This window comes from Cornus florida, unplaced genomic scaffold (assembly GCF_030987335.1).
Source record: "Cornus florida cultivar Cherokee Brave unplaced genomic scaffold, ASM3098733v1 CherokeeBrave_3.0.0_Hap2_Chr02, whole genome shotgun sequence".
NCBI lineage: Eukaryota > Viridiplantae > Streptophyta > Magnoliopsida > Cornales > Cornaceae > Cornus > Cornus florida.
In genome coordinates, this window is record NW_026775572.1 from 29,727,582 (window position 1) to 29,799,670 (window position 72,089).

The window sequence follows — 72,089 nt, forward strand, 5'->3', positions numbered from 1 at the left end:
CATTTCGCAAGTTGCCCCATCTGGGCACAAAGAGTCGGTCATCTGTGGTGAGAAGTAAGTCATCCTTTAGCCAAAAACGCCGAGTCTTTCCTTCTTTAGCCAACTAAATGAGGCTTTTGGCTAGAGGGTCATGCTGTAACCCCTCCTTGATCGGCTCCACAAGAGGGTGATAGGGCCGACTAATAGCAATGAGCTCGGCCTTGTGACTAAGTGCATCCGCCATAACATTGGCCTTACCCGGCTTGTATTCAAAATGATAGGTGAACTACGCTAAAAAGTCCTGCCATTGAGCTTACTTAGGGCAAAACTTCTTCTGTGTCTAGAAATAGCTAGTTGCAACATTATTCATTTTAATCACAAATTGTGTCCCGAGCAAGTAGTGCCTCCAAGTACGTAGGCAATGGATGATCGCCATCATTTCTTTCTTTTGCACTGTATAGCGCCGTTCAGTGTCATTAAACTTACGGCTCTCATAAGCTATAGGGTGTTCTTACTGTATCAACACGCCCTAAATAACAAAGTCTGATGCATCCGTGTGCACCTCATATGGCTTGGAGTGGTCGGGCAAACTAAGTACCGGCTCCTCCGTGACTACCCTCTTCAAGTCATCAAATGCCCCCTGGCATGACTCTGTCCAACTCTAAGCGCACACCTTCTTAAGACGGTCTGTCAATGAAGCTGCTCTCACCGAGTAACCCTTAATAAAACGGCGGTAGTAGTTGACAAGCCCAAGGAATGAGCGTAGTTCTGTCACCTTAGTGGGCGATTCCCACTCTTGAATAGCCTTCACATTTGTCTCATCCATCATCAACTTGCCATCCTGTATCTTATGCCCTATGAACAACACCTCCTCTTGGGCAAAAAAACATTTCTCTATCTTCACATATAGGTTGTTCTCCCATAAGACTTGGAAGACCGCCCTCAAGTGCTGCACGTGCTCTTTTAGAGTGGTGCTATATACAACAATGTCATCTAAGTACACCACCACAAAGCGATCCAAGTAGGGATAGAAGAGTTTGTTCATCAAAGTACAGAAAGTAGCAGGTGCATTGGTTAGACCAAATGGCATAACAAGAAACTCATAAGAGCTATACCTCATCACACATGTAGTCTTAGGCTCATCCCCGTCCACTATCCGCACCTAGTAGTACCCCGAGCGCAAGTCTAGCTTAGTGAAGTAGCGTGCTCCACCAAGCTGATAAAAAAGATCGGCAATGAGAGGGATGGCATACTTGTTCTTGATTAGCGCCCAGTAGTCGATGCACATGCTCAAGGACCTGTCCTTCTTCCTCTGGAACAGCACCAGTACACCATATGGGGCCTTCGAGGGTCGAATATAGCGCGCATCCAATAGCTCATTGAGTTACCTTCGCAACTCCTCCAACTTTGGGGGTGCTATCCGGTAAGGCACCAAAGCAGGGGGTTTAAAACCTGGTTCTAGCTCAATCTTATGATCCACCTCCCTCCTAGATGGAAGCTTCTTGGGCAGCTCCTTAGACATCATGTCAGTGTACTAGTCTAGTACGGCTCGTATCTCCTTAGACACCTCTTCTTGTAGGGAAGGGACTAGCTCATCATCAAGCGTCTCCATCAGCGTAGCAAGATAGCTAGTCTCTCCTTTCTTGAAGCCCTTCTTGAACTGCATAGCTGACAAGGCTTGGGCTTCCAACTTGGCGCCTCGCTCCACCGGCACCATGCATGTTGTGTTGCCTTCCATAATACACATAATGTTAGCAAAAGGAATGGGGAAAACTCTCACCTTATCTAAGAATTCCAACCCAAAGACTAGCTTAAAGTCGTCTATGGGTACCACTGATAGGTCCACGTGGCCACCCCACTTACTAATGCATGCCTTGACGCCGTGTGCCATGTCATGTATAGCCTTTGCCGCTGAGTTAACTGCCTTCATAGAGCCTCCTTCTTTGCTATACTTGAGTCCCAACCTCTTAGCCTCGTCAATGCTCATAAAGTTGTGGGATGCACCTGTGTCCACAAAAACACGTGTGGGCATCCCGTTGATGCTCACTTCCACGAATATTAACCCCTTAACTGTCGCCTTAAGGACTTCCATCTTAGCCTTGATGGAATTAAAGATTTGCAGTGAACCCATCTATGCCTCCTGTTATTGTTGTTGTTATTCCTCATAGTGGCTTGTCATGGCATTGAATGTCTTCCTCTTTAGGCAATCTCTCACCCAATGTGGCCAGTCACATATGAAGCATGAGCCCTTGGGCATGGGTGCTCCCTCCTTATTCTCCCTTCCTTCTTTGCCACCATAGCCACCACCTGGCTTATGGGACCAATCCTTGTGTGGTGCAACGCCCTTGTCTCTACCACCTTTATCGGCATACCACCCCTTGTCCTTGTCTTTATCCTTTGGTTTGGACGAGGGTTCCTTCTTGGACCTGAAATCAATAAAGGACTCCGCCTCTGTAACAACCGTGGTAAGGTCTTGCACGTTGTGCCACCTCAACTCCGTCTTGGCCCACAACTGCAAGCCGTCCATGAAAAAGAAAAGAGAGTCCTTGTCGGATAAATCCGGGATCTCAAGAGTTAAGTTAGTGAATTCCTTCACATAGTCCCGGATCAACCCAACCTATTTTAGCCATCGGAATCTGCCCCTGGTTTCATCCTCGTCATTCTCAGGATAAAAATGCTTCTTATTATGAAATCAGCCCAAGTATCAATTGAGACCGTACCTTTGCCCATGTTACCATACTTTTTCCTCCACCATAGTATGGCATGGTCGGTGAGGTACACGGTCGCCGTGCATATCTTGATGGTCTCATCTATTATGCCCGTAGCCTTGAAGTACTGCTCCATGCTGAAAAGGAAGTTCTCCAACTCCCTCGTTACTTGGTTCCCACCATATATAGCACTTAGGCTTGGGAATATCAACCCGGGGTGCTACTACCCCCGTAGTAACTGTGCCGGACGCCACCGCCCGCTTGCACAATGTCAAATCCGCTTGCATTTCCTCCATTTGCTCGCGGAAGGTGCCAAGCTCTCAATCAACATAGCCACGTAGGGTGGCAAACTCGCCTAACATAAGTTCCCGAAGTGCTTGGAGCTCCTGCCGAAAGTCACCACTTAAGGCATTGAGTGACCCTTTGACAGCATTTTGGACCTCAGCATCCTTCAGCTCCAGCTCGTCCATGCGCTGGTGAGCATCCTCAAGCCGCCCCATCACGTTGGCCATAGACTCCTCCACGTTTGCCAAGTGTGTCTCAAAGCCTGCAACGATGTCCTTCGACTTAGTCCTTGTCCTCGGTCTAACTAGAAGGTGATTTTCCTCCCTTCCACGCTGCTCCTCCTCCTGGACGTTAGTCATGTCTAAGTGCTTCACCATAGCTTCCTCCACACAAGGTGTGACGCCTCACGACCTTAGCTCTGATACCAACTGTCATGGGGTTGGACCTTTCCAAGCTCGCATGCTGCCTTAGACACTTTCAAGCCCTCTTGAAGCGCTAAGTTAGCCTACCCGAGTATGCTAGCTTAGTGAAAACTAAGGCTAAACAAGTGTTTTGCTTACTTAAGTGTGTAGGAAGAGATGTAGGCAAGTGAACTAGAGAGTTTGGGAATGTATAAACACTTGTATTACTTGAGAGGAGATTGCAACTTAGGTTGTTTGGTGATGAGCAAATGAATTCCCACCTCCTGTTTATAGGCCTTTGGCCCTTACAAAAATATTCTAGATGTATACAAATGTGTGGCCTAGAATAAATGTCTAGAATCCTCCAAGGAACTATCTACACAATTCTAGAATATACAATATACAAGACAAGTCTAGAAAATTCTATACAACTCTAGAAAAGTCTAGAAAAGGTTAAATAACTCCACACTAATTTAGAAAATTCCAGAAAGTTTCATACTTGTGTACGGAAGTGTAGAAAGCTCTAGGTCCATGTAAGCTATCATGTCATCGTCTGCAGGAAGTCTGCGTAGCGCCTACGTGGCATAACCTCTTAGTTGTAGGGAGTGACAATATGCTTGGTGATGCACTAAATCCTCATTGTCCACGGTCACACATGCATATAACTAAACCATATCAAGCAAAAAATTACCTAAATTCAAAATTCAAACTTTAGAGAGATCAAAAATATAATTGTAGTATTAGATGTATATGTAAAAATAAAAATAAAAATAAAAATAAAAATAAAATAAAAAAGAGGTCATCTCACGTCAAGCAGTGTGGGCATAATAAATAAAGTACTCCAACTTACACCTATATTTTGTCTCTGTCTATATAATTTAAGATTGCCATAAATAACTTTCCAAAAAAAAAGATTGCCATAAATAAATTCCTGTCCATCAATTATGCAAGACTGCCATAAATAAAGAAACTTGCACTTATATCTCTCCATCTTTTATATGTGGAAAAGGACACTTTTACCCACATGGTTAAACGTTGTTTTCTCTTCTTGGACAAAAATAAATAAATAAATAAATAAAAATTAAGAGTGATAATTTGTATTGAAATCGACTTAAGAGTACTTTAATAAACAAGTCAACCCGAATACAATCTATCTGTTTAATAATTGTGTTAGGCACCCTTAATATTAATCCGACCTATTTATTAAATATGTTTAGCGTATTTTAATGATTAATTTGTCAAAATCAGATAAATAAAAAAAAATTCAGTCTCAATCTAATCAAATTACTAAATAGTCTCTAATTTAGAAAATAGTAAATTAAAAAACACAAACTTAAATAGTTATTACAAAACTCAATTAATAATGATGTATATTTTTGTGAGTGTTTATGCTGAAATGACCTAAATTTTCATAGTTAAATGGGTAAAAACACTAAGGATGTTGTTGAATACATGCGCCAAATCTTAAGAGAGGTCAAAGTAATAAACGCTAAATGATCTATAAATATATAATTTGTTCAAACTTCATAAAAGGTTGGTATAATTTATCTTAAATAATAATATAACAATGTTATATATAGTATTTTTTTTTGGGTTGGGGGAGGGGATGTCATTTGTTATGCATAGCATTTCATGTCAGCATAAAAAAAAACTATTTTTTTTTTAATTATTATTATTGCATCTTATTTGTATCATTCTTGTCATGATCTCAACCAAACGGAGTTCATATGAATTTCTCCCCTTTTCTTTTAAATCTTCTTCTTCTCATATCATGGCAAATTATTTGTCTGTCTTCGAGGTCATAGAAAATTTCAGAACCAATTATATGATGACTTTAGTGTACGTATTTATCATTTATTTATGTCAATTTAGTTTTCATCCTTCAAAGTAAAAGAGCAATAGCCAAACCAATTTCTTGTTCTATCAAGATAAGAAAGTGGCATTGCTTCTTTATTTTTATTTAGTAGTCTTTTTCTTATATAAACTGTTTTCTTCTTCTTTTGACATAAAAAGAAAAAGAATAGAAGTTAAAAAGAGGTTATTATTAAATCTTGTCACATATTTTATATGGAAATTGGAGGAGGTCAGGGGCTAATCCCTTGACTCGTATTGATGAGAAATTGACTCTAATAGTTCGAGTCTGGGTCGTGTCTCAGTCCCAATGTGACTGATCATCTTCTCGACGAACTACTCATCATTGTCTTGATAATTATTGCCTCAACAACTAGCTAATCAAATCCTAAATGATGGTGTCAATATAGTTAGTCATAGAACCCAAATACTGGATCTAATCCTTCAAGAAAAGTAATTAAATCATATGTACCAGTCATTTTAATCTCACAAATACTCCATTTTCACAGATTTTTTTTATTGGCAAAGACGATAATGACCTAACATATATATCATCCCTTCATTATAGTTTTACTCCTTCAGTTAAATGTTAAGGTCCTAAAAAATTGTAAAATAGATTATATAAATGACCGAGAATGCCCAGAATCAAGAACCATCATCATATTATATGACAACTTATTTATATTCTTAACCACCGGCCACTAGTTTAATGGTATAATATCTCTCCTAGGGTGGGCTAATTTTATCTTTGAATGAAATTATTATTTTTCTACTTTTTATTGATCATGATGTGTCATGATAAGATTATGTCACATATGTGGTGTAAATGATCCAAGTGTTGTCCTTTACCATCCCTACTACAAACATGTTTATATTCGTTGGCATGTCTCTCACCTCAATGAGACTGGAATTCTCTATATTTTGTGTACAATCATTTAAGTATATTACTTTATAAATCTATTCCAGAGCAAACATCCCCATCTTTAAAGAGGATGAGAGAGGGATTCGAGTATGACTTGAGCAAAATGTGTGTATTCATCACGTGTGTTTCTTGTCAAGCTAAAAAATTAAAAATAATTAAAAATAAAACCAAGTCCATCCCATGATGGCTAATGATAGATTATTTCATATCAAACTTTTCTCCGGAAATTATTTCTTAACTAAATAATTCGTAGGCAAATACTTCATTTTCCTCTCCACAGGGTTTCTGTTAAACCCTAACATCTCAAAATCAAAATTCTCATTGGCAGATTTGAATTCTTGTAAGTTATGGACACGTCCAAAAAGTGTCTCCTTGTATCCCTAGTGTATCCAATTTGTTTTTAAAAAAAGGAAATTTAAAATTCGGTTACTTCTTGGTCGTATCTTTGTCAAACATGTGTTAAATATGGGGGGAAGAATTTGTGTTTTCTAAGTGCAGAGACATGTTCATTTGAGGACTGAGATTCATCATTCATGTGCAGATAGAATAATAAGCAGTTGCAAGAAAACACAAAATTTTGATGTGTTTGAAACTTCATACTGCATTGGGTTTGCATATCACAGAAGGAGAATGACACACGGTCTCTTCTCTTCTAGTCTTTCCATATGTCCATACTTAATTGTCTATCTCAATAAATGTCACATGCATACAACCTTAGAAGAGAAGGAATGATAATTTGATATATATTTTGTAGAGCATTTGCAATGTAAAGAATTCTCAGCACCTAAAATCATACACTACGACCTGAATTTATGCTCAATATATCCATCAACCAACACTGATTAGTTGTACATGGTATACTTGTACTCATGCCTTGCTCCTTCGCTTTCTCTAGTGTCTGATCCTCTCGGGTGTCCTATTCATTCATTCCATGTTCTCATGATTGTGTACTATGAAGGTGGTGAAACCCTCACATACAATCTCTTAAATACCATGTTAGTGGGAGTAATAGGAATTAAGCCTAAAGGTTATGTTAGTGTGAGTAATTGAGCACTTAAATGTAATTGTTACACCTATGTTCATGTGGCCTATATATTCATGTACTCTAGTTAAATAATAGTAGAAGTGGAATAAAATAATTTTTCAAGTATTCCACCATATCATTCACTTCCAAAATATTATTGAGTGTTGTGTGTATCTAGGTCACTATTTCCAACAAAGTAGTATCAAAGTAAAACTAAAAAGTGGTATTATAGCAAAAGCCAACAAAGTGGTATCAGAGCCAAATTTCATGTTCAGAGTCTAGACGATCCTGAAGGCCTGACGAAATTGATCCTAAAAGATTCAACATTTTGAGAAAAACATGTGTTCTCCTTGATGATGATGAAGATGGGAAAATTTATTTTCTTAGTGAGAAGATGATGTTATCTAATTACAAGAGAATGAGAATCATCATGACTTTATACCTCAAAGCATGTGATTTATGGGATGTTGTTGGAGAAGAGCCAAAGAATGGCATGTCCAACAAGTTTCGTGAAAATAATAATAATAATAAAAGAAGGCATTTGTGGTATTGCAAAAGGCAATACATCAAGAAATTTGGGAGTATTTTGGAGAGTCCAAAACTTCAAGTTGTGTTTGGAAGATGCTCGAGACCATCGTTTCCAATCATAGAGGTGAATCACTACCCATGGAGTATTGGGTACAATACTTTGAGGATGATGAGTTTACGAAAACTGATTATAAAAGTTTAGAAGACAAATTTGTGGAGAAGGAAGAGGCTTATAACACAAATGAAGTTGAAGAAATTGAAAATTCAAAAGTTGAAGGCCAAGTGAAATGGTGAATAAGGAAGAGATAAAGAAAGGTGTTGAAGAAGGGATTGAAAAAGTGAAAGAGATTGAAGTGGAAAGAGAAATTAAAGAAGAAGAAAGTGCTAAAGAAGAGGCAAAAGTTGATGAAATTGGTGAGTTAATAATTTCAGGTATGGTTCCAAATTCCAATTTCAAAGAAGTTAGATATAACTTATTTGATCAAATTTTGATTTCTTCATATTCATCTCAATTGGAAAACGAAATCAAATATTATGATAATTATGTTCATGTTGTGGAGAATGACAAACTTCTCTTAAAGAAAGTTGTTCCAAAGAAGTATGAAATTGAAGCTCAAGATGATAAAAAAATTCTCAAATTATTTTTTAAAAAATAGTTTGGAGAATTTTGTAATTGACACAGGTTGGGTGAATATGGAGTCATTTTTTTACTCTAAAGAAGCAGCACGTGTGAAGTGGAAGAGTCATAAAAAATTCAAGAAGAAAAAATATAGATGGTGCTTTTGTATAAAGAGGATCAGATATGATTGTGTGAAGACATCAAACAAGCATTTGAAGATTTTTCACAAGTCATATACATCAATGGAAATGGCCAAGAAGATTGTTGTAGTTGAAGGAAGTGGAACTCAAGACAAAGTAACAAACTTTTGATCAAGCCCTCAAGATCAATAAGAAGCTTACTTTCAAGTTACAAAATCAAATTTAAAGGGGGGAGTTGAAAATAAACTTGATTTTAGAATTTTAGTATTAATTAATATTTTAAAGTATTTGGTATACATGATGCATGCATGTATTCATTTCATGTTAGTAGGGTAGTAAATAGTCTTGATGGTGAAGGTTATGCAAAATGAAGAGATGTGAGAATTAAACCTCCTACATACCATGTTAGTGGGAGTTATTAAGCACTTAAATGTAATTGTTACATCTATGTCACGTGGTCTATATATATTCATGTGTTTTAGTTAAGTAATAATAAAGTGGAATAAAATAACTGTTACACCATGTCGCCAATATATTCTTAATTGAGTACCAGAGCCTGAGAAATGACGATGATACAGACTTTTTGAGAGAAGAGGCTGATACTCTGCACATCAGGCCCTACCAACCTGATGCTTCAGCGGTTGACCATTTCAATCTGCTTGACGAAGTTGATGCTCAGTACAATGATGGATGGTGGGTAGGTGTGATTTCCAAAGTTCTTAATGGCCCAAGGTACGTGGTTTACTTCGGGGAATCTAACGAGGAAATGGAGTACGAGGAAATGGAGTTCAAAGACGCTGATTTAAGGCTACATCAGGACTGGATTGATGGCAAATGGATCGTGGCTTCCAAGGCATGCATGCTACATGCTTTTAACAGACAGACTTGAATTTGATTGTGTGATGCAGGAAAAAAGGTTTTGGAATCTACATTTTCCGTTACTTGGGAAAAGGCAGTGTGATATATTAAGCAAACCAAACAAGTTTAAAAGGCAAGTAGACAGAGACAGTATGCATGGCCGGCTGGAGCCTTAGGCGGTCGCCCTAAGGCCCCGGCTTGTAGACTGTTTTAGTATTAGGCCCATAAGTTTTAATTCATCTTACATTCTTATGTTCCAATGTTACAAGTAGTTACGGATTTGGATGGGAATTGAAGTGTGTATAAATGGGTAGTTATGTAGCATTACCCAATAGTTTGGGTTTTTGGATAAATGGGCAACTGTCCACTGGTTATTGTTGATATCAGAGCTAAACTCAATCCTTAATCCGGTGTCACACTAAGCTTCCGGCCGGAAGGTGTCCGGATCTGACCCTGGATAGGCAAGATAGTCCGATCACAACGAATATTACCTAACGACTTAAACTTTTGAATAAATGGGCGAGCGCACACCCTACCCTACAATTTTATTTATCCTGGTATTGAAATTTGATAAAACTTTTCATCTACTCCCAGTTTTTCACTACATTCCTACCTTTTTTACTATACTCCTAATTTTTATCCATTCTCTCTATTACTTTTTTATATATCCTCATCTCTACTCACGTTTTTTTTCCCCCTCCTCATTAGTCTCTCCATTGAACTAAAATCATACCCATATTTCTCTCATTTCATCTCTCTCTTTTTCTCTTTTAATCTCTCACATCTTTTAGTATTTTTGAACTCTTTCATATTTTGTTTTCTTTTGAACTTTTACTTTGTATGTTTCTCAATGTAATATTCCAAAAGATATGAAATTAGTATTTTGTTTCCAAGCTAATATATTTAATATTAAGACGCCACTTTTATACTTTTCACCTAAAGCCTCAAATTATATTGAGCAGGCCTGCAAGCATGAGAGCAATATGTCCCAAGTTGTTGGCATTTTTCTGCTCTTGGTGCCCTTCTTTTGAGCTGGCTCTTCTGCATGGATCAAGTGTTCATAGTTAAATCTATATTTGTGGTGCCCTTCTTTTCTTTCTCAGTTCGAGTTTCAAATCTCAAGACCAACATATTTCCTCTTCTGTTTCAAGTTTTCACTGTTGAATCTGAATTTTCGTCTGAGTCACCGGTTGACTAACTGGGAATTGTTTTCAGGCCTTGAAATTGTAATTGACATGGAAGGTGCAAGCATAAAAGAGCTTCGCAACGAGTATCTGAGGTACCATGGAAGTGGTGTGTATTCTTTCATCCTAAGGTAGAAGCTTGACTACATTTCTATTCAAGGCCTCCAGTTACTGTTGCAATGTAGCATTTTTTTACCATTACACATTAGCCCTATATCGAATTTGCCTTTTCTAAAATTCAATTCGTTTCTGTCACTCTTCTGTGAAAATGCTAGCATAGTGGTGCTTTCTTACTTTCCAAAGTGAAAGATCGAAAGTTACATCTAGTCTCTGTAAGAGCATGTGGCTGCATGTTAAAATGATTCGGATGCTTAATACTATTTACTCTTACCAGAACATGGCAACATACTCAAGAAACAACCTTCAAGTAGATATATTCAAATATCTCTGCTATAAATACTTTGTAGCATCTTCAGATAAATATAGAACCCTATAATAATTTTAACCCTTAATTTCATAGAAGTCTAATTATAGAAAACATTCAGAAACATCAACAGAGAGATAATAAAAGGGCACTATTATTTTGGGTACATGAAACACTTTATCTTTTAATTAGCAGCTGGTGCTACACTTACACCTCCTTCACTCCATTAGTCACTCCATTGCTTTTCTTCATCTCCTTCACTCCTCCATTGACTCCATTAGTCACTCCATTGCTTTTCTTCACCTCCTTCACTCCATTAGTCACTCCATTGCTTTCCTTCACCTCCTTGGCCTCCTCAACCTCAAAAGCCGACACCGGAAAAGACCTGGATATACCTGTGGGAGTCTTGAAATTGATCTTTGTGGTAGGCGGATCGTCGTTGTGTATGTCACTCACTGTGATCCAAAGAAAGAGCTCCTTAGTCTTGACACCAGTCAGCTTCTTGATCTTGTTTGGGTCGGCGTAGGCAGTGATATCAGTTGCAAAGGACACAAGCCTGCCAACCTTGTCAAACTTGTGTTCAGTCTTCTTCTTCTGTTTGAGCCAAACAAATCCTGTGTCTTTGACATAACCACACTCTACTATGTTTTCCAAGGGTAGGAGGCCATTGGGCAAGCCTACTTCCTTGAGGAGGAGCTTTGTTTTCTCTTGGCAGATTTCATCTCCATAGTAGACCTCTGCATTGGCTTTGATCTCTTCTGTGACCAGAGACATTTTTTTTTTTTTTAGGTTTTGGGCTTGTTGGTTTTGCTGTTTGATGAGTTATAGCTAGGAATAGGACGTGATGGGATGGGATGGGATGGGAAGAACTGAAGAAGGGGTGTTATATAGTTGCAACACTACATATTTGCCATTCATTTTGTAGTGAACTACAAAATTGCCCTTGCCTCTGCTGAATATAAGAGAGTGATGTAGATATACCGTTGAATAGAAGAGAGACACTGATATATGTTGAATATGTTTTGTATATTTAAGTGTATATGAAACATGTATAGCTATACAAGGAGAGATATAAATAAGTTAGAGATCACTAACGGCTATACAATAATCACGATAACAATTTAGATAATAATTATAATATAATGTAATTATAGTAGCAATCTAAACAACGGTTATAATATAATCTAATTATGTTAACAGCCTTAGTGTTGCAACTATATAATATTTCTCAAAGGGTTTTTATTTTTAATTATTATTATTTAAATTTCCGCTTTATAGTTTATCACATTTTTTTTACAAAAAAAAATAAAAAAAACTATGACGGGAGTCCTCTCATGTGAGTTTATGTTGTCACTCATCAGATGAAAAGGCTATGAGAGTGTGATTTTTTATCCAATTGTTGAAGATGCTAGTATATGATGATGATATATTCTCACAATAGACTTACTTTCTTTTCTTTTCTTTTTTCATAAAAGAATCTAATTTTAAATTTATGCAAAATTACCTTGCAAATTAAAAGGGTTTTGTTTTTGTCTTTCCCATCATGCTTTAGGTTATCACAAATTGGACATGGATATATATATATATATATGTGTGTGTGTGTGTATGTATATACGGGACAAATTTGCATAGGGAGGTGACATTTGCAATCTGAAAAAGAAAAAAAATAAATAAACTCACATGTCTTCCATTAAATCTAGTTAATGAAAAAAAATAAGAGTACTTTTGCAAAAGCCATCAGAAATTGTACTTTTAAGGAATGATGTGAAGAGCCATGCATTTCTCCATTTCTCCATCAACTTCTTTCCAAAATATATAAATGTTACGGAATATAAAGTTGTGTGTCAGTTATTACCAACCCAAAGTAAGTGTGTTATACACTAGCTATAAAATAAAACAAGATCCCCACTTTCTTTTCTTTCTTTCTTTTTGTGAATAATTGTGATATTTTTATTTTATAATACTATAATTGCCATTTTTTAAAGGATATTAGCAAAAAAAAAAAATTGAGTTCAGAAATAATTCATATAACAGAATATATGATTTTCTATTAAAAAAAAAAAAAAAAGGCGGGAAGAAGAGAGAGAAGAGAGAGAGAGAAAAACACTCAAATGTAAAGTTTGATTTGAGGTCTTCAAAATGATTGGAGCACCCCCATTAAGTTGAATTTGGGTTGTATGAATAATTCATATACAACAGAACATGTTTGTTTGTTTGGTTCTCGTACTGTAATCAGGATACATTGATAGAAAGTTGATATATTGATAGACGTGAATTTTGTCGTACGAGAGCGCAATATCTTGCTTACACATGGCCACACCAAATGTATCCTGATTACAGTACTTTTCAATGAATGTTTCATCTACTCTCTTTAACACGCATGGTATGTCAATTGGTAATCGACTACTCTTCCTTCCAGCTACAACTTTCTTTTTAATTCCCTCTAACTGTTTTTCTCTATTCACAATCAATAGTACGTACTACTAATAGTTAAGAACCTCCTAAATACACCCTCCACTCATCATAAATTTCATCCCTCATGGTCGGTCAAATAAAAAAATTCGTAAAGGGAAAAAATAGTTTTGTAACGATTTACTTTATACAATATATTTTTACGTACGATATTCACATTCTTATTATATATATATACAAATGTCTCGATAGTCTAATGGTTAATGTCTCCAGGGAATTTTGGAAGTGTTCAGTTTCGACTTTTTGCACTTACTAATCTAACTTCTAATTCTTCTTGCCTTATATATATATATATATATATTTCTTTAGACCACGTGTATCGATCTCACAACGCATGCACTATTTAAGTTAGAAGTATGGTTCGAAAGTGAGAGTTTAAGGACTTAACTCTCAGATCCCTGTCGACGTGGCTATGTCCTTAGGAACTCTTATTTTTTACACTTACAGTTCATTTTTTATGCTCTTCACATTTAATAATAAATTCTCTTTTGAGATCATGTTACTCCACATTTGGTCATAGATAAAGATAATTATAATCTCACTTAATTAGCCACAATTAAATCTAGTCTTTTCCTTTCAAGTAAATATATAATTTAATTTAAATATTATGATTTTGGTAGGATGATACAAGTCTGGATATACAAGTTCTCCTCTTCAAAAAAAAAAAAAAAAAACTGATTTAATATACTAACTGTCTAATTCGACTCTATTTCATTTGAAAATTAATGCAATGAGCGTCAGAAGGTAAGAAGTTTTAGTACTCTTGATATTTGCTCTTCACAGTCCAGTATCAATCGTTATAGTACATAAATATTGCACTTCACAGTCCAGTACTCCTGATCAAGTGGTCCACACACACACACACACACACACACATATATATTTAAGCATATCACTCAAAAAACATAAAAGTCCCCCCACATGAATTGGTGATGCATATATAATGTCTTCCTGGTCCATAGGTTACATATGTACGCTTGGTGATGCACTAAATCCTCATACTCCAAGGTCACGCATGCATATATCTAACCATGTAAACCAAAAAATGTACCCACATGATTTGGTGATGCACTAGGTCCTCATTTATAATGTCTTCATGGTCCATAGGCCACACATGTACATGACTACACACCTTTTTGTAGCATTATTTTACAAACAACTATTGTAACATCACTTGATGGATAATTTATTAATAAAAATCTTTATATGAAAGAGGATAAAAATATGTTTAGGTTAGGTTTATTATACAGTTTGTATATGTTGGTTATTAAATTTTTCTGAGGCTTGGATTTTTTGTTTATAGATTAAAAATTCAGCAAAATTATTTTGAATGGTCGACCTGAACTGAGTCAGACCAAATAGCATCACTATTGTGATTTTTTTTTTCTTGACTAGAAATTCACGCACCCATTTGCTTATATAAGAACTTGAACCCCTCACCATCCACTTTAGAAGATAGAGAAGATACCACTAGGTTACGACGCTCTTGATCATTCTTGTGATTTTTGTCAAATCTCGCAAGTGGTTGACCACAATTTTGGTCAATATTTGATCTATAAATGAAAATTTCTAATTTCAGAAGAGATCAATATAATTGTAGTATAAGATGCATAATTATATAAAATTAAATACTAATAAAAAAAATTGTATAATGGGGATGCAGGAAGATAGCCTTTCCCATTCCTTCCCACATTTGAGATTGGATATTTCCTCTCTTCCCTACCCATGTTGTCATTAAACTCTCCCAAATCATACGTTGCATCCGCTGCAAAAATAAAGTAACTTGCACCTATATCTATGTCGGTCATTTATACAATCATGAGTAATGTTATTATAAGATCTACCCATGACTTTTATCAGGAAAGAGGATTGTATGAAAATTATATAGTCAAAATTTTGTACCAAGTAGATCATACAAATCAATCAAAGTTTTACACAGCTGTGTCTTGTGACCAAATTACAATATTAACTTTGATTATTTAGTCTGATTTCATTTTATCATATTTTTAACTTTTTCTTTTCTTAAAAAAAAAAAAAAAAAAAAAAAAATTGTAAAATTGCTTTAAAATTAGTAAGATATAATTTGTGCATAATTTTTTTAATCCAAAGTACATGATAATTTAAAGAAGTGCTCGTTACTTCTCACCTTACACCTATTTAGGACATAAATAAAGTAACCTGCACCAAAAATGATACTTGCACCTATATTATTTATTTATGTCTACGTATCATTTATGAAAAGATTGACATAAATAAATATCTTGTACCTATACCCCTCCTCTTTTAGGTCTCATCTGTAAAAACAAAAAAGGGACACGCCTACCCAACTGATTCAGAGACGTTTTCTCTTCTTGTTGAGAAATTTTTACATGTAATGATTTCTCTTCATGTAATAATGTACCACTCTTGTACATTAGGTGGTTCGTAGTTTTATATATATGTGGTTCATCTCAAGTTAAGTTTTATTCTTCAATCTAAAGATAGTGACCGAGCATATATGTATCGCCATTTCATTCTAGTTTTCTTCTTCAATTAAACATTAGGCTTGTTTGGTTAGATGAAATTAAGTAAGAAAAAAATATATGAAAAGAAAAGTAAAGTGAATAAAAAGAAAAGTAAAGTAATTTTCTAGTATGCATTTAGTTAGCCTTACAATTTATTCAAGAAAATTGTAAAAAAAAAAAATATTAGATTGTTAATTTGGATAGCATGAAAATGAAAAGAAAGTAATTGTACATATCAATACTACCCTTATGATTTCAAATACTGAAAAAAATAAATGAATTTGTGTTTGATGATATCCATTTTTAATAAAGAAATAGTCAAATAATGAATTATGAAATTTAATAATATAATTGCTTAATATTTATTTCTATTGTTTATATTTAAAATAAGACTTCATAATATTTTCTTAGGTTGAACTAATTATTAATTTAAGAGAAACAAAACTTATGCGAGAAACTAAATTTTCTAATAGGTTTGTCTTTCCTTCAATCCTTCTATCTAAACTAAAATAAAATAAAAAAGAAAAAAAAAAAAAAAAAAAAAAAAAAAAAAAAAGTTAATAAAAATTTTCTGTTTCCTTTCTTTTCTAGTTGATTCCATGTAATCAAACTAAGCCTTAAATCCTAAAAAAAATTAAAATGGATTATATCAATGACAAAGCACACCTAGAATCAAGAACCATCGTCATATTATTCACAACTTATTTGTATTCATAGAAATTTCTCTCATTACAGTGACACTGGGATCATCCTATTTTGTGTTCAATCAATTTCTTTGTAAATAAAACCAAGTCCAACCCATGATGGCTAATCAGCAGTTTTATCAGTTCATAACTATAGCGTTTAAGAAATCCTTTAGTGTTAAAATTACTTCTAACATTAATCTATTCTTAATTCGAATGAAATTAGCAACACTTTTATAACATGGGTTGGATACAATATTGTAGTGTACCTTTTCATGTAAAACTACATCACTTTCAGAACATGTATGCATCCATGAGTTATTCCAACAAAGCACCTCCATAAACAGTTACATAGAACTCAGAAAACACCATTTAAAAGCTTAACAAGTCGTAGCAGCAAATCCAGATCAGAGAAACCGTTTAAGAAAATCTTTAATCTCTTCAATATATGGAGATCGGGTGGGGATTATATGACCCGAGTCATGTTCAATAATCACCGAGCAACCCTCTTCAAATAGAGTAGCAAGGTCTCTGCTGGCTTGGCTACCTATCTGCCTGTCTTTTCCATGGTCATTGCCAAATATATGAAGAGAAGGGCAGTTGATGGACCCTTGATCATCCTCTGCTAAATTAAGAGCAAATCCGGAGCATAAGATCGCGAACCTAAAATCCATTTCACCCTTTAGCCTTCCTAGTGCGCATACTGAAGCAGCCATTGCTGCTCCTTGTGAAAATCCCAATATCCCATCAAATGGCCCTGCCTGAGAAAATACGGTCTTCAAATATGCTAGTGATACCTCAAACCCGTCAGTTTGCTGCTGGTACTGCAGAGAATCAAATGGACTATCTGCCATCTTCCAATCAGTGTCACTTTTCCCATTGAAATTAGGTGCGACTAGCCACGCAAACTTCTTACTGCAACTCTTAGATGGTGGAGGAGGACTTTGTTGCAATGCAGATGATGCACAATGGTTGGGGTCTGCCAAACAAGGTTGGTAAATGAATGGTAACTCGTGAGGTGCATCAACAAAAACAAACTCGACGAGATTTTTTAGTTTCTTGGCTAATGATGCTGTTCTTCCTTTAAAACTGGAAGCATTCTGCCGAAACCCGTGCAAGCATAGGATCCGGAGTTTTCTTGAAGGCATGGTACCTGCAGTATTGCTTTTATTATGACATCATAAATGGGAAAAGAAGAGGAAGAATTTTTTTGATTAGTCATTAATTATAGAAATTAATTGTTGCATGGTATAATTTCTTTTTAAAAAGAAAATGCTGTAAACCTTAATGTATTCTTCTACATGTGGAAGCCAACAAATTTGAAATGACGCGGACTACAGACCTTACCATGCCGTGGTGAGTGTGTAGTATGGTCCGAGGTGGAAACACCTTCAAGCTCAATTGAAGTTGATATTTCTTCTGATTGTTCATTTCTAATTGATGGAATCGACCCAACATGCTTACCCATATTTTGACATAGCTCGCAGACATATAACGAATCTTTCCCCTACCAAACCACAATAAAGATATTCAGAAACAAAAATCTTGAAATACAGAGAACTACAATACCAACTGAAGGCAATTGGCAACCTAACTAATCAAAGACTTAATCTCAACTACTTGGAGTTGGCTAATTTAAATAGGAAAAATATCATTCATAGCATGGCTGGAAAAAACTTCATCCGTAATCTCATTCCTAAAGAAACATGTGCAGAAGTCAAACCTTCCACCGCCATTCGTATTCAAATTCTTTCTTAGCCTTTCAGTGAACCTGACTGAAGTAAGGTGGTTGACTCTAAAACAATCCTTCCTTGCCCCAGGCTAAGGAAATGTGTAAAAAGGTAAGGCCCTAAAACAGGGAACAAAATGAAAAAAAAAAAAAAAAAAATTTAAAATACGGATAGCATCACATTTTACTAGCTGTAGATAGGTATTGTTTGAATAAAGCCAAAACACTCCTGCAGAGTTGTTCGCTGCATGATCCCATAGGTGGCACAAGTATGGAAAGGATAAGCCAGAGGAACAAGCTGTAAAATCATTCAAAATTATTTCGCATGGTTTCAAGCATGTTCAGCGTGGGTAGGTTTCCATATAGATATAGAAGTGTACAAGTATCTAGACCCATGTCATACGTGTCAACACGGTACTGTTGCTGAAGCAAAGTGCCCAAGTATTTTAGATTGAACTGTCACCTGTATAACTCACAGGTTGGCAGAAGGGAAAAAAAAGAGAGAAAAAAATTAATGCATCCACCACTGGGTCCTTGGTGTGGGTGGCATGATCTCCACCTCCCCAAAGTGAGGTTGAGGGCTCAAGCCCCAAATGAGGCAAAATGGGTATCTGCGTTGCCTACTTGCCGAAGAACAAAAAAAAAAAAAGAAGAGGAAGAAGAGAAGTTACTGCATCCACATGCTGTTTGCATGAGCTTTGACAAAAGGAACTACTAATGTTTATGTCAGCAAAAAGGTACTAAACATGCATTCATAAAACCCCCCCCCCAAAAAAAAAAAAAAAAAAAAAAAAAAAAAAAAAAAAAAAAAAAAACCATGTATTAAGGTGTTACACATTTAATCAAAGGTTGTAGCCTAATGGTATCTCCTCTACCTCCCAAAGTGGAAGGTGAGGATTCAAGTCCCCATAGGTGAAATTGGGTGCGAGTTTCTTGCCAAGAAAAGGGAAAAATGTGTAAGACATAACAAACTTCCAAACATATAAAATATTCCGAATGTAAAGGCTGTGAAATAATTCAATGGAAAGATAAAATAGGTAACTAACATAAGATAAAAAGATTAAAATGGGCTCTCACTCACTATGCATCTAACAGTAAAAGTACTATCATTACTGCATACCTGGCAACTATCACAGATTAAAACAAGCATTCTACAGTGCGTACATCGGCTGCGTGAAGAGTAGTCATCAAATGAAGAGTTACAGAGAAGGCAGGTACCCAAGATTTTTGCCTCTGAACTACCAACTGAAACCCTGCAGCCAGAATACAGATTGTTAGAATCACCACTTCCGAAAGAAATAAAATCATCCGTGTCACTTTTGCCAGCTTTATTCATACCTCACTTTTTACAAAATTATTTATGTCAACTTTGCCATTCTTATAACTCACTTTTACTTCTAGAGTATTGCATTAATCACCAAGGAAGTCGGCTGAATTCACAAAGCTTTTGTGCACCATAGAATTGGGGTACAATTTGACAAACGCAAGAGTAAAAATTTCTGAATGACGCACCAAAAATCTCCTGGTGGATAATATATACTACTTTCAATAGATCTAAACTAAATTGTTTTAGAGACTCCAAGAGGTGTCTATCATGTCTAACAAGAGGGTGAGGAAGTTTCAGCAACCTTTAGTTACATTGTAATAACAAATAATTTTTTGGGTGGAATGAAGAGAGAGGAAATCAAAGTTCATATGGGGGGAGAGAGAGAACAGAGACAGCAATTAAAAAAGATCTAGTCACTTTAGAGTTGTTAATTTTTGGGGGGGTTTCGGCACATTTGATAAGCATGTCATAAAATATGCAATTTCTACATCATCATTAACGCAATCAAAGGCAGATGTTTGTATCTGTTGAGATGAGTGGGGGGTAGAGGGGCCTAGAAACCACACCGACAGTCCAAAACAAAAAGTTTTGTACAGGGACATAGAAACCATACCGATGGTCAAAAACAAAATTCTTTCCTTTGAAGAAGCCACCATCTGAAAATTGTTCCAAATAACGCTGAATTCCACCATATAACTGTAACAAAGTCAATGTTACTAATTGATATTATCAGAATTATTTAAGAGAATGCTTAAAACTTGAGGCAAATTATCAAGGTAAATATAATGAGATTATTCCGTAATATGTAGACAAATAATAGGAAATAGAGACTTAATTTTGTAATTGGTATCATCTCTTGTTCCTGGTAAATGTCTCCCAATTAGAAACTCTTCTTGTAACATGACAATATGAAAACAAAATGATAGGATGCCCATATGGATGACATCAGCTGTAGCTTGAATTTTGATGAGTACTTAAGCGATTAGAGTTTTATCTTGGTAAAACTGATAGCATAACAACTCTAAGTTGATTTCATGTAAGTTTAGCATAGCTTTGAAATCATATCATAAACTAATGAGGCCCACACATGTAGAAAAATAGAAAAAACAGAAATCGAAAATCGATTTTTCTCAAAGGAACTCACCTGAAATACCTTCTCAAAACCAGCACCTTTAGACCTAATATAGGCTGATGCCATCTCACACCTAATTCCTCCGGTACAGTACCTGTAACATAAACCAGCAAATGCAGAATAAGAACCAACATGAAGCATGCACTGCAAAATTAGCAAATAAATTCAACTAATATATGTTTTTTCGCGATTGATCCATTTTTAGCTTAGATAGATTTCATATTAATACTTATACTTTATGTAAATAGTGTTACAAAGAAATTATCTTAGCTCTCCCATTGCCAGTACCCCAGGCCGGATGCAAAAAGAGGTGGGTTGGTGTCAGGGAGAACTGACCGTAAAATTAATGTCAAATCTATATGATGAATTCTCTTTCCATCATATTAAACAAATAAAAATAATTAAAAAACAGAAAATTAGAATAGGGACATGGAACATAGGAACATTAACGGGTAAGTGTAGTGAACTCATGGACACACTTAAAAGGAGAAAAATTAATATAGCATGCCTACAAAAAACTAAATGGAAAGGGAAAAAGGCGAGAGAGAATGAGGAATGATACAAACTCTTTTATTCAGGTGGCAAAGATAATCATAGAAATGGGGTAGGTATAGTAGTAGACCGACATCTGAGAAAAAGTTGTAGAAGTTAAACGAAAAGGAGATAGACTTATAACTATTAAACTAGTGTTATGAGCCATAGGGAGCACTAGATGAAAATACAAAAAAGACATTTTGAGAATCTTTAGATGAAATAATACCTAATATACCAAGCCATGAAAGTATATTCATAGGAGGCGACTTTAATGGTCACGTAGGGGAAAAGAATACAGGATATGAACGAGTCCATGGGGGGAGGAGCTTTGGAGAAACAAATGAAAACGGAGAAAGTTTGTACAATAATCCCGGGGAGAAAGTTTAACAAACCAACATCGACTACTAGTATTAGATTTGTTGGTCAAAGAATCGAAGAGTCAAAAAATAATGAAAGGGCATCAACACATAAAATGGAAAGATTGGAAGGTTATAAAGGGATAACATTTAGAAAAAATTTAATACATAGCTTGTGGCCAAACATGGCAGGTTGTATTAGGAATGTGGCAAAAGAAACTTTAGAAGAAACTAAGGGAAAGAAATTTATAACAAAAGAAATATGGTGATGGAATGATGAATTTCAGCTAGCAATAAAAAATAAAAGAATGAGGTTTAAAGAATGGCTAAAATGAAAGGAACAAGAGGATTTAGAAAAATACAAACAATTTAAATATGAAGCTAAAAAGATGGTAGCCGAAGCTAAACACAATGCATTAAATAACTTATATGAGAAATTAAGAACAAAAGATGGTGAAATGGATATTTACATATTGGAAAAAAATAGAGAAAAAGGACATAGATCAAGTTAGGTGCGTTAAGGGTATAGAACAAACAATACTAGTTAAAAATAAAAATATATTAGAAAGATGAAAAAACTACTTCAACAATTACTAAATGAGGAATATACTAGGGAAGAAATCGTAAGTAACGAACCATACATAGAAATGGTAAATGAAATTCATAAGAAGATAGTAGAGGACACACTTAAGAAAATGGGTAATAATAAAGCTGTAGGACCAGATAACACACTGACAGAGGCATGGAGAATTTTAAGAAAGACAGGCTTTGAATGGTTAACAAAGTTGTTTAACAAAATTCTTAAGAGAAGAGAGGTTGCCAAAATGAGTGGAGGAATAGCACAATAGTACCACTTATAAAAATAAATGAGATATACAAAATTGTGAAAATTATAGAGGAATTAAATTATTGAGTCATACAATGAAATTATGGGAAAAGACAATTGAGCAACGATTAAGGAAAAAAACATCAATATCTGATAACCAGTTTGCATTTATGCTAGGTAGATCTACTATGGAATCTATATACTTAATTAGACAACTAATAGGGGAATATCGAAGTAAACAGAAAGACTTACATATGGTTTTCATAGATTCAGAAAAACCATATGATAGAGTGCCAAAGGACATAATTTGGTGGGCTCTATAAAGAAAACAAGTACCTATAAAGCTTACAACTTTTATTCAAAATATTCATTGCGAGACATTGACTAAAGTTCAGATTACATTCGGAAAAAGTTAAAAACTAGTTAATTTTCTATAAAAGTGGGACTACACCAAGGATCGGTGTTAAGTCCATACCTATCACCATATTTCTTAACCTAACAAATTAGTAGAACTAAAACAGAATATATGGAATGTAAATGTGATAAACTAATAAATTATGACAATATAAATATTAAAATTGAGGATCAAAGAATTACTCAAATTATTTAATTTCGTTACCTAGGATCAATTCTACAAAAAGATGGGGAGATAGATGGTGATGTATTGAGTAGAATTGGAGCGGAGCGGACAAAATGGAGGCAAGCTAGTGGTACACTTTGCGACAAAAGAATTCCAAATAAATTAGAAGAAAATTCAATAGAACGGTTATTACACAAACTCTACTGTACGGATTGGAGTGTGGGGCATTGAAAAAGACACAAGAACAACGCATCCATGTTGCAGAAATGAGGATGCTACGATGGATGATAGGAATGACTATAAAAGATAAGATTAAAAATGAACGTGTGAGGAGAACACTAGGTATAGCGCTTATAAATGATAAAATTAGAGAAAGTAAACTTAAGTGATGTGGTCATATTCATCATAGGCCCGATGATGCACCAGTTCAAAGAGGAAGGGTTGTTTGCCTAGAAGGTAAGCCACAAAGAAGCTGACCAAAACTTACATGGGACAAAGTAATTAAAATGGTTTTGAAATTTTAAATCTAAGAGAAAGTATGGTATAAATTAGGAAAGAATGAAAAAAGAGAATTCATGTCGCCGACCCCATCCATATGGAATAAAAGCAAGGATGATGATGATATGTTGTTTCGCGATTGAGCACTATATAACTACTAGTGGAAAAAAAGGAAGAGCAATAGAAGTGCATGAAAAAAGGATACTTCTCTTTGGAAGGGCCTGTGTTGAGCACTGAGGGCAAATAATAAAACTACATTTTTAGAAATTCCAAGCAACTATAAAAATAAAAATAAAAAAACAACTAAAGAAGATGAATTTCTTGTAACGCATTAATGACATACAGAAAAACATTCACAAAATACTGAACCATCCTTGTAACAAATTCCAACTCATGGGTTCCATAAAACTGATCCACTGAAAGATTTACAAGCTTGGCACTTGAAACAACTAAAAGAAACAAGTGTCATAAGACTCACAACTTCAGTGTACGCAAAATGAAAATCTTATGCATATGCCAAAAACAATCTGAAAGCAATGCATATACTTTAGTCCACTAGAACATGACCGCACATTTCAGGAAATAATAGTCTAACAGCCTTATCACAAGAGTTCCATCAACACAAGCCTGTAATACAAGCTTAATCACAGGTGTGCATGGTGGAACAGAAGAAAAATAGAAAGGAGATACACATGCTGATCACAAATAAAGACTTATTATTTGCAACCATATGAAACAAACACAAGCAGTGGTTATATACCATTTCCCACTAAAGATGATGTTTCTCCAGCATCATAGCATGTAAGATAAACAACATTAAGTACCAGGAGAACTTCAATATAGAATACTATAAAGGAAACCTTACATAAGAACACAATTCCCTCGCAATTGCTCCGAGTTATCATCTATCCAAGAAGGGAGATCACTATACTGCCGGATTCCTGGATCCAGTGTTTCCACGTTTGGAGCATTGAACTTTCCAATTCTTGTCTCATATAAATTCCTTGCATCCAACAGAACGAGTCTTTTATGGTAATTTGAACTCTCTCTTTCTAGAAATTGTCCTGGGAAACATATTGAGAATTAGCAGTAGCACACACAATACTGATTTCTAATCATATTTTCTTCTCAAGAGCAAATGTCCAAAAACCAGAAAGAACTAATTGTAATAAAATTCTAAAATAATGTTTTTTTCAATCGCACCAAGCAAAGGTTCCTAAAGATAATGATAGCATGACATGAAATCAGAATGAAAAAAGTCAAAACAAGTAAAATCCAGATTCTTTTAACACACAGAAGGCTTATGCAGAGTATACACAAAAAATGAGTAATAAAGAGCTTTAGAAGGCAAAAGGATCCCTTACCAGCATTCTGAAGAACAGAATGGAATTCAACTGCAGAAAGATGCTGCCCAGCATTTGATATTTCTGGCGCTTTTAACAGAGGATGAGAACTAAAAGTAACCAATTCCTGAACAGAATATGAAAGGTACCGTATTAATATATTCAGAAAGGTGACACCAGAATACAGTTACTTTGTAGAAGCCAACTAATCAAGATGAGTGATAAGGAAATATACTATAGATCTCAGTAAAGAAGCCAAATTTAGCATCATCATACCAGTAATTTAGGTTATCATGGAGGCAATCCCTCACCATGAGCATATCCTATTAGCTGTTTGATTGAGAGAAGCCTCTTGATTCAATGGCTGACAGAGTCAACTCGCGGTGAGAGTGGCTTCACAATAGACTTACTCTAAAACAAAAAGTACAAGTAAAACATGACACAAGCCGAAAACAAGTATGTGTAACTACATCATACTAACGTAAATCTTTCCTAGACGGCACTCTGTATATACAAGTTCATACTTTCAAATGTAATGTTCCAAGGCATTTTTGTTCAATTACAAGTTTTTGGATCATAACAGGGAACAACATATTCACATTATTTGACCAGAAGCCTAATGCATGAACAGACAGTGGTCTGAATTTCTCATCAGGATCTATCAAAATTTAACTCAAATAATTATCTAATATAGGCGAAATGCACATGCTGCATTGCGGCCTCCAATTAAGAACTACATTTTCTTATTAAATTCAATAGCATATCTAATATTCATCAAAGTCTAAGAACTGCAATCATCCTAAAACCGCCGAGACAAACCCTGCTTGAACTTTGACAGTACACTTATAATTCAAACTTTAAATGTATCATATCGCAAGCCATGGAACTGAAATTTATCAGGAATTTGTTTAATTATTAGGAAAATGGAGTAAACCTTGACGATTCGGATTGAGAGAGAAGTAAATCCACATTCTTCTGCAACCCTGTCGTTCAATGGCTGATCGCAAGATGCCAGCTTGAAGTCCGTTCCTTCAAATAAAGTATTCGACTTGACTGCATCAATGTGTTTCTCCAAAGACGATAATTTCCCACCAACCTAATCGAAAATCAACAAATTCCAAAGAATAAGTTCCAATAATCACGCTACACATATACACCGCAACAACATTACGACCTAATTGAGATAATAAGAATTTATATTCAATTATTTTGAAACTCACAATCCGAAGAACAACATTTCTGGTCCACTGCTCGTACAAATGAGATGTGTATATGTACGTATATGTGTGTTTGTGTGTGTATATGATGATGATGAGCTTACAGTAACGTTGACGCCATGGGGAGCGAGACGGACACGGCCGAGAAGGGCAAGTGAGTTGCAGTTGGAATTGTAGAAGCTGAAGAGTTGTTGGAGGTCAGGAATAGGAGTGTATTTGTAGTACAACAATACGCCGTATTCTTTCTCTCGTTCGATGTTATTATCTGTCATAGCTAACAACTTCAGTGCAACTTCAAGATTCTGTTTTCATGGAGAATGGGGGCAAAAAAAACCCTACTCTGGTTGGGGAAGGGGACTAGGATTCTCTACAGTTTCATTGCAACCGGTTCTTGTATTGGCTCCAATGACAGTGGATTGTCAGGGGCTTATTAGTCAAATACGATTATAAGCACCACAAAATCGAGAATATATTGGGTGTGCTCCGTGCATCATGTACTGACCCATTAAAGTCATCTATTTCGTGTGTGTTGTGCACGGACGACTCTAATGTGTCCAGTACATGATGCACCGGACACACCGAATACCTTCTTTAAGCACAAGGTTTTGACTCAACCCTCACCTAAAAAATTATATGTCAATGTCGTTGGAGACCGAAAATCCCTTTTTTAAATCGTCTCATAAATATTTTTTTTATTTTTCAAACTATGTTCGGAGTCCCGATATATATTTTTTAAATAAAAATAATTCAAATTTGAACAGATTTATAAATTTTGTAATTTTTTTTATTATTGCCAAAATATTTAACAATAATAATAACAAGAATGTTGTTAAAATTATTATAAGAAATAATAAAAAAAAAATGTTGTTAAAATTATTATAAGAAATAATTATTAATGAAAAGAATATTTATTTATATCATAATTATTAATTGAAAGTTTTAAGCTCTCTTCCCAAACTCATTCCGGACCCTATTTGAATGATCTCAAATCTGTTCCAATAGTACGAGACGGGATGGTTTAAATAAGTTTAGGTGAGGGTTGAGCCCAAAATGTCATGCAACTCGACTCCCACAAAGGCTTTTTAATACACTTCTCGTGTGGGTCCCAACCCATGCCCATGTGAATTGTCGAGGATGCAAATTGGCCTGACACTAATATTAACTATAGAAAATTGAATGCTTATTCATTCATCTAAAAACTTGAGTAAATTGTATACTTATTCATTCATCTAGAAACTTGAGTTGTTGAGTAATGTTACATGCCTGCCCATATATACGCTATTCATTTTAAATCCGGAGTATGGATGGGTCCTTGGAATCTTGTCTATAGATATCTAATATGGCCACTAATCTCCATCCTTCTCACACTTTTGGGAATTTATTTGTTTAGATAGAAAGTCATTGAGAGTAAACTTCAAGGAAATAGGTTCCTTTTTCAACCTTTCAGTTATTTGAAAATAAGAAGAAAAAAATTGTGAAAGTTATTTACAATGTTTTAACTTACAATTCTGCCATTTCTTTTTATCACTTGAAAATAAAATAAAACAGGTTTGCGCATAATTTTTAATATTTTGTATAATTATTCATGCTTTTAAACATCCTAGAAAAATTATTAATATCACGTTACTTTTAATTTTTTTTCTAACAAAAAAAAAAAAGAAGACCATACAAATACTTATTTAAGGCACCAGTTAGACTTGTTATTTGGTTTACTATATATAATGAACAATAATATTTTCTTGTAACTTCTATTAAAATTATTAAAAAGAATTCTACTATAATTTTCTTATAAATTTTAGTTTTAACCCAACACAATGTGAAAAAGTCTTCTTTCTTTTTTTCCTTTTTCTTTCAGTTCGTTTTAACAGTCGCACCATACATACATACATAGGTAGAAAATTATTTGTATGTATATGCAAATGACGTTAGATACACAACACCACATCTAACACACACACCCATAGTCACATAAGGATTCTGTGTCTCCACTATGGATGGAGATTGGACCATCAGTGAAACCTACCATGATGATGATTCATTCTCATCACCTAATGATTTAATCTACACTATTGATGGAGTACAAAACAGCACCAATCACATAATACAGAATATATATATACCCTTATAGCTTGCATAGACAATTATATTGAACCATATAATACTTGCACTCATTCACATTTTGCTAATCAATAGCACAGACACCCATATGCATTATAATATATATATATATATATATATATATATATCATTTTACCCTTTCAAAATACTGTAATTCTCTGAGAGTAAAAAATTGCATCAAACTGCTTGATTGCTTTTTTCTTTCTCACATAATTGACATTGTTCAAACTTCAAACTCAAAAAGGGGGGACAAATTTATTACATGATTACCAAGTAAGATCCTGATTTCGAATAAATCTTGGAACAAATCCATAGAAAATTTTCTTTCATAGTAGAGATTATACAAATGACACGAAAACCACAAAGTTAAAGCCTTACACTCCTAATAAAATTCAATAGACAAATTTAGCCCATTTGCCAGACCAAAAACCCTGACCCCTGGCGATAAACGATGAAATTAACAAGTCTAAAAATTCATTCCAATAAGAACTAAAAAACCAGAAAACAAGACCACTACTACCCAAATTTGAAACCACCAGCAGGTAGGTTGGGCTGGCTATTTCCAAAATTAAAACCCTGCTGATTACCATCTACACCAGCTTGAATATTTTGCTCTTCCTCATCCTCCTCAGCCCAGTATCTCTCTAAGATCTTCACAGCCTTCTCATAAATTTCATTGTTGTCGTGGGTTTGAAGATTCTCAATCTTGTCCAATCCATCACATTCATCAATCATTTGTGCATATATGTTGATCCCACCATTCATACCCACTTCTTTGTCAGCCTCGCCCACCTTCAGAATGTTCTCAAGCCCCTCGAGGCATACTGTAACAATCCTTGGGTCTGGACAGATCAGAAGATCACAAAGTGGCTTAATGCAACCTTGGCTCGCCAAGAATCTGCAAAGCATATATGGTGTGTGTGTGAGAGCAAGCCCTGGTCCAGTGCATTCTTTTTGCAAATATTGGACTCTATATAGTATATTTAATAAAAAAAAAGTATATTTAATGAAGTATAAAGGTAAAACACTGGTTTATTAAGGGTTAGAGGCAGGACCCATAGAACATGATTCTATCAGCACCACACAAAACGGATCACAGAATTAGAAAAAGAGTTTTGCAATTGCCATTATCAGCAATAAATACCATTATCGCTGCCAACATGTTGTGTTTAAAAGTTAATAATGGGTGGCTTATGTTATGACCAGAAGAGTAGTAATTGATATTTGTTAAAATATCTTTATTATTATTATTATTATTTTATTAGCTGTTTTCAGCCTTTTATTAGGTGTTTTATGTAAGATCTATTATCATGGGATCACGTAAATTTTGGCATATTTTTTGTTTTTCTTTGATTTGGTTTCCTTTCTTTGTACCCTATTCTTGTATATAAATATAGTTCTTAGCTCTTGGTTTGAGTAAGCCAAACCCAAAACAACTTCTTTTTGGTATCAGAACAAAAAAACAAAAAACATTCGCCTCATCATCTTCCTTCCCCAACGCCGCCACCTTTTCTCTACCTCTCTCCTCTTTCCCTCACCTCCGGCGCACCTCCATCTCCCCTCCCAACCCTTGCGCCGGACCCCTCTCTCTCTCTGTTTTCGACTCCTTTTTTAGAAGAATTCCCTTGGGCTTTTTATGACCTAAGGGTTCTTCTGGGCTTTTTTTTTTTTTTTTTTTCCCCTTTGTGGGCTACCGGTGTTTGTTCGGCAGCATATTTGGAGAAAAGCGTCATTTTTCCTGCCTTGTTTTTCTCTTTCCTCCCTCTTTGACGTGTGGACCAGCCTTATTTTGGTATTATGAGTGATTCTAGTAGCCAAAAGAACACTTAATCTTCAACACAGCATACTCCGGCGCAACGGGTTACTAGTGTGCTCTTAAATGGCTGCAACTTCGTATCTTGGTCGTGTTCTCTTCACCTCTATATTGGAGGGAAAGGGAAAATTGGTTAGCTTTTGGGTCTAATAAAGGAACTGGAAAAGATGGATACTAAATATATTGCATGGGACATGGACAGATGCACCATTCTGGGTTGCATCTTCAACTCAATGGAGGAGCGTATCTATAATATGTTCATGTTTCACACTTCCGTTTTTCGTCATTTGCAAGATGTAAGCCCACTTCCGCAATGACGCTCATATCTTTGAACTTTATCAGCAGATTGCCCATGCATCTCAGGAAACACTCAATCTGTCAGTATCAGAGTATTTTGGGTACCTCCAGTCTAGGGGGGAAGAATTAGCACAGTATGAACCTCTCTCCGATTTCTCTAAAGCTGCTGCAACTCTTTTGGTCAAGAGACTGGACCGCCAGCATACATGCCGGTTTTTTATGGGTTTACGATATGAGAGTGATGCTCTTAGCACTCAGATCATAAACACCTCTCCTATGCCTGATTTATATGATGCTTTCACTGCTGTTGACCATGAGGAGCATAGACGTTAGATCTCTCAGCCAATAGCTTTACCAAAGACTCCAATTGATCAGATGGCTCTTGCTGCTAATTCTAGAATTTCAGAGGGAAATGTTATTTGTTAACATTGTGGAGCCACGGATCATGTAAAGGATTGTTACTTTAAGCTTCATCCCGAGCTAACCCAGAAATTTTCTTGCAATCGTCCTTCTAGTTGTGGCTGCAATAGCCAATACTATTGGTAGGTATACTACTCCACAGATTGTTGTCCCTCCTGCTTCAACTCCTCCCAGACCATCTTTTTAGGACTTTAATCAGTTACAGTCCCAGATTGGTCAGCTTCAGGAGCAGTTCGGAGCTTTATCTACCAGAGGTGGCTCTTCAAACCCACGGCCACTATAGCTACAGGTACTCTTTCTGCTTCTCATGTTAAAGCAGAAAAACCTACTTGGGTTCTGGATTTCGGAGCCAATGTTCCTATTCCTGTTACCCCTGTTAATTAGGTTGTTAGTCTAGCCGATGGGTCAACCACCATTATTCGTAGTAAAGGAAATATTCATCTATCCCCTGATATTATTTTGCCATATGTTCTTTATGTTCTTAACTTTACATTTAATCTTCTATCTGTTAGCAAACTTTGCCAAATCACTAAACTATGCAGTGATTTTCTTTCCTCATTACTTTAAAACACCTGTGTACAAAAAAGATTTTTGGCAGGGGATATGAGCACGATGGCCTCTACTACTTTAGGGATCCTCCACCGACACCTTCAACACTTGCTTCAAGCCTCTGTTCTTTCCAGTTTCTAGGTCTAATGATTTTTCCTTTCAGACTTTAAATTTTATGGCATGCTCGCCTTGGGCATGTAAACTTTCAGTATTTATGTCTGCTTTTCCCTTCATTAATAACAGCTTGTAAGGATAATAAGTTCCAATATGAGATTTGGGAGTTTTCTAAACAAACTAGAACCAGTTATATTTCTCATATACATCATGCACCTAGTATGTTTGATCTCATACAATTTGATGTGCGGGGTCCTTCTCTTGTTACTGCTTTTTCGGGGCATCATTATTATGTAACATTCATTGATGATTATTCCTGTTGCACATAGGTATATTTACTTTTAAAAAATCTGAAGTTTTTCCCTGTTCACTCAGTTCCTCCAAATGATCAAAACTCAATACAAAACTGTTGTTAGGAATATTAGGTCTAACAATGGTCGTGAATATGTTTCTAATGAGTTTCGGTCTCAACTTAACCAACAGGGTATTCTTCATCAGCTTACTTGTCCATATACGTGGCAGAGCGTAAAAACCGCCAACTAATGTCAGTTGTTCGATGTCTTTTAAGTGGTATGAATGTGCCAAAGTCATACTGGCACATGGCGGTTCCTACAGCTACTTTTCTCATTAATCATACCCCTAGTAGAGTATTAAATGGTAAGGCCCCTTACAAGTGTTTTAGCCTAATATTACTCTTTTTTCCATCATGCCTCGGGTGTTTGGTTGTACATGTTTTGTTCAAAATTGTAGCCCTTCTCATACTAAACTTGATGACAAGGCCATTAAATGTATCTTTTTAGGATACTCTTCCATGTCAAAAGGTTACCGGTGTTATGATCCTGTACACAAACACATGTATCACCTTTCTTGATGTCACCTTTCATAAGCTTACCCCTTTTTATGGTTCTAACACTATCTTACAGGAAACTTCTAATCCCGGTCAAGAGGATTCTCCTCTTGCTCGTTATCTTCCTATTTTTCAAGAAGAGTCTTCTCTTGTGGTTTTCTCACCCCCTTTACAGGTCTATTCTCACCGCCCTCGTGCTCCGCCCTGACTGCCTTCATCCTCCTCAAATACAGGTTTAAGTACATCTCCTATCTCTCCTTTACATTTCCCTAACCCTGCTCATGAGTCTCGATATCCCACTCTAGACCGTAAACCCCTGCTCGATTTGCATTTGCTTGTAGTACTGATCATCATATTTCGTAGTACATCTCTTATGATGGTCTTTCAAGGTCTTACAGAACCTTTCTATGCAAACTTGATTCCATTTCCATTCCCAGAAATGTGTCTAAGGCTCTCCGGAATCCCAATTGGATGTTTGCTATGATGGTAGAAATGGATGCTTTGCAACAAAATGAAACATGGGAGCTTGTATCTCTCCCTTCAGATGAAAAGACTGTTGGTTGCAAAAGGGTATGCAGTGTTAAATATCAGTCAATGGCTCTATTGATCGATATAAGGCTCGTTTGGTGGCCAAAGGGTTTACTCAAATTCATGGTAAAGACTTTAATGATACCTTCGCTCCAGTGGCTAAATTGACCTCCGTTCGTTTGCTTATCTCCCTAGCTGCCTCTCACAATTGGCCTCTTCATCAGCTTGATGTGAAGAATGTTTTCCTTAACGGTGATCTTCTTAAGACTATTTACATGGATCCTCCACCCATTTTTCGGGCTGAGGGGGTGTATGCTAGAAAAGGTCTGTCAATTGCGGAAGTCTTTGTATGGGTTAAAACAATCTCCCAGAGCTTGGTTTAGCCGCTTCGGTGATGTAATTCTATCCATGGAGTTTGTTTGATGTCATTCTGACCATACATGTTTTATCCACCGTTCCTGACTGGTCGATGTATCATTCTTCTTGTCTATATTGATGATATCATCATTACAGGCAATGACATCCCTGGGATTGGTTAAGTAAAGCTTCAATTGGCTAAAGTTTTTTTATGTGAAAGACCTTGGGCAGCTCAGATATTTCTTAGGAATTGAGGTTGCTAGATCTAAGCAGGGTATCTCTTATCGCAAAGGAAGTATGTCTTGGATCTTCTTCGAGACCCGAGTATGTTTGGGTGTAAACCTACTTACACTCCTATGAATCCTAATCTGAAGATCTCGGTTGAGTCTGGAGATGTCCTCTTTGATCCCTCACAGTATCAGCGCTTGGTGGGAAGATTGATTTATCTTACCAACACCCGTCCTGATTTGGCTTTTGCAGTTATTGTTGTGAGCTAGTTTATGCATGCTCTTCGTACAGCTCATATGAATGTGGTATATCATATTCTTCGATATCTTAAGTCTTGTCCTGGACTTGGATTATTTTATTCTTCTAGCCGGCAGGTTGGGCTATCATATTTCAATGATGCAAACTATGTTGGGTCCAAGACTGACAAACGTTCCATATCTGGCTTCTGTACTTTTTATCAAGACCATCTTATATCCTGGAAAACTAAGAAGCAACTTGTAGTTTCGAGATCTCCAACACAGGCTGAGTATGCTGACATGGCCCAGGGTACTTGTGAGATTCTCTGGCTTCGATCTTTCTTGGAGGAGCTAGAGCTAAGTGAAAAATAGTCCTCAAACTTCTTTTGTGATAATAAGTCAGCCATCATGCTTGCTCCAAATTCTGTTCTTCATGAGAGGACTAAACATATAGAGGTGGACATTCATTTTATCAGAGAGAAGGTTCATTCGGGAATTATCAAGCCGTGCTTTGTTTAGTCCTCTAATCAATTGGCAAATGTGTTCACCAAATCCGTTGGTCCATCTTTGCTTCATTCCTTGATTACCAAGTTGGGCTTGATTAATATCTTCAGTCCAGCTTGAGGGGGAGTGTGGAAATATCTTTATTATTATTATTATTATTATTTTAATAGCTATTTTAAGCCTTTTCTTAGATGTTTTATCCAAGATCCCTATTATCATGGATCACGTAAATAAGATTCTCGTAATCATGGGATCATGTAGATAAGATTCCCACAATCATGGAATCAGGTAGATTTTGGCATATTTCCTGTTTTTCTTTGATTTGGTTTCATTTCTTTGTACCATATTCTTGTGTATAATATAGCTCTTGACTCTTGGTTTGAGTAAGCCAAATCCAAAACTTCTTCTTTTATATTGACCATGATTCAATGAAGTAACGGTCCAGTCTCGACCGAAAAAAAATAGAGAGAAGAAAAAGTGAGAAAAAAAAAAAATGTATGGGCACTAGAAGAACCGCATGGCAGGAAATAGTCTTGCATGGTCCCAAGTAAATGAGATTTCGGGAACTACTGAATTGCTACAGAGTAACCTGGCTTTAATTGTTGTGAAACTAAAAAAAGTGAAAGTAACAAAGATGTAAGTGGTTTATCAAAGCCAGGGAGTTTAGGTCTGCCTAAAAACACACAATACAGAATGGAGAAGAAACAACACAAACTATATATCGACTTTAGGTCTGCCCATAAACACAATAACTTTGTAGCTACAAAATGACTATACACAAAACGGAGAAGAAACGCACCGGATCTGCTCATGGGATCCTCCAGATGTGGCATTTGAGATAGCCCATGCAGCCTCCTTCTTGATGTCAAATTCTGCATGTTGAAGTAGGTGTACAAGGGGAAGGATAATATTGGCCTCGATAACAGCCTGTTCAACATAAATGAATTCTTCTCAGCTTTTCTTTTTCTTTTCTTTTCTTTTTTTTTTTTTTTTTTTTTTTTTTTTTTGGTTCTTTTCCCTCTCAATAATCTGAGAAAGCCAATTTCTGGCATGAAAGGTTTTGATTAAAGTGACCTAATCTGTTATCTGTATAATAGATGATTGGAACTTTACACTTAGCAACTTCAAAGTAAAAACAAACAGAAGTTCCTCATATTCCTATCTATTGTAAAGAAAAGACACACATTGCTATAGTTGTTAACATTGTCAATCAGCATTATAGCTTTTTGTTTGGAAATGAAGTGTTCCACAGCAACAAAGTGAAACTATAAAACGTTATATACTAAACAGAACAAGAGTGCTTTCTTACAAAACCAGTTGTTGTGAGTGTGTGTGCGACTGTGCGTGTCTGCTACAATCAACATCATAAGTAAAAACCCACCTTATCCGAATTTTATAGTTAAGATTTCCTGAAAATAAAAATCATGAAATAACTAGGGAAAGTTTAAGCAGTAGAATAAGTTTAAGCAACTGACTCCATGGACTAACATAGTCATGAAAATATTAATTGTCGAACAAGTTTAAGCAACATACTAAATGGACTTATAATCAGATGCACAAAGCAACATCTCCCAACGAATACTTTCAACAAGAAACAATTTCAGTTGAAAAAAAGTAAAAGAGATATTTGGAAGAAAAAAAAGATAAAATATCCGCTGTGAATAAACAGAGAACACTATAAAATTTTAATAACCACTCATTTTTTACCAATAAAATCATACTGTCGGTTACTTTTGCGGGGATCATACTTGACCCACACCAGACATGCAACCAGAAAAAATAATAATAATAATAATAATAATAAAGGTTACATGGATGGTGTGTATCACATTTAGTTGGATAAAAAATTCTTCCTAGAAAAAAAATGTGTGTGTGTGTAGAGGGAATCCTATACCTGTATTTGACCTCTATTCCCGGCAGTGATATTTGAGATCGTCCAACAAGCTTCTTTCTTGATGCTTTTCTTATGATTTTGTGTCAGAAGTTGATAGAGACACGGGAGAACTTGGTTGTCAATCACAAACTGCAACATATGTAATGGGTTAGTGAGAAAACTGCAACATATGTCTTTCGTAGCATCATCATGATTCTAAAATATAGTATTACTTGTGAGGTTTATCTACTACTATATATCCCAAAAATGGCTGTTGTGTGTTTCTCTGTCCAATATTCAACGTAGGTACATGAACTTCGTATATGACGTGTCTAGGGATGGATATGTGTCTAAACATACAATTAATCATAAAGATTTTGAAACCCAATAATCCACAGAAATGAGTGAATCTTCATGTGGTTTTCATAATCTTCTTTTATAATTTAAGACAATAGTGTTTTTATGTTATACATAACAGGAGACTTTATGATGTTATACTCTAAACATAATATTGGATATGCATATTGCTAAAAATAAATTTAGCAAGGAGTAAAAGCTTGAGTGTCCCAGTGAGATCACTTTCCAAGAGCAGTAGCGAATCAGTCTAGTAGCTGAGAAAGCATCTTGACATTTCCTCGATACCATACTTTTGATTATTACAATTAATCTTGGATTCCAAAGCCTTTTGCCTATTAGGCTTCTGTTCCTCAAAACCACATTGCCCATTTTCAGCCCTCCTCTTTCTTAGGAAAATGCAGAATCTTGTATCAGAGTGAGCTGTTTGTAATCTCAGTCAAAATTAATTTTCTACGGAGTTTTGTGTGACGTTTTAATAATAAATGCACATATATATATATATATATGTACACCGAAGTATTGAGCTTAGAAACCTTAAAATTCCACAAATTCACGAGAGAGATTTCTAGAAAACAGCTCAAAAAAATATTCAAAATGATTAGCATCCTCCTTTGAAGGATAAGGGTAGTTACAGGGCAGTTATCCACTTATCCTAGTTCATTCCAAGGGCTAGGAGTTAACTCCTCCAAGTTGAGAAGCAAGTCCACTTAAGGCCTCAGATAAGGCAGCATCTTTTATGCTTTTGTAATATAGGTATAAAGCAATTTTCTTTCCACTTATTAACCATATAATATTTTGTTCACTTCAACTCAACAGAGTCCTTTTCCAACTAATTGAAGTTGGCTACATTAATCTTGTTTGTCATTCGGTCGTATCTAAGTCATAGCCTCAGCAAATCATATTTGTCTTTCTAAATTTACTAAAGTCAATTCATTTAGTTCTTACTCATCTTAAATCTTTTTCATTGTAGAACTTCTCTTCAGGCCTCCAATTTAGCACTTACCCCTTTTCCTCTAGTTTCATCAATCAAAACAATATCATCATAAGTTAACAATACACAATGAATCTCATCCTGAATGCGTCTAGTCATACAAAGATATGAGCTTCAAGTTGGCTCATGTTATTATTTTCTACTTTCTAAGAAACATTTTCATTTTAGATATATAGTTGAACCTGAAGCTTTAGAACTTATATTTCTGGTTCTACATTGTAATAATAGTCCATATATGCTTTTTCAAAATCGGTTTTCTGCAATCAGCAGTAATTTTGTTCAATATGACGTTGACATACAAGATTGGTAAGTTCAAAAGAGAGAAAAATCAAGAGAACAACTCATATGTGAAAAGCTTCATAGCTTATAATGTGAAGAAATTTTGTGGTAATGACATAGACAAAATATATATTAAAATACCTGTGTCTGAACATCATCACCGGTGACAATGTTTCCCACTGTCCGAAGTGCAGGTATAAGAACTGTTGGCGATGGATGACTTGTGGAAACAATTTTTTTTAAAAGGACACAAATATAGAAGTTAGTATCAGAAGTCTAGCAGATATCTAACCAAAAGAAGAGAGAGGGAGAGAGAGAGAGAGAGAATCCTGCCCCAAAAAAGAACATAGAAAAAAGTTCCAGCAATAGGTTAGAAGGAGAGTTTGCTAGAAAACGAATTCTATTAACACTAAAGCTACATCTGGTGTGAAAGAATGAAATGAGATAGGAATAGAATACCATTCTCTTTCCACTGTTTGGATACAGACAATAAAATGATGCGGGAATGAAATAACCATTCCTCCCCCAGTGTTTATTTAAAACAAATTAAAATTTGTAATGAGATAAGTTTTAAATTGGTTTTCAAAATTACTCCTACTTCTTGTAGTAAATCAATTGGTATTAACTTTCACCAATCGACTCTACAAAGAATGACCATATAAATAGGTGTATAGGAAAAGATCCATGTTTTCTTTTTTATCCTTGCAATTAGGAAGAGACCATGGTTCGCATTCGTGGTTGCCAATGCAAACGTGGACGCAGTGTAATGGAATCGATATCGGCATAACGTAATGGAATCGGTTATAGTAGTATTGAATTTTTTTTGACCTTGCACGTAAGGCCCAAAATGCATCGATACGCAATTTTTTACAGCATACTGTGATAAAGATGATTTTGTAGTGAATTTTATTGAATTCGTGAAGACCATTTAGCATAAGTTATGATTTATTTATAAATTGCAAGTCACTATCTTTATTAAAAAGCTTAGCTATTTTATTTTTTAGTAATCAATGAATACTAATACATTTAAATTCGAAAAGTAGATTCGAAAAAATATATAAATAAGTCAAAGCAAATAGTGTGAAAAAGTGATAGAAGAACCCTTCCCATGTTTTTAACATCCTAAAACAAATATCATATTATGCTTTATATTTTTAACATTTTAAAATAAATTAATAAATATTAGTTGTAGTAATTTGGGTAGAGTGTTTGTTTTTGAAAACATAGGTCAATAAATAAAGACAACAAATATAATTAAGGAAAGTTAATGGAGCTTTCAAAAAGAAAGCCAACAAATATGTTTATTGAACTATTATTAACACAAAGAAAATCATTGGCATGTTGGATGGGGTGCTGGTGTTTGAAAGAGGGAACAAAGGTTCAACCCTCCTTAGCAGCAAGTTTTCTTAATAAAAATAAATAAAGTTGTCCAGAGCTGGCCGGTTAAGCTGACGATCCCGGCCGTTTCCTATGTGAATTTTGAGTCTCACCGGTAAATCGGTGAGACACTGTATCAGCAGCCAGAAATTCTGTTGCAAACCAGCCAATTCGGCGAACCATGGAAGAGACCCATATAACATTGTCAAATAAAAATATTTCACAAATCAAGGGTTGAACTAACAAACTTTCTTCAACTATATTTAAGACTTGAGTTGGAAACCCAGTTCAAGGGTTTGACAATGGAATGTAGAGAGAGAAAGAGGGGTTGTCATTAATATGTTGCTTGTGGTGTGCATTTCTAAATCCCCATGTTCGATCACGATGGTAGTATATGAGAGAGAAGTAGTAAACATACGGAGAGAGCAAATAGAGCGAGGTTTGGGCCATCGCCGGAGGTTGGGTGCCGTAGGCAAGTTAGGTCATTTGTGTTTGAGAGAGCAGTAAGGAAATCAAGGGCTTTTTAGTCCTAAGTTATTTTATTTTAGATCTAGGTGGGAATGGGCATTTCTTAGGTCAAGAAGAGGAATGCTCATTCCAACTTTCTGTTAGAATAGCCATTCCAAGGGAATGGTCGTTCCAACTTTAATATGGCTTACCAAACTAAGGTTATATTAATCAAAAGGCGAAATGGCCATTCCATTTCATTTCATTCCAGCAAACCAAATGTAGCCTAAGAGAAGATCTGAATGAGGTCAATGCATAAGTTCAAAAGTTCTTGAGAAACAGGAACATACAGCAGAAGCTCCACGAGTCGAGGACAGACGCCTGCCTCAATCACAGCTTGAATTTTGTCATTGGGGCCATCAGAAAGATAGGAAAGTGCCCAGCAAGCATCTGTTAGAACTTCTTCATCATTCAGGTGGATAAGTTGCCGAAGAACTGGCAGTGCGGGTTTAACCTGACAAAATCAAAAAGAAAAAATTACCATACCAGCTTAACCCGGTCAGGAACGGTAACCAATGATTACCCCATTTGCAAGTGTGGGCAAATCAAAATAATATAACTTTCGGAAGCCTCCAACCTGTTCAAATGGTGTTGGAGGCTTGCCTCGGCAGAAGTTAGATAAAGTCCATGTAGCATTTCTCAGCATGGAAAGTTTCGAATGTTCATTTAGCTGAGCTAGCAAAGGCAATAGGGCACCGTGACTGAGAACAAGATTCCTACAACTTGGAGAGTCACCAGCAACGTTACCCAAAGCCCATACAGCCTGTTTATAAGATAGAAAGTAAGAAATGAAGAATAGTTAGCAATCATAATAAAAAAAAATATATAATAACCGATCTAGGCTCAAAATACTTAGATAATGGGATTCTACAAAATTTAGAATAAATAACGATGTAAAATTTTTCAGAAGCCTAAAATTTGGCAATACAATGGGAATAAAAATGGAAAATATGAAATAATTCAAATAAAATATATAAAAGCGTGGCAAGGGGAATAACACAACTTGGAATTTAGATTTGTTACATGATAACCTCAAGTTTTTATTACGAAAGACAGCTAAATTGAAGTCGAGAAACTCAAGTGCTACTAGATTAAAACATAAATTTCAAAATTGAGGGAATTAGTCACCACAGGTTCTCAAATAACAAATATGTCTTGCGACAAAAGGGGGTAAGAGTCTACCTGCTCACGAACATCATCACTGGCAGAGCCAAGAAGTTGCACAAACTTGGGGACAGCACCTTGTTCAATGACAACTTGTGTATGCTCCGACGTCCCAGATGCAACATTGGTCAAAGCCCATGCTGCCTCAAACTGCAATCAAAGGCAAAATCAGGCTGATGGTGGAATCTGGAATACAAAATATAGAAGTTGAATGGGAAAAAGAGAAGCAACAATGGTCCCTACTTGCAGTTGAGGTAGATCATGCCTTCCAAGAAACTCTACAAACCGAGGTACCACACCTGCTTTGATCACCTCATCAATTGGAGGGCTGCGCTCTGCACAGAATGCAAACTAAAGCTCAACGCTATAAACAATTAAAATCCTGAAAAAAGAAATTTCCAATGTTGAAACTGCATGGATACCAATTGACAATAGCTTCCTGAACTGGGTAGTCGCTTCAATTTGCAAAGCAGGATCCTCAGACCATACTCCTTGCACCATCAAAGGAATACTTTCCAACTATTGAACACCACAAAGAACAAATGGTGAACATCGAGAATACAATTATCAGAACAAGTAGCACAAACTAGAAACTCAACACAACTAACCATACGTTTGAGTGCAGAAACATGAAGTTCAAATGTATTTAGTTTTTCTCTTCTTTGCAATAATCCCCAAAGTAACCAAGCAATCCCCAGACAAAACACCGGTATGCCAGCATACCAAGGGGTTTTCAGTCTGATGAAGGAATTTTAAGATTTTGCTAAATATGAAATAAGCAAAAATCCTACGTGGGTTTTTGAAGCATTTGGAGTTGCTGAGACTGTAAAAGAAGCCCTTGCCTGAATTTCTAGGGCATTTGAAGTTGTTGAGACTGTAAAAGAAGTCCTTGATTGAGTTTCTACGGCAGAATTTTCTATTCTCTTTGGTTTCTAAACAAGTAAAGTTCAACCCAGCTAAACCAAATAGTTGTTTCCCAAATCTAAGATTCAAATCATTGATCTGTTCCTTTTCCTTTTTTTTCTGTTTTGTTAATTTGATCTTAATGTACTTCCTAGAATTTATGATCGATCAAAGGCATCAAAAGAAATCGCATGGACAACCCACCAATCAAACATCAGTATACAATCAGAATCAGAAGATTTTAAAGGAGACGAATGATGAAATCTGTTGTATTAAACCCAGTAATTAAGATTTCATTTTCCTAACTAGAGAAAATTCTAAAATCCAATTACTGATCCAATTCCTCTTTCCTACATTTTCTCTACTACCAAACATGACCCAATCGAACACGCATCAAAACCCATAAATCAAAGATCAATACACAATCAAAATCACAAAATTCAAGTAGGGCGAAATCGGTATATACCCTCTTCTCGATGGCGGCTGGGGTTTGGGATGCATCGGAGAGTTGCTGAGACTGAAGAAGAATCCCTTCCCTTCGCTTCTTGAGAAGATTATCCTCGCGCTTGTTCTTCCTGATCTCCACCAAATTGTCCTCTCTCCTCCGCCGTGCTTCGTCTGCATCGACCCCAGTTTTGTACGATTTCTTGCGGACCTCGGTGCGAGTACTGGGTCGCAGAGACATTGTCCGTGCTTTCTCTCTCTAGATTGTTTCTCTCTCTAAAAAGGAACGAAGAAGAAGAAGCGTACCGACTTCGAATATGGAAAGAGAAGTTCAGAACTTACAGATCGAGGATTTTGGTAGTGTATGGGTATAATATGTACTGCTCAATTGTAAAAGAGAATTATATATATATATATATAGACACACACACACACACAACACACATATACTCTCTCCGGTGTGAGAGTTAACTTGCTCCTGAGATTACGTTTGGGTACAAACCACGTCATGAGTCACACGAGGATTATTCCGTCTTTTCACCATTTTGTTTTTCAGTTTTTGTTCTTGTACATGCATTGGAGTCATTAAATTCATATGCTATAAGTAATGTGCACTTTAATTTACTACCATAGGACATGTTAAATGATTGGTTTTCCCGGGAACATGCAGATGAATGAAAATTTTATACACTATGAGGTGTTCTAATAAGTTGGTCAAAAAAAATATATGCTCATGCATTTAATTTTCAAAAGAGTCATGCTAATAATACGGAAAAAAAAACAACTGAAACTTTTGTAGTTTCCATGAATACAAAGGATCATACATTATTTTTGCTACTCTCTTTGGTTTATTATTTTTTCAGCTAATTATTTTCCTTTTCAAAAATTAAATTATCTCACTCATTGCACTTTTATGCTTTTACAATGTTATTAATATGTAAAATTAAATGGACTATTAAGTATGGAGCTGACTTTTTTACCTCTCTCCTTCTCAGTATTATTTTTTAGGGTGAAATGCTCTATCCCCTGAAGTTTCCCTTTATCCGTAAAATTAAAGGTTTAAATTTATAAAATCGTGTTATTTACAAAAACGACATATAACTTCTTCAATTATTAGAAAATTTCATAAATTATTGTTGCGTCATAATTTATTAAATGATAATAATGCCCGTAATAGTATATTAATATTTTATTAAACTAAAATTGATGATTTTAAATGATAATTATGTCCTAGTGTCTTTACGCTTACACACGTGTCAGCAGTATTGGATGCTGACTTTAATTTTCTTTTCTTTTCTTTTTTTTCAACTGGACATTCTCTCTCTGTCCCTTTTCAATTCCATTCCAGCTTGGCTATACATGCACATATATTGAGAGCGATATAGAGAGAGAAAAAGAAGAAATAGTTTTAGAGAGAGAAAGTGAGTGAATCAATTGACCACCGATGAAAAGCTGGCTCATGTATGAAAGGATGGCAATGGTTGAATAAGTTGTTGTTAATGCTCTGAGCTGTCACCAAAAATATATGTAAGGGGCTCGACGGAACTGTTTGGCCGGACTGGATTGAAGCTCGCCGGAATTGGGTCCCTTGAAGAAACTTTATGTCGGGTATATCGAGGCTCACCGGATGCGCATGCATGAAAGTGTAGCTCACTGGATGATTACCGAAATGGGTAAGCCTCGCTGAACTGGGTCTCATCGATCTTCTTGCTAACAGGCTATAAGCAAATAGATGCCTCTGGAGAGAATCCAAATCCTTTATTTTCAAAGATAATGATGATTCATTTTATTGGCTAAATCAATTCAAGAAATCCCTCGTTTGTCTCCTTCATTGCAGCCTTTCAATGTGCCCAGGCTATTGTTCTTCTTCTACTTTTCACTTGGTGTATTATGGGCTAATGATCCTAATCCAGATTAGATTTGGGTTATTGTTGAGAGAGACGATTTAGATTAATGTTATTAAGTGATTTACTAGATAACGTGGCCTTTTTATACCCCTTAGGATCTAACTCCAAGGGATACAGTAGAGAGATAACGCTTAGGAGGATCCAAATTTGTGAGGTTACTGTTAGTTTGCCTCCCGATAACATGTTTTTCTACTTACTATTTTATTTTGGGTGCCTATTTTTTGAGAATTCAAGAACACTTTTTTGTTTTTTTTAAAACTTGAATTATCAAGTGTTTGTAACTCTAAAAATAATTCTCAAGAATTGCATGTTTGTCATCCTAGCAAGTTTATATTGTTGATTCAAGGCTGTTGAAGTTGAATATTAACCAGAAAAATGACCATCTCATTGTTCGACCCTTATTCGAGTTCTCTTTAGAGTCACGAAGAGTGTTTTAATGAGTAAAGATTGAATTTTTGAATGAAAATGCTTCAATCAAGTACCTTTTAAGTCACTTAATCGAGTTTCATTTGAAGTCACAAAGAGTATTTTAATGTGTAAAGATTGAATCAATGAACCCTTTAAGTCCCTAGACCAATAAACTTATTCGAGTTCCTTTTGAAATCATGAATAGTATTTTAATTAGTAAAGATTGAATCTTTGAAAGCTATTTTCAGATAACTATAAAAAAACATTTATATAAAAACATGCATTTTTATAACTAAATTTTCAGGGAAAAAAAGTTTTCAAAGAATTGAACCAGTCAGAGTCTTTGTACAGTTTTCTGTTTTCAAAAAATTAGAAATATAAAATTGTTTTCAAATTTACAAACCAAGCAGGCCCCAACTTTTCACTTTGAGAAGTAGAGACTACAAGCCTGTGTTTCTGTCTGCTTTGTCCTGTTGGGTTTGTGGCTCAAAATTGTGTGCAGAAATTAATTTCCTTTTTCGTTTTGAAATGCTTAAATTTGTGAAGGAAATTGTGTCCCATTAAGTTTTTATTTTAGAGTTGAGATTAATATGGTAACTCTTTGTATACAAGTTGGGGAATACTTGTCCAACAAGGAATTGGGTTTTGAAGACTCTATAAATAGAGGTGGAAGTGAAGGGTTTAGAGAGAGAGAGAGGAAAGAGAAAAGATGTAAAGGGTTTAAGGGTGAGTGTTGTGAGGAGATAAGTGAGTATCTCTTTCTTACTTCATAATATTGAAATCTCTCTCTCTCATAGACATAACCCTAGAGTTGGGTGAACCATGTAAAATATTGTGTTGTGCGTGGATGTGTATGATTGTTATTTCCATATATACTTGTGTTGATGTGACGTAATGATGTTTCTGTTATGTGTGATGAAGGAGGGATTTAACTTTCAACAACAGCCGACCGCTGGTGGGTTAGAGGGAGTTAATTATCCCCAACAACTTGTATCAGAACCAATGGTGGGTCAAAGCCTGTGATTGGTCCTGAAGATTAGTAGAAGAAAATTGGTGTAAAATTTGTTAGAGCAGAAGATGATCGTGAGGTGCTATGAAAATTCAATCAAGAGTTGACGATGATACGAAGGTATGAAGAAGGTGATGGTGTGAAGCCCATGAGGAACAAGTCTTGGAACAAGCTAGAGGATGCTCATTTTCAAGATAGGGCAAAGGTGATAGAGTTAAAGCCCACAAGGAACAAGTTTTAGGGACAAGCTAATAGTAGTGCTAGTTCTCAAGATAAGGCGAGAATGAAGAGGTTTGCTCTAAACCCGATAAAGAGTAAAGGGGAATATAAAGAGTGAAGATGAGAGGTTTGTTGCTTTGATCTAAAAAAACAATTGATGAAGATGAGTTAAAAATTGGTAGGTTGCCATGCTTAAGCAATTGAACACCAATGGAATTGATAGAGAAGATAGAAGAAAAATAAAGAATGATGAATTTGAGAAAAGGTGGAGATTTCTCAAGTTCATCATAGTGCTTTATTTGAGATGAAGAAATTTTCAGTTGAGTTGGAGCTATGAAGAGATCCTTGTTTGAAGTGGAGCTATGGAGGAGCGTGTGAAGACCAATTTCGAGCCAAGGTGGAGATTGTTGGGTTTGTGGCTCAAAATTGTGTATAAAAATTAATTTCTTTTTTCGTTTTGGAATGCTTAAATTTGTGGAGGAAATTGTGTCCCATTAAGTTTCTATTTTAGAGTTGAGATTGATATAGTAACTCCTTATATGCAAGTTGGGGAATACTTGTCCAACAAGAAATTGGGTTTTGAAGACTTTATAAATAGAGATGGAGTAAAGGGTTTAGAGAGAGAGAAGAAAGAAAAAATGTAAGGGGTTTAAGGGTGAGTGTTGTGAGGAGATAAGTGAATATATGTAATTTCCAAGTGTATACATGTAGCCTCATAAGAGATTGTAGGCACCAAAAATTTGTGATGGTCTAATCATCGTCGGATCAGTCAAGAAGTCAAATATTCTTTGATTAATTAAATCCCACAAATGAATTCAAATTTGAATTTGAATTGATTTCATATAAAAGGAAACAAATTCTTTATTTGATTTCAATATAAAAGGAAAAGGAAACAAATCCCTTATTTGATTTCAATATAAAAGGAAACAAATCCTTTATTTATGAAAAAATCGCACAATTGAGGAGTTTCCAAATTAGACGACCTACTCTTTGGCCTATAAATACAAGACCACCTTACAAGAGAAAAGGGGACACAGAGAAAGAGACAAACAGAACATCGAAGCTCTGACTCAACAAAGACTCCAAAGTTTCTGAAGAAGAACAACGACACTTCGAAGTTTCTGAAGAAGAACTACACATACGCCATTCTTCATCAAAGACTATCAAATCCACCGTCCGAGATCAAGCCTTACTGGCCCTCGTTCAGAAATCCATTTGAGTTTTCTTCAATTTCGAAGAACTCAAATACAATTCAACCATCGGCCTAAGATCAAACTTCCAAAGTCCTTGCACCGACATTCCAAAGAGACTCAATCAGAGAAAGATTCTAGTTATAGTGAATCGAACATAGAGAACTGTACTCATTTATATTCTAATATTATTTAATAAAGTTATTGTTATCGCATTTATTTTCGTTCCTGAAATTCCGGAATCAAAATTTGTATGTACAGAGATGATAAGTGAGTCATTAAGGTTTTGACATGTGGTTGTATATTCTCTTTCTTGCTTTATAATAGTGAAGTCTTTCTCTTCCATGGACCTAACCCTTTAGTTAGGTGAACCATGTAAAATATTGTGTTGTGTGTGGATGTGTAAAGTGGCATAGCCACAGAGGGACAAGTGGGGGCAGTTGCCCACACTGAATTTTTAATTTTTTAAAATTTTATATGGAAAGATTTTTATATTTGTATAATTATCTCCTCTAAAATTTGACAATATATACGTGCACTATATATATATATATAACCAAATGTTCATTCACGATTATCTATCAATTTATACTTTTCTAGAAAATATGATATCCTTTCCACTTTCCCAAAATATTATATTCTTTTCCACTTAAAAAAATATATATATATATTTCATCAAGTTATTCTATTATACTTTTGACTTTACCACAAACAAATAGATTGTTTCCATTACATCTTCAGTCTAAAAACATTTTTCACAATCCAAACAAAGCAAGTGGAGTTACCAGTAAACAGAGACTTAATACAGTGCGGCAGAAGTGCGGCAGACAGGTAATCTGATATATTTTTTTTATCATTTAAAGTTTACGATTATTATTTGATATTATAATTGTAATTAGAAAAATAATTAGTTATTACTATCAAAATTATTTTAGGACTTGTTGTTCTTTCAAATTTTAGTTTGTGTAATTATGTTATTAATTATTATTCTCTAAATAAAACTTAGATTTTTTTTTTTTTTTTTTTTTTTTTTTTTTTTTTTTTAGTGCAGCCCAAATCAATGAAATCATAGATTCAACTCTATCAAATTTTCTGATGGAATGAATTATCTAGTTATAATTTATAAGGTTAGATTTGGTTATCATGATTTTTATTTTTTATTTTTTATACATATGTGATAAACAATTAGGTAACTGTGTTATTTTCTTTTTCATGTCTTATTTTTGATTCATTGAATATGAATTTTTGTTAGTATATTTAATTCAATTAATTAAATTTTGACACAGCAATGAATAATGTGAAAAATCATTGTGAATGTACTGAATAGAAATATTATGAATCAATGTTTTAATTTTTACATATATTGTTTTGGTAAAAATTATATATATATATATATATATATATATATATATATATATTATTGTGGATCAATATTGCCCCCATTAAAGGAAATTCCTGGCTACGCCACTGGATGTGTATGATTGTTATCTCCATATATGCTTGTGTTGATATAATGTGATGATACTTCCACTGCTGAATGGGTTGGAGGGAGTTAATTATCCCCAACATGTTCATTATTATATAAAAGGTTATTAAAATCATAAAACCATCGTGTACTATCAAAACTATGCATAACAGTGGAACTTAAGAAAAAAAAACTCTCAAATAAAAAAAGTTATAAAAATTACCCCCTATCCATGATCAACCCACCCATTAACTAGGTTGTGAAATGACAAAATTGATCATAAGATTTAATGTTAAATTAAAACTGATAATTATTATTTTAAACTTACAAAAATTCCTCTTTAAAATACCTATTTTAAAAAATTCTATTGGAGGTCACAACCTAGTTTTTTTTTTTATTATTATTATATATAGTAGAGGTTTTTTTTTTTAATTCTTTATAAAAAAAAAATGAAAAAAACAACCCTACAGTTTAGTATATGCATTTAAATTCCTAATACTTGATATGTGCTAATTGTCCCTTAATATCTATTGACCATCAATTTTGACAATTTTTTTTCTAAAAACCCAAAAATACCCTTAAAAACTAAAATCAGGGTTTTTATTTTTTATTTTGTCTTAAGGGCATTTTAAATATTTCAGTCTTCAAATTGAAAAATATCATTCTTTGCTCAATTTGAAAAATATGGGGGATTTTTTTTTAACTCCCAGAGTATTTGCACATTCAATATATAACAGGTTTTTTTTTTTTTTTTTTTTTTTTTTTTTTTTTTTGCTATGTAGCTAAAAAATAAATATAATTTTAAAAAATAACTCTCATTTTGTGTAAAATAATGCTAAAAGTGAATTCATGCATAAATTTCACAAAGTGATGGAACAACATTTAGGTGGTTCTCACACACCTTCCCTTTTTAGGACCATAAATGATATCGGCTTGTTTAAAGCTTAGATCAAGTTCTTTCATAATTTATATATTAGTTGAGTTCAAACTTGATTTTTCCTTACCTGATTAGTAAAAAAGTCAATCTTAAATGGAATTTAATAGGTGTATATACATCAAAATGAGAAAAATAGTAGGTTATAATACTAAAAAAAAAATCTGTGGGAATTGCCCCCACTAAGCTATCAATGGGCATGTGCTTTGTGTATGTGTTCATGAACATAGGTTTGTGTAGACTTGTATATTCATGAAAATAGACTTGTGTACACTTACATAAATCTCTGAACGACCGAGCTGCACCCACAAACAAATTAACCAAGCCTAGACCGAGCTGCACCCACAAACAAATTAACCAAGCCTAAATACATCGAAGCTTAGTTATTTCATTTGTATCTGTATCATCCTTTACATAGTAGAGAATCAATACATAAATTAGGACGGAATTAAGTCTTGAAATTTTAAGAACTTAATGGTACGTGGTAATCGTAAATTAAGATTTTTTTTCAAGAAAATATTAAGTATTTAATTGAACAAATGCAATTAACTTAATAAACACTTGATTTATTAAGAATTAAGTGTCGAATTACCCAACCCCACCACATCAAGTTACATTTGTTTAATAAATTAATAATCAAAAAAAAATTAAAGTAAACTATTCGATTGAGTTGAGAATTTTAAACTTATGAAAGGGTTGAGAGTCTACCCGGGTGGGGGCTGACAACTTTCGGCCAGGCGCTTGGGTGACATCAAAATAGGGTGGTAAAGTTTGACACGACCTGCCAATACGGCTCGAACACAACACGAGTTAAACGGATTTTGGTTGACTTTAAACGGGTTCGGGTTGTAAACGGATCGATTCGATTAACTCGTTTAATTAATCGTGTTGTGTTTGGATTGAGGGGTTCAATTCGTGTAACCCGTTTATCCTCGTTTAAATATACGTGTCATAAACAAATTTCTATTTAAGTTCCAAAATAAATATCTAAACTTGTATCGTATAATTTATTCTTTTGTAGATTGGAGATTAGTAATTTGGTTGGATTGAAACTTATATTTTTTTTAGTATTTAATGTTTGATATAGTATTATTAATAATTTAAATAATAAAATATTTAATTTTATTAAACAGGTTACACGTGTAACTTGTTTAATAAATAAGTTAAATTAGTGTTGAGAGTTCCTGACATGATTATTAAACGGGTCGTGTTCGGATTGACCTGTTTAGTAAAATATTCTTAAATTGATACGATGCGATAATGACTTACGAACACGAATTGTTACCCCTACACTAAATTAAGAATCAGATATGACTCTAATACCAATTTTAACGAATATGAGTGTTTAGCAATACTATCTAAAAATTTTAGCTATTAGTCACTGACACCCATTTTGATTGTGACTTTAAAGATTTTTCTCCAAGTTTCTGTTAGCCGTGTTTTGCGGCGTGACAATGAAATTGCTAGTGAAGTGACTAAACTTTGATGTCCTATTCCTACATCTTTCTCTTATTAGTGTATCTCTTGCTCACATTATGTGGACATTGTGGCCCTAGTACTCCTTATTTTATGTACCCTCGTGATCCTACTCTGGAATCATTGAATGAAAGGGAGTGAGTACACTAGTAATTGACCAATTCATATTCCAAGGCATTGAATCAAAATGGAATTAATTTCAACTAATTGCCAATATCTTCTTCTTCTTCTTCTTCTTCTTCTTCTTCTTCTTCCCTTTTTTTTTTTTTTTACACCTAATGGCCATTAGCTACAACTAACTCGAATGATATTGGCATTTATACCCTAACCTCTTTCTTTAATGTGTGCTTAATTTTGATTGCAACGCTTAAAAGAAAAAAAAACCTAATGGCCATTAGCTACAACTAACTCGAATGATATTGGCATTTATACCCTAACCTCTTTCTTTAATGTGTGCTTAATTTTGATTGTAACACTTAAAAATAAAGTAAAATAAAAAAAAAAAAAAGAAAAAAAAAAGGGAAATGTAGAATCATTTGGCGAATTGTTCTAATGCTTTGAAATTTATGAAGAAGCCTTGTTCCACTTCATTTAGGTCAAAAAGTTACAAAGATGTCATTATGATTGTGTACATTTTACACAGAGTTAAGAATTTGACTAGACGGAGAAAGCACTACGCATATCTGGGTCTGGTTGGGAGAAAACTAAACAGGCAAGCATGCATCCAATGGCAATTTGGTGTGATGCTTCTATTTTGCAATTGAGTGGTGCTTTCAGCGTCAGTTTGTTTCATGGGATGGATAATTTATTTGTGGCTAGTCTCTTAATTCCGAGTTTGAATTCACTAAAAACGTACATCGTCTAACTAATTTTTTCTCGTTATCAAGAGTTATAACACTATTAAGATATACTCTATCTTTTTAAAGTAAAACTTAATTTAAACAATTCTTTTAAATTGATGCCGCGCACGAATTCTCATTCCCGTTTTCACTTTATATGACTTAAAATTTTCTGCTTTCGCTTTGAATGGCTTAGGGTGAAACTGTTAAGATAAAATTCCTTAAGACGTTACTCAGTGGCCAATTTAATAGAATGTCAAGTTTCCCGAGCGGGTGTACCCATGTTTGAGTCCCCTCTCCTATTTTGCCAAGAAAAACAAAAACAAAAAAACCTTAGAAATGTTTGGATGTTTGAGCTTTTGCAGCTATATCCGACAAAACTTTTCAGAAAATAGAACCAATCTCCGAGCTGAAGACTTGCCCGTTGTTGAGAGCGCAGGATCCGCATGAACTTTCGGATGTCGGCCTCTTCGGCCTCTGTTCCTTCCGTTTGCCAGAGGAAAATAAAAAAAAAGGAAAAGCTTTTTAAAAGGAAGGGTGGAGTTAGAGTTCCGGCGTGGATAAAAGGGTGTGGGTCAGTTTTACAATATAAATTCAATTTCCACTGTCTAATTAGTGTCTGACGAGCTGCTATGTTTTTTAGGTCCTGGGCTTCGGTATAACTTGAATTTTGATCAGGTTGGCTGCTGGGCTTGCCACTAGGCTAGTTTTTTGGGCCTCATTTCCACCTGTCGGGCTTACATTCTACCGTTTTCTGTTTATTAAAGGGCTAGTTTTTTGGGCCTCACAAACACACACTTTTTTTTTTTTTTTTTGTTAACACCACATACACTGTATTCGGTAGGTAAGCCCGGGCTGGTCCTGAAGTTCTCAAAAATTTGAAAGTGAGGCCCTTTATTTGTTTATATATTTTTAGGAGTGCTTTGAGCCTCTTATTTTATTTTTTTTCCCTATTATAGTAGGTATCGGCCCCACAATATATAATTATTCAAGTCAGTAGTGCAATTCGAAAGCAAAATTACTTCCCGGATCCCTGCTAACACCGCTATCAACCTCTTATTGATTCATAATATTTATAATGGATGCATCTTTCTTATTTTTGTTGGGACTTAAAAATTTATACTTTTAGAACCAATTTAACTTTGAAATTCTTTCCTCTTTCTTTTCTATCATACCTACTCATATATACACACATATATAACCTTCATTCATTCTTTTTTTTTTTTTCTTTTTTTTTTTCATTGTTTTTAAATAAATATATATATGCTCACGAATATATTTCTTCTCTCTAGATCCATATTAAAGAGGAAAAAATAATAATTAATAAATCGTATGTGAATAAATGGCTTCTTTGATTTCCTTTTATTTGTTTACACAAACAGACTCACACACACATGTTATAGTTAACTATTACAAGGGTAATTTGTCCCAGGTTAGATTCCAATGAGAGAGTGATTGGGTTATATGGGCTTGGTGTTAACCCCACCTAATAATTTAAGTTTTTGGGTCAGATCGAGAATCAGCCACCCGTTAAATTAATCATATTGTGAATGGATTAAAGAAATCATTTTTAGTAATTTTATTTTAACTAAAACTCAATCTCATAATATTACTTTGACGGTGAGTATATTGTAGATCCTCATTAGTGAGGACTTAAGTATTGTCCTTACTTCAATTAAAAATTACAATAATGAAAACCCAATAAAGAATCCAATGACAATTGAGGAAAAAAAAAAAAAGTAAAGTCGTCCTAAAAGATTAATTTGGTTCCATGAAATAAGAACTTACATTGTCTAACCCAATAATTTTTTATTATCTACTTATTCCAAAATAATTAAGTGGAAAATGATTCTTGCACCGAATTTTTGTAGTAAATTGCTAAATATACTCTTTTAATTGGTTATAGTAAATTGCTAAATATACTCTTTTAATCGGTTAATTCTGGAACAAATAAGAAAGTGGAGCCCTCCAACAACTAAGTGGAAAATAATTCTTGCACCGAATATTTGTAGTGAATTGCTAAATATACTCTTTTAATTGGTTAATTCGAGAACAAATAAGAAAGTAAAACCCTCCACTTAGTTGTATTTATCGATTAAAAGAAATAGGGATGACAATTCATTATAACAAATCGAATAAATAAATAAGTGGAGCTATCCACTTACATGTACTATGCATAAATAACCAATCAAAAATATTCGGTGTAACAAATCGGTGTAAGTATCATTACTCAATTAATAATTAAAAATTATTCGGTTGAACAATTCATTACAAGTGTTCAATGTGAGTATCACTATTCTAACTTTTATAATTGACTTTCCAATCAAAGAAATTTTTCTTTGACTCGTGCCCTTTCAAATTGGAGGCTTAGACGACTGCCTGGTCGCCTATGCCCAGGGCCAGGCCTGGGTAAATCACACACAAAAACAAACATATATTTGGTACATAAATAACATACAAATTTTCGAAGTTTAGCTAATTGGAGGCCTAGATAATTGACTTCGAGCATGACCCCTTTTTGTTATTTGGGAACGCCAATTAGCTGCTTACATTTAGAATTGAAAAAAAAATTAATTTAAATTTTAAATTAAATTTATTCTAATTTTAAATTTCAAGACATTAATTTGATATCCCAAACGTAACATTTTTATTAAGTTATAATTCTTTACTCTAAATCACACATACCCCCTCAATATTTAATTCCAACACGCTGCAACACTGCGTCATTTTCCCACCAGGGTTTTGAATGTTTTTAAGTAATTCAAAAAAAAAAAATGGGTGGGAATGGAAAATTGCCTAATGGACATGTGTTTCCTTGAAATTCAAAGCAATGAAAGTGAAAGATTTGGCATGTAATGTCCAAAAGCTTAGTCGGTAAGCAAGAGAGATATTTAGGAGGCCCAATCACCTTATTGTGTGATATTTTTATTTATTTTTGTTTATTACTATCTCTCTCTTATTAGTTATCTATTTTTAGTTTTATAATTTTTTAAGGGGACATACAATTAATGTATTGTCCCTTTTTAAAATTACAAAATTATTCTTTTTAATTTAAATATATATAATTACAAAGTTTGAAATTTTTTAAAAAGATAAAAGACAATAATGAAAAAATATAGAAAACATGTTTTGACTTTTCAAATAAAACATTTAATTTGAGACATATAAAAAGAGAAAAATAAACTACTAATAAGACACCGAGGAAGTACAACCTGTTGTGACAATGTAATTTTCAAGATAAAAAGTACTGTGATGATTTGCATTGGTCGCAACAAATGCTTCTCCATTTTTGGAGTTCTTATTAATATCTATAAGTAATCTGATCACATTGTGTAGGAATAAGAATTGGGAAAAGTTTATTGCTTTTGGAGGACAAAATTATTGCACTAAAATAGGTACTTTAATGCCAATCAATTTTTTCCCAAGAGCAAAAAACGAATATCTACTAAGAATGCATCCCAGGGTGGAAAGAAAATTAAGAAATCAATTAACCGAGTTCTATTTATGAGTGAAATGATGGGTCTCGTGGCGGCCAAATTGAGTCTACACATTTATTCAGTCTACTCATTATTCTCATCAAGTGACGGCTAAATTAATCGAGTCCTATTTATATGACAATGGATATATGAGATATTTTAGAGAAGATATTTTGTATTTTTTTTTTTTTTTTTTTTGTTCGGATGGATAAAAAAAAATTATAATTTACTATGTTAGTTAAAAGATAAGAAAATATAAAGTTTTAATTATTTTTATCATTATATTTAATAATATTTATAATATTGTAATTTATAGATGAAATGATTGTACTTTAAAACCTGTATAATATAGGATAATATTTAATTTAAAATTTTTATAATAGTCTACTTGTCTTTCACCAATTTTTTGGGAAATGAAATTTTGTAAAGGAAGAACGAATCATTCTTATTCTGCTTTCTTTTATTATTTTTCATTTCTTTTCTTGTATCTTTTTACCGAATAGAGGAAGGTCATTCATTTCTTCCTATTTTCTCTCCGTCCCTCTTTCTTTCTTCCTAATATTGATGAAGAATAAAAATCAAATTATGCTTACGTTTTCCAAGATTATTCTTACATTCAATCATTTAATTAATGAAGAACAAAAGTTAAATTACCTTCGATCGAAATTACCCTTTCAAAGATGATGACATAAGAGTAAGCATTACCTAAAAAGAAAAGATAATAATAATACATTTTTTTACCAAATATAACTTTTCCAAAACAATAAACACTACTTTTATTATATTAACAGAAAATTTTGAGTATAGAAAATAAAATGAATGTTTTATAAGTATGTAAATATACTACAGTTATACTTTATAAGATATAATAGTAATTGGCAAGTTTATTAAAATATTTTCTTTATACTATCTCCTAATTGTTCTTTTTCTTTCCTATCGTATACTTTCACAACCCACCTTAATTATCCAAACAGAATATGTTATGCTTGAGACTAGCAAATAGGCATCTCGGGAGAATTCAGAATTTTGACACATCTTAAAGTATTAGGTCTCAAATTTAAGATTTTTTTGGTAAATAATTTGTTTGTGGATACCTATACGGCTTAAATAAATGTAAACTTACACGTAATTTGTAAGGTATTGCTTGTGCTACCTGAGATGAATTAATCTCACAATAAAATATGAGGTCCTCCTGAAAAAAACTAAAAAGGATAGTAAGAAGTGACTTAAATTCTAAATTAGATCAAATGTAATTTACACTTTAATATCAATTTCCTCAAATTTCAAATTAAAAACCTAAAAATATTACACTCTCCTAAATTATGCATTTGATTTTTGTCTACATGAAATGGTTGTGATCATCATCCTAATCTGGTTCCTCCTTCCAAGTGCTCGGGCCGACCCATCATTTTTACTTGAGCAGACGGACATTTTTGTTTCATCTGAATCGAAGCAGTGGGACCCACCACCGATTTAGACCTTAATCAACGGCGCAGATCAATCCCGAGTTGGTCAAATATAGTCCAAAATTCCAAATCAAACTAACAGACACACAGTATATATGATGCTCAATCAAGCACCTAAAGCATACGATTATATAAAATTCCACCTCCACTAACTCCTGGAACCACTACAATAAAGGGGATTGGATTCCTAGAGAGAGAGAGAGGGTGTGTTTTTCAGAGAGATAAAGTGATGCCTTCGGGGTGGAGGTGGTCGTATCGGTGGATCGAACTCAACCTATCTCTGCCGACTTCAATGTTCCGGTGGCCGAGGCTGTTCGTCTCATACTTGACGCCGAGCTGGACCCCACAGAGCCCGACTTGGCCGAGTACTCTCATCCCATGGGGATTCTCGCCGAGTTGGGACCCACAGAGCCTCCGCGGATGGTTGCCGGACCTCGATTTCTCCGTCGACGGCTTCGTCTGGTCTCTCGTCACGGCGTTCGAGTCCGTGGCCTTGGTGTCTATGCTCTGCTGCTTCTTCGTCTTCTGTGGTTGTACTTTCTGATCTCTGTATATACGACCTGTATCGATCTGGACTATGTTGTGTTAGAACATTTTGGTTGATTTGTTGTCGTCGTCGTCGGAATGTGACGTTGCCGGCCGCCGGCGACGGCTTGGGAGACAAGAGAATTCCGGCGGATTTGTCAACGTGGAGAGTCTGTAAGCGGTGATGAGGATTTGGACAATTGGTTGTCGGGCACGTGATGGTCAGGCACGTGATGTTTGCTGTCTGTTTTCCTTTTTTCTCCCTGTGTGGCCAGTGTAACTGCGAACCAGGGCTCACCACTTGACTGCGTGAAGGGTAGTTTTGTCAATTTACAACAAAATGCTTATCTTTTTTAATATAACAATTTAATATTAGTGTTTATTTTTGAGCCATTGTATTTATTTTATTTCCCTGCATTTCACTCACTCTTCATCTTTTTGTTTATTATTGGATAAAATGACACAATTGTTGTTAATTTTTTTTATTTATTTATCATATTATCTCAAAAATATTTTACATTTTACTTCTGATATTTTGTTATAGTACTATTTCCTTTATTAAAAAAGTAAAGTGAGATGATGAAATGATATCACATACCATTTCTTTTTTTAAAAGTAAATTACAAGGTTGTCTTTTATGATTTGAAAACTTTATAAATTGTCAATTCTTTACTCTCGTTTTTTTTGGTTGAATAAGACAAAAACTAAACTGAATTGTCAACTTATTTTTTGGGTAGATAACTAAATTGTCATATCTTTATTAATTTTGAAATTTTAAGAGGGAAATATAAATTAATTGCATGTGTTTTTGAAAAGTTAAAATTTTCAAAAGATTATTTTTGCTATTGGGTTATCAAATGTTACTACAAAAATATTCAAAATTGATGCGATCCATAATGTTGTACTCCAAACATTGAAATGATTTCATTTTTGACATTCCAATATTCCATCATGTATAAATTTTCAGTTTCATACCATGTAGGGAAATAAATTTTTAGATGGTTTCAAAAAATTGAAACCTCACATTATCGCAAAGGAATTCATCATTTTATAAAATTCTAAATTGGAGAACATGAAATTAAAATATATATATTTTTTAAAGCTTGAAATTTTTTATTATTATTATTTTAAATTTTAAGATCCATTTGTAATAGAACAGTTTTCACGTGGGTTGTGTGATGAAATTTGATTGAATTCAATCAGCCGGTAAACGGAAGCCAGTTCATAACTTGATGGTTACCAATTAATAGCAATATGTTCAACAAATTCCAATAATTTGCCTCATTATTATTTGTTTGGATTTTTTACTTTTTAAAAATTATCACTAATTAGGTAGAAATTTAGGGTCGTGAAAAGAATAAGAATATGATACTAAAAAGATTTAATATAATTACACACTTTCATGAACATGAATTTATTATACCATGATAGAAATTCTTAAATCAAACTGTTAAGTCTGAATAACATTGTTCATCTTTTAAATGAAGTATTAAATGATAATTATTTAAAATTTTATTCTTACAACCTACTTTTAAATGATAAATTTATTGTATTTTACCTGTGTAAAAAAAATGAAGTGTCTATGTAACAATCCATTTAATTAATGTAAAAAATTGATGGATGCACATGTGGATCTTATTAACTGAGGCCACGCAAGTAGTGTTTGTTCACATGATCATATCTATAACATCAATTAGGTTGTGCTATTGGAATTTAAAAAAACATTGGGATTGTTTCCAACCTTCCTCACCAACCCAATTTAAACGAGGTACTATCAACCATTCAAACTATCTCCTCTTTATCCTAATTTTGGTTGACAGTTACACGTTACAAACCACGTGTTATTTTGATTTGAGCATATTACATTGACTTCCACTAAAATTTAGATAAATTATAGATAAGTAATTTTGTTCAACATTTATTATTTTAATATCTCCTCAATTCTAAAATTGACTCTTAGGATATGTTTGGTATGATGAGTTTGAAGGGGAGGATAAGATTAGTTACGAGGGAACGGAAAGGGAAGCATAATTTTAATCATTCATTGTGTTTGGTTGGTCAATGAAGAAAAAGAAAGGGAAGGATAATAATTATGTTTGGAAAAAGAAAGGAAAGGGAAGAATAATAATAAATTTACTATTATACCCTTATTTTATATATATATATATAGATATAGATATAGTATACCTGCACAAACAAAAAACAAGCAAATCATTTCAGCTCCCCAGTCTCGCCTCCATCTCCATTATATATATATATGTTGAGGATGGATTCTGCGCAACCCGGATCTGATCTGATCCAATCCGACTTCCTGAATAGAGAGAAGAAAAAGTGATCCTACAAACACCGATGTGTTACCGGTGGAGTAGGCTCCGACGAACAAGTCAGTGGACGATTGAGTTAGGGTTTATTGCGTACCTCCAAACGTTGATTACCCCGCCTTTTTTATAGGGCTTAGGTTAAGATGTAACGTATAATTACCTTATTGTAATCTGTAGACTTAATCCTCATCGTAATCTTTAATCCTTATCACAATCTTTAATCCTTATCGTAATCTGTAAAGCCTATCTCAATCTATAATCCTTATCGTAATCTGTAGAGCATATCTCAATAGTGCGTTAATTTAGCAATCTTCCCTTAATTATGGATATTTAAATTATACATCCATCAGTTGCCCCCCGTTTCGGAGGATTGCTTGTCAAACCACCGGAACGTTAATTCCAAAATATCACACAATAATATATAATTAGAATTGCAGAGCCTTGTCTATTAGCCTGACTTATATTGTCATTTCGCGAATACAGTCGGGGGTCATAGTATCACATTGGCAGCTCGTATATGTGGCAAGCTCGTATATTTGTCGTATATTGGCAAGCTTGTATATTTGTCGTAGTGCCACATTGGCAGCTCGTATATGTGGCAAGCTGCCATGCCATGCTGCCGTGGCAAGCTGTCCTGCTGGCATGCTGCCGTTATTTGGCAAGTTGCCCTACTGGCATGCTACCTTTATTTGGCAGGCATGCTGCTTTTATTTGGCAAGCTACCCTGCTGGCATGCTGCCTTTATTTGGCAAACTGTTATGCTAGCATGCTGCCGTTATTTGGCAAGCTGCCCTGCTGACATGCTGCCTTTATTTGGCAAGCTGTCATGCTGGTATGCTGTCGTTATTTGGCAAGCTGCCCTGCTGACATGCTGCCTTTATTTGGCAAGCTGTCATGCTGGTATGCTGTCGTTATTTGGCAAGCTGCCCTACTGACATGCTGCCTTTATTTGGCAGACATGCTGCTTTTTTTGGCAAGCTGCCCTGCTGCCTTTATTTGGCAAGCTGTCCTGCTGGCATGCTGCCGTTATTTGGCAAGCTGCCCTGCTGGCATGCTGCCTTTATTTGGCAGGCATGCTACTTTTATTTGGCAAGCTGCCCTGCTGGCATGCTGCCTTTATTTGGCAAGCTGTTATGCTAGCATGCTGCCGTTATTTAGCAAGCTGCCCTGCTAGCATGCTGCCTTTATTTGGCAGACATGCTGCTTTTATTTGGTAAGCTACCCTGCTGCCTTTATTTGGCAAGCTGTTATGCTAGCATGCTGCCGTTATTTGGCAAGCTGCCCTGCTGGCATACTGCCTTTATTTGGCAGGCATGCTGCTTTTATTTGGCAAGCTGCCCTGCTGGCATGCTGCCTTTATTTGGCAAGCTGTTATGCTAACATGCTGCCGTTATTTGGCAAGCTGCCCTGCCAGCATGCTGCCGTTATTTGGCAAGCTGCCCTGCTGACATGCTGCCTTTATTTGGCAAGCTGTCATGCTGCCTTTATTTGGCAAGCATGCTACTTTTATTTGGCAAGCTGCCCTGCTGCCTTTATTTGGCAAGCTGTTATGCTAGCATGCTGCCGTTATTTGGCAAGCTGCCCCGCCAGCATGCTGCCTTTATTTGGCAAGCTGCCCTGCTGGCATGCTGCCGTTATTTTATACTTGATTTTATTGACATCTTTAGTCGGCTCGTCCCTTTAATAAGGAAAGTAGATTAAGACGACTTTCACGCAGCTCGTAATAAGGTAAGTAGATGAATATGGGCTTCACTCAGCTCACCCTTTAACAAGGGAAGTAGATGTATACGAGCTTCACTCAGCTCACCCTTTAACAAGGGAAGTAGATGTATACGAGCTTCACTCAGCTCACCCTTTAACAGGGGAAGTAGATGTATACGAGCTTCACTCAGCTCACCCTTTAACAAGGGAAGTAGATTACTATGAGCTTCACCCAGCTCACCCTTTAATAAGGGAAGTAGATTATTATGAGCTTCACCCAGCTCGCCCTTTAACAAGGAAAGGAGATTATTATGAGCTTCACCCAGCTCGCCTGATAATATTTCTTTAGATGCTCAACATTCCATAGGTGAGGTAGTGGCTTTCCCTTTAAGTCCTCCAACCAGTATATTCCTGGTCGCTGACATCGCGTAACTTTGTACGGTCCTTCCCATTTGGGACCTAATTTCCCTATGGTTGAATCCTTAGTTGCCCAAGTAACTTTGCGGAGTACTAAATCTCCTACTGAGAACCTCCTAGGCTTGACCCGAGCATTGTAATACTTGGAAACCTTCTGTTGATAGGCAGCCATCCTAATATGGGCTAGGTCTCTCCTTTCTTCGATTAGGTCCAAGCTTATTTCCAACTCTCTTTCGTTCTGCTTGGGCTCGTAGTGCTCCGTCCTAAAACTTGTTAGGCCAAGCTCTACAGGTACTACGGCCTCACTTCCAAACGCTAAAAGAAAAGGGGTTTCCCCTGTAGGAGTCCTTGCAGTAGTACGGTAAGCCCACAGTACACTCGGCAGCTGCTCAGGCCATAGTCCCTTTGCAGCATCAAGTCGAGTCTTAATCATCTGAAGGATTGTTCTGTTAGTGACTTCGGCCTGTCCATTCGCCTGGGGATGTCCTGGCGATGAGAAATGAATTTGAATCCCGAGCTCGGAACAAAATTTTTTGAAGTCAGAGTTATCGAACTGTTTTGCATTGTCTGTGACAATCACTCTCTAGGAATCCCAAATCTGCAAACTATTGATTTCCATACGAACTTCCTTATATTGTTCTCTGTGATTTTGGCCAGAGGCTTAGCTTCTACCCATTTAGTGAAGTAATCAACCATAACAATGGCATACTTAGTCTGCCCTTTGCCTTTGACGAGAGGCCAATCAAGTCCATTCCCCATTGAGCAAATGGCCATGGTCCTGACATGGGAGTCATCTCTTCTGACGGTTGTCTCGGGATGTTGGCAAATCGTTGATATTTGTCGCACTTTTTAACGAAATCAAGTGCATCTTTTGGCATGGTGGGCCAATAGTATCCTTGTCGGATGGCCTTGTTAGCAAGTGACCTACCCCCAGCATGGTTTCCACAAACTCCTAGGTGGATCTCCCTTAAAATGTAGTCAGCTTCCTCGCTAGAAACGCATCGTAAATACGGCATGGAGAAGCTTCTCTTGTAAAGCACCCCTTTGATAAGCGTATACCTAGCTGCCCGCATCTTGACCTTTCGAGCTTCTGCTCGGTCTGTTGGTAGCACTCCATCCTTGATATATCTGATGATAGGATCTGCCCATTCCACACTCAATATCGCTTGTTGCACTTCAATTTGTCTCTCCTGAGATATAGATGGTTCGTCCAAATATTCCAGTGGTATATTCTTATTGATCTCAGGTTCTAATGCAGTAGCTAGCTGGGCTAAAGCGTCTGCTTTCCCATTCTCTTCTCGTGGTATTTGATGAATTGAGAATCTTTGGAAGTGATTCTTTAATTCCTTCACCTTTTGTAGGTAACTCTTCATCTTCTTGTCTCGTGCCTCATATTCCGCTTGAACTTGTCCAGCGACCAGCTGGGAGTCGGTGTACACCTTTAATTGCTCAACCCCTAGGGCATTTGCCACTTTTAATCCTGCTATCAAGGCTTCGTACTCTGCTTCGTTGTTGGTTGCTTTGAAACCAAACCGAAGTGCGTACTGTATACTTTCTCCCTTTGGGGAGACAAGAACAAGCCCCGCTCCGCTAGCCTGAACATTAGATGACCCATCCATGAACAAGTCCCAGACTACTTCTGGGCTCATCTGATCACTTAAACCTGGTTCTGTCGAAAATTGGGGTTGTTTCTCCTCTTCTGGAGGGGTAAACTCAGCTAAGAAATTAGCCAACACCTGAGTCTTTACTGCTGTTATTGGCTTATACTGAATGTCGAATTCCCCTAACTCTACTAACCACTTCATCAGTCGACCAGAGCTTTCTGGCTTGTGTAGGACCTGTCGAAGGGGTTGATCTGTTAGGACCACAATCGTATGCGCTTGAAAGTATGGTCTCAGTTTCCTGGCGGATACAATTAAAGCAAAGGCCAACTGTTCCATCCTTGGATATCTTTCCTCCGCACCCCTAAGTGCTTTGCTCACGAAGTATACTGGCCTTTGGACCCCTTCTTCTTCTCGTATCAGAGCTGAACTGATAGCTGTCGTGGAGACTGCAAGGTATATGTATAGTTCATCTCCCGGTATGGTTCGAGACAGTAGTAGGGGAGAACTAAGGTATTGCTTTAGTTCTTTGAATGCCTGCTCATACTCTAGGGTCTATTCAAAAGCCTTCCTTAGCACACGAAAGAAAGGTAGACACCTGTCAGTTGACCGAGAGATTAGCCTACTCAAGGCAGCAATCTTCCCTGTTAGTCGTTGTAGATCCTTGGTTGATCTTGGCGATCTCATGTCAATGACTGCTCGGATCTTCTCTGGATTGGCCTCAATTCGTCTTCTGCTTACCATATATCCCAAGAACTTTCCTGAGGAAACCCTAAAGGCACACTTGCTGGGGTTGAGTTTCATCTTATGCCTACGTACCTCGAAGGTCTCCTGCAGGTCAGTCAAATGATCTTCAGCTTTTAAGCTTTTCACCAACATGTCATCAACATATACCTCCATGTTTCTACCAATTTAACGCTTAAACATTGCATTCACTAGCCTCTGGTATGTTGCACCAGCATTCTTGAGCCCAAACGGCATTACTTTGTAACAGTACAAACCTCTATCAGTGATGAAGGCCATTTTTTCTCTATTTGAGGTGTACATAGATATCTGGTTGTATCCAGAATATGCATCCATGAAACTTAATAGTTCGTGTCCAACCGTTCCCTCAACGAGCATATCGATTCTTGGGAGAGGAAAGCTGTCCTTCGGGCAAGCCTTGTTAAGGTCGGTGAAATCCACACATAGCCTCCACTTTCCATTTACCTTCTTCACTAGGACCACATTTGCCAACCAGTCAGGATAGTACACCTCTTGAATAAAGTCGGCTTTTAAGAGCTTTTCCACCTCTTCTGATATAGCCTGATTCCTTTCTAGAGCAAAAGTCCTCCTCTTTTGTCTGATAGGTTTGAAGTCAGGATTTACATTTAGGCGGTGCTCCATGATAGTGGAGTCTATACCCGGCATGTCTTCATGTACCCATGCAAATACGTCTCGATTTTTCCTGAGGAATTGAGTAAGTTCATCTTTGATACCTGGGGGGAGTAAAGACCCTGTACTCACTTTTTTCTCGGGCTCACCATCACCAAGGATGACCTCTTCTAGCTCCTCTGTAGGTTCCGCTCTATGAAAGTTTGGTCTATCTTTCCCTTCCAGCCCTTCAATCGTAAATACCTCTTGCGATTTTGTTTTTCTGAGAGAGGCGACATAACATTCGCGAGCTATTATTTGGTCCCCTCTTAGCTCTCCCATACCATATTCAGTTAGGAAATACATCAGGATATGGTAAGTGGACGTGATTGCTTTCATGGCATTCAATGTTGTCCTCCCCAGGATAATATTATATGATGATGGGCAGTCCACCACTACAAAGTCCACCATTACAGTGACCTGCTTTGGATTGGCTCCTGCAGTAACTGGAAGGGTAACTGCCCCCAGTGGATATACTTTGTCGCCTGAAAATCCCACCAGTGGTGACTTCATGGGTCGGAGCTTCTCTCGGCCAATTTTCAATTTCTCGTACGCCCTAAGAAATAGTATGTCAGCCGAGCTACCATTGTCTATCAATATTCATCGAACAGTGAAATTAGCAACGACCATGGAAACTACCATAGGGTCATCATGGGGCTGGTGAATTCCCTTGTCATCTTCTTCAGAAAAGGTTATGACCGGCTCCTCAACTCGAGGTAATTTTGTTGGAGGACTTGTCATTCCAACTTCATTCACCTCTGAAAAACTCCGAATTCTCCTAGCATGAGCCCTCTGAGCCGAACTTGTCTCACCATGTGATACCCCTCGATTCTAGAGCCACGGGTGATCAAGTCCGAGCACAGATCCGAAGGATATCAAACAATTAATATTTAATCGAACACAAAATACAAAATGAATTTAAGAAATAATAATAAGCTGAAGGAATACTAAATTAAAAATCCTCAAATATAAATGTTTAAACTCTGACAATCCAAACTTCATAAGTTTACAACTCGGGAATCCATCTCCAGTGGACCCCTCATAAAAATCCAAACCGAGCGAAAATAAATAACTGAAGATAAAAGCCCAAATCGAATATCAGGAAAGAAGTCCTACATCGTCGGTAGAATGAAAGATCGTCTCTGCTCAGCTCGAACAAGCTCTAAGACCTCAACCATCCAACACCTGAAAAATAATAAGTGGGTCAGGCCTACTAGCAAGTTCTATACTACTACTACCCAAGCAGAGACCCGATACGCATGTACATCCTAACCAATCCAACAATAGCTAATAGTCCGTAGATAAATAAATAAATAAATATATATATATATATATATATATATATATAATCACACTACAGGACTCTCACTGGACTACAGGCCTATCTCAACCTGACTAGTAGGCACCATGCGAAAACGCACCTAAAGGTGGGCATGACTACCTAGCCCTAGCAGGGTACACATCCAACCATCATAGCCAGTTATGCATCCCAATGCATATACGCTCCCTAACAAACGACTCTGAGTCTCAGGCTCATATCGTGGCATCATAAAAATATATTTAAATTCCATTCCAAACCAAAGTGTCACTCAATTATTTATTGATTTGACACAGAAGACAGGTAGGACTAAACTTTTGTAGTTAATCCATCCCTTAATCCAGAGTAGGTAGGACTTAGCGTTCGTTTGAGCTAATCCCCCTAGTATGTCACCGTCCCATACCGGTGCATACAAACCATCCATTCAGTATTGATAATATATGTATAACGGCACAGCATATCAATATCAACATATCCAATCACAAGCATAACAAGAATGTTTAACTAGCATGCTTGTTCAATACATCCAGTACCTGATTCTCTAACAAGTTTTAAATGCAGAGAATAAATATAATCACCCTATAACTCACAACAAGCATAATAATAATAACAGTATTAACATGCTTATTGATACCAACTCCACAACATCCAATAAGTTGATATAAAGAACTCTTTGTAAACATCAACTAACTTCTGATTATATGATAACAGAATTTATATAAACTGACCTGTTTAAACTCATACCATTGTTACATGATTTAACCATAAACCCCTAATTCAATTGCTAACTTAGAATTTAACAACTTGAATCCTCTGCAAAAATCTTAACCATGTAAACTTCCTTAAAAGTGACTTACTGACACTTATTCCGATTATAATCATTCTGTAATCTAATATGATTAATTTAAATCACTGAAAAATGATTAAACAATATTCCCATTCCCAGACAAAATTGCAACTCATAGGGTTATGCACTTAAAATCCTCTGCCTCCAAAACAGTCCACAAGTTCACTTGAAAATACAACGGTTTAAAACTACCGACCTCTTTGTAATTTATTATGTATTAACACACCTTCAAAACTTTAATAAGACTTAGATGCTACTGGAACATCCCTGCATAGTTCCTAATAGCATCTGAAAACACCAAATTCTGAAACCCGTAGCCAAAACCATCACTGAAAAGGCGAAAAACTGAAAACCGTTGAAGGAGCCGGTTCCACACAAAGTGGAGCCGCCTCCACTACCAAGTAGAGCCGGCTCTACTACAAAGTAGAGCCTGCTCCACTTTTTAGTTGAGCCTGCTCTACTTGAAATAGAGCAGGCTCCTTCCCCTGTGCGTCGTTTTTCCAATCCCGGCGGTGTTCGGCTGTGTTGATCCTCCAAACCAAATTTCTTGCTGATTAAAATTAAGTCCTTGGGTGTTCAAAAGTTAATTAACTTCCTTGATTAAGAATCACATTCAGTGGAAACAAGAATTAAACAGAATAATCTAAAAACGCTTAACATGTACCTAAAAGAAAACATACTGTTCAACTTCTTCTCCAACTCCGGCAACTTGGTTCCTCCAACCCACGTTTCCTATGGATTAAAACTAAGTCCCAAAGGGCTCTAAAGTTGTTTAAGTTCATTACTTATTATTCAAAACCATATGAAACAAGAATTTCGCAAAACCATTTCTAAGTGGATTAAAACCCCTATAAGAACACATACTGTTCAAATTTGTTTAATCTTTCAAACCCACTTTCTTTCCAGTTTAAAACTAAAACCCAAGATGCTCCCGAGTAATTTCAATTCATTATTCATTAATTAAATTCAATTTGAAATAAGAATTAAACACAAACAGTTTAAAAACGAACAAAACACACATACAGGAAAACATACTGTTATGAAGCAATATACGTGTAAAGCAATTTAATTTAATCTTTATTTCATCCTAAGACTGTATTAGGGATGCAAAGAACACGGGTCAAAGAGATAGAGTTAGTTATAGAACTTGCCTTACACCGACGGTTCTTCACAAGTTCTCCGGTAACCTCTCTGTTTGCTCTTTCTTTCTCTGTCCCTCTATGCCTCCTTACGTTTTTTGTTTAATTGTTTCTCTCAACCCTAAACCACCGTAATGAGCCTATTTATAAACTTAAACTTTAAACCCTAATCCATGTATAATACAGCCTATAAGCAAACCTAGGTTATTCACTGTCGACTGTCAATGCAAACTATAAACCACGTGAAACTATATTCACGTGAAAACCAATTTAAATTTAATTTAACTTAAAACAATTTAATTACACCACATTAATTCCTCATTTATATTAAATTTCATAAATTCAAAGTAACATAAACAAAGAAGTAAATTAAGCCAAATTATCATAAGCAAAGAAGTAAATTAAAACCATTAGAGAAAATAGAACAATTAACTTAAAGTAAATCCCTAATTAAATAAAGTAAATCAATTAAACTTAAAAATGCAATTAAATAAATTCCAAAACTATCCTTCTAAAAATTAGGGGTATTACACACCACCACCAGCGAAGCCACCCGATATAACTCTGATCTCACCTATTGGTTGGTGTTGAGGAGGGCGATCATCTCGGCCCTCCTGGGCCGGGTTGGAGCCTCCTTTTCCATTTCTAGTTGTGAATTTGCGTAAATGACCTTTACGAACAAGGTTCTCGATCTGGTTTTTGAGGTCGAAACAATCTTCTGTGTTATGTCCATGATCCCGGTGAAACCTACAGTATTTATCTCGAGACCTCTTTGTTGGATCAGCTTTTAGCTTTGGCGGCCATTTTAATGATGCGTCATCTTGAATCTGCAGAAAGACTTGTTCTACAGATGTATTTAGGGGGGTATAGTTATTATACCTGCCTGGGCTCATTGGGCGGCGAGACGATCTGTCAGCCTGGTTGTATTCCGTTCAGGAGACCGATGGTGATGGCTCCTTTGTTGACCCCCTATTTAACTAAGCTCAACGTCGTTGTTAACCCTATGGGAGTCATTGTTGGATACTTCACTGTTTCTCTCCTCGTTGGGGGCGGCTAAGCGTTGCAAAATTATCGCATTTTGCTGGACTAACTGGTTCACCAGTTGTTCCAACGCTGCGATGCGTTCCTGATTGTTTGGGACGACGGGGGGTTGCCCCGTTGAAGTCCTTGCATCAGAAGCCTGCAACCCTTCGTCCTCGCCAGCAGCCAGACCAGATCGCAATCGAACCATGCTTTATTTAGAGAACAAAAATAATTTCCCACAGACGGCGCCAACTGTTGAGGATGGATTCTGCGCAACCCGGATCTGATCTGATCCAATCCGACTTCCTGAACAGAGAGAAGAAAAAGTGATCCTACAAACACCGGTGTGTTACCGGTGGAGTAGGCTCCGACGAACAAGTCAGTGGGCGGAGTAATCTCTTCAAAGAAATCAAGAAATTGAGTTAGGATTTATTGCGTACCTCCAAACGTTGATTAACCTACCTTTTTTATAGGGCTTAGGTTAAGATGTCACGTAAAATTACCTTATTGTAATCTGTAGACTTAATCCTCATCGTAATCTTTAATCCTTATCACAATCTTTAATCCTTATCATAATCTGTAAAGCCTATCTCAATTTGTAATCCTTATCGTAATCTGCAGAGCCTATCTCAATAGTGCGTTAATTTAGCAATCTTCCCTTAATTATGGATATTTAAATTATACATCCATCAATATATATAATATAATATAATAAAAGGAAAGAAAAATTTCTCTCTTGAACAAAGGCGATCCAGATCCAGCTGTAGCGACCTTCGTTCTTGAAGGTTCCGATCCAGGGCAAATCATTTCAGCCTCCCCAATCTCGGCCTCCATCTCTATTATTGTTCTCAACTCTCTCTCCTCTTTTTATAAGATTCAGAAGTTCAAAACCCAAACCCATATATTTCAGTTTATCTTTCTATCTGCAAGAATCAAAAATTCAAAACCCGTATCGGTATATCAGATTGTTCAGAAAATCAAAACCCATGTCTTTCAAGTTTCCATCGCCGCTGTTCTAGTTCGGGTTTGCCATCGCCGCTGTTCCAGTTCGGGTTCGCCGTTGCCCGCCGTCCCTCCATTCTTTCTGCAACTACTATCTTGTATGTATATTGATTTGAGGGTAAAATTGGTATCATCAACCATTGTCTTCCCTTTCCTTTAATTTCCTCCCATTTTTGGGAGGTTAAACAAATCACTGTAGAAGGCTATACATAACCCTCCAAACCCTTCCCTTTCCTATCCTTCCCTTCCATCCATTTTACCCAAACACAATTTTTTAGTCACCCTCTATCACCTTCCCTTCCCTTTCCTCCCATTTCCACTCTACCAAATTGAGCCTTAATATGAAAAGTTAGCAATGTTAATATATTATAATACATTTTATATAAAAGAATGATAAAAATGTCATTTTATAGAATTTAGTTATTAAATTTTTCAGAAACAAAACGGGTACCAAATCTCAAATTTATGACAATAAAGCTAAACGGACTATTTGTGTGGAATTTGCCTAAACCAAAGCAATTGTTGCTCGATATCATTTGAGTCATTAAGCGAAAAGCATAAAAATGGCCTTTTGATATTATATTAATGTTGAAAAAAAAGAGTGAAAAAAAAATATCATAATAATATTTAGGGAAAATTACATATAAATGGAGTCAAAGTTCCATATTTACTTAGAGGCTGAGTCAAAGTTCCATATTTCTCTAAAATGGATTGCTGAGGTGGCACATGATTTTTTACTGTTTAGAAATTGTGGTGCCTAAAATACCCTTCCGCGAAGGTACTACTTTTTCTTCGAAGTTACTACTTTTTTGAACTGAAGGTACTACTTTTTAGCGTCCAGGTACCATGTTTTTTAAACACCCGCGAAGGTACTACTTTTTCTCCGAAGGTACTACTTTTTTGAACTGAAGGCACTACTTTTTTAAACTGAAGGTACTACTTTTTTTATTAGGGAAGGACATTTTAGGCACCACAATTTTCTAAACAGTAAAAAATCATGTGCTACCTCAGCAATCCATTTTAGAGAAATATGAAATTTTGACTTAGTCTCTAAGTAAATATGGAACTTTCACTCCATTTATATGTAATTTTCCCTAATATTTATTTAAATGGAACTGGTTGCAGCGGGGCGGCACATATTTGATTATAATTAGAAATCAGGTTAATAATATCTTAATTTTTTATTGTTTTAGATAACTTGTTTATTCATTTGTTGGAGTGAGTTGTGATAATATCTTTTTCTTTCAATTTTTTAGTTATTTTAGTTGACTTGTTTGTTCATTTGTCAAAGTGAGTTAAGATGGGAGGGGGAAAGATAAATATTAAATGGCAAAAGATGGAAAGTTGTATTAATTTCTACGATTATTTTTGAAAAATGTGGAATGTGGAGGAGAAGGATATTATTAATTTTTTTTTTTTTTTTTTTTTTTTTTTTTTTTTTTTTTGTAATAGTTAAGTATAAAAATTAGGAGTTTTAATAGAAGGTGAATGAAAAATTTTAGGGTGAGTTAAGTTCTTCGCCCCAAACCTCATTTTAGTTAAGTCTAATAATATAAGAAAATAATAATTTTATGGCCTTCAAAATATAAGGAAACAAAAAATTTTAGCATATAAATAATAATATTTGGGCATTAATAACCATAAATAAATAAAAAATTTAGCAAGCCTAATACTATAAGTAAATAATAATTTTTGGGGCCTTGTAAAATAAGGAAACAAAATTTTTAAGAAGTCTAATAATATATAGAAGAGTCTTGTTTTTTGTTCCGACAAATAAAAATCTATTACTTCACCAAATTCATTGATAAAAATGTTGACTTGGTGATTGAGTTAAATTTATATTTACCAAATTTTTAATTTATACATACAACTTCTGTATACAACATCTATATTATTTAATGAATTGACTTTCACTTAATGGGTCGCAGTTGGTTGAAATTTAAACATCCTCCAAAAAAAAAAAAACGAAAATCTTAAAAAAGAATAAGAATCCAGAAAAACGATCTAAAAGAAATGAAGAATTACAAAAAACGATGTATTGTATATTTGCTAATTTTTCTTTGATTGGCACATATTTGTCATATATATGAGGAGAGAGTTGGAAAAGGAAAAAAAAAATAATAATAATAATAAAGGGGAAGTACATGGAATCGCATTAGCAAGGGGAAAAAAAATTAATTAGACCTTAGCCACCCTTCTTTTTTTTTTTTTTTTTTTTTCAATCCTTAACGTTCTCTTTAGAATTTATGGTTAGGGGAGTAAGATTTAGTTTATATACATATTTTAATTTTTGTTGAATTTTTTTAGAGTGAGGTTATTTATGTTTTAATTTTAGTCAAAATGTAAAATTAAATTGTATAATA

At 35.3% G+C, this 72,089-nt stretch overlaps 4 protein-coding genes across 4 annotated transcripts; all 4 read right to left on the reverse strand.

Annotated features, from left to right (window-relative positions):
* Positions 1-10,957: 10,957 nt before the first annotated feature.
* LOC132286360 (uncharacterized) lies at positions 10,958-11,827 on the reverse strand. The gene has a single exon (XM_059788691.1). The coding sequence runs from the start codon at positions 11,695-11,697 to the stop codon at positions 11,131-11,133; it is 567 nt and encodes a 188-aa protein (XP_059644674.1). The 5' UTR covers positions 11,698-11,827; the 3' UTR covers positions 10,958-11,130.
* A 4,869-nt stretch (positions 11,828-16,696) lies between these two features.
* LOC132294534 (rhodanese-like domain-containing protein 6) lies at positions 16,697-26,532 on the reverse strand. Its single transcript, XM_059792429.1, has 9 exons — positions 26,229-26,532; positions 25,842-26,003; positions 24,929-25,034; positions 24,430-24,628; positions 20,783-20,864; positions 20,252-20,334; positions 19,432-19,564; positions 17,930-18,089; positions 16,697-17,735 (listed from the first exon to the last, which is right to left on the reverse strand). Exons 1-9 carry the CDS (start codon positions 26,394-26,396, stop codon positions 16,990-16,992), a joined length of 1,839 nt encoding a protein of 612 aa, XP_059648412.1. The 5' UTR covers positions 26,397-26,532; the 3' UTR covers positions 16,697-16,989.
* Positions 26,533-28,471: 1,939 nt separating this feature from the next.
* On the reverse strand, positions 28,472-42,462 carry LOC132294535 (importin subunit alpha-4). The gene is made up of 10 exons (XM_059792430.1): positions 42,053-42,462; positions 41,106-41,202; positions 40,927-41,018; positions 40,702-40,833; positions 40,097-40,282; positions 39,810-39,973; positions 37,777-37,855; positions 36,030-36,158; positions 34,935-35,062; positions 28,472-29,140 (listed from the first exon to the last, which is right to left on the reverse strand). The coding sequence occupies exons 1-10, from the start codon at positions 42,269-42,271 to the stop codon at positions 28,759-28,761; spliced, it is 1,608 nt and encodes a 535-aa protein (XP_059648413.1). The 5' UTR covers positions 42,272-42,462; the 3' UTR covers positions 28,472-28,758.
* Positions 42,463-56,738: 14,276 nt separating this feature from the next.
* On the reverse strand, positions 56,739-63,884 carry LOC132295944 (uncharacterized). Its single transcript, XM_059794202.1, has 4 exons — positions 63,583-63,884; positions 62,109-63,492; positions 61,368-61,966; positions 56,739-57,249 (listed from the first exon to the last, which is right to left on the reverse strand). Exons 1-4 carry the CDS (start codon positions 63,882-63,884, stop codon positions 56,739-56,741), a joined length of 2,796 nt encoding a protein of 931 aa, XP_059650185.1.
* Between the last annotated feature and the right edge of the window lie 8,205 nt (positions 63,885-72,089).

Coding starts and splice junctions, on each gene's coding strand:
- LOC132286360 (XM_059788691.1), bottom strand. CDS start 11,697: ATGTCTCTGGTCACAGAAGAGATCAAAGCCAATGCAGAGGTCTACTAT.
- LOC132295944 (XM_059794202.1), bottom strand. CDS start 63,884: ATGGAGGTATATGTTGATGACATGTTGGTGAAAAGCTTAAAAGCTGAA. Junction 63,493..63,582: donor ATCTCTCGGTCAACTGACAG/GTGTCTACCTTT, acceptor GCAATACCTTAG/TTCTCCCCTACTACTGTCTC. Junction 57,250..61,367: donor CAGCGACCAGGAATATACTG/GTTGGAGGACTT, acceptor CCCTTCACGCAG/TCAAGTGGTGAGCCCTGGTT.
- LOC132294534 (XM_059792429.1), bottom strand. CDS start 26,396: ATGACAGATAATAACATCGAACGAGAGAAAGAATACGGCGTATTGTTG. Junction 24,629..24,928: donor TTCTGTTCTTCAGAATGCTG/GTAAGGGATCCT, acceptor TATGTTTCCCAG/GACAATTTCTAGAAAGAGAG. Junction 17,736..17,929: donor TACACACTCACCACGGCATG/GTAAGGTCTGTA, acceptor GCAATACTGCAG/GTACCATGCCTTCAAGAAAA.
- LOC132294535 (XM_059792430.1), bottom strand. CDS start 42,271: ATGTCTCTGCGACCCAGTACTCGCACCGAGGTCCGCAAGAAATCGTAC. Junction 40,283..40,701: donor GTGATGATGTTCGTGAGCAG/GTAGACTCTTAC, acceptor TCTTATAAACAG/GCTGTATGGGCTTTGGGTAA. Junction 35,063..36,029: donor GGAATAGAGGTCAAATACAG/GTATAGGATTCC, acceptor TATGTTGAACAG/GCTGTTATCGAGGCCAATAT.